At 29.9% G+C, this 72,089-nt stretch overlaps 2 protein-coding genes across 2 annotated transcripts; both read left to right on the top strand.

Moving 5' to 3' along the window:
* Positions 1-23,148: 23,148 nt before the first annotated feature.
* On the top strand, positions 23,149-56,589 carry LOC103572835 (NAD-dependent protein deacetylase Sir2B). Its single transcript, XM_053741767.1, has 4 exons — positions 23,149-23,548; positions 50,238-50,530; positions 52,944-53,204; positions 53,937-56,589. The coding sequence occupies exons 1-4, from the start codon at positions 23,494-23,496 to the stop codon at positions 54,657-54,659; spliced, it is 1,332 nt and encodes a 443-aa protein (XP_053597742.1). The 5' UTR covers positions 23,149-23,493; the 3' UTR covers positions 54,660-56,589.
* Positions 56,590-60,214: 3,625 nt separating this feature from the next.
* On the top strand, positions 60,215-65,598 carry LOC103572836 (uncharacterized). Its single transcript, XM_053742052.1, has 3 exons — positions 60,215-60,248; positions 63,731-64,023; positions 65,275-65,598. Exons 1-3 carry the CDS (start codon positions 60,215-60,217, stop codon positions 65,596-65,598), a joined length of 651 nt encoding a protein of 216 aa, XP_053598027.1.
* Positions 65,599-72,089: the final 6,491 nt, after the last annotated feature.

Consider the following 72,089-nt stretch of genomic DNA (forward strand, 5'->3'; position numbering starts at 1 on the left):
AACACATTTTTTTTCTGTTGATTGATAATTTTATATCATTGGATACATAAATCAATAAAAATAAATGTATAAAAAAACAGATGTATGTTGATTGAAAAGTGGAAAAATAATTTTAGTATAAGTGTAGGTTAATTATGTTTAGAATGACGGTCGTCTTATATAATTTACGTGTATACACGTGTGAACGTTCACAAATTAGCGGTGGCTGGTGCTGTTATTGCTGCTGTTGCTCCTGCTTCTGCTGCTGTTGCGATGGTAGTGTGGCGTGTATCGTTGAGTGTGCCAGCGAGCACTAATCACTGTGATTGCAGGGAGTGCAACCGTCCGACAGATAATATCTGCGTAATTGGTTCAGCTCCTGTCAATCTGTCTCGTTCTTGCACGACATCTTAACCAATACATATTCTTATATATATTTTTACAATATTATATGGAGAGTATACTATTTACAGTGATGGCGGCAAGGATGGCGTCACAAGAATAAACCTGGTAATTTTCGAAAAATTCATTGGTCCTTCTGCGAAATCCTTAGTCTTTATGACCATTACATGTCTATAAGCACAATCCGTTATAAATGTATATATTTTTTTTTCGTTACAAAATAATTATTTAAAATAAAAATATTCTATATTACTAATTGAGGTAAAATGAATACTTTATAAAGAAAATGCGTTCGTAGTGATTTAAATGGTATGGTTACATAATTTTTCTCTGAAAAATTCATAAGACCATTTCGATATCTGTAATTTATTTTTATTAATAAAAAATTAGATTTATTAAAACTGACGACTTATTATTGTTAAATTTGCTGCAAAAATAATTATTATGAACATGACGAGAAATTTGACAAATAAAAAAATTTTGATTGGAGGTTGAAATTCGTTTCCCATGAAAATACGATAATGATTATTTGAGATTAATATTGAGTGATAAAAGAAAGCTTGTAGATATTAGGGTGCTCCAAAAAAATCAATATTTTTTGTTTTTCTTTCGGGTGTTGAAAAAAAAATTTTTATAAGTCACGCTCGCTCTTCGAATTATCCCATGCTTATAGCATGGGAATTTTACTTTTTTTATAAGAAATCCTATAACTTTATTTTACGTTGAGGAAAAAATTTGCGTCATAGATATTTTTATTAAAAATTTTATGCTCTACAAAATTGTTCGTGAGCTCATTAGCTCTAAATCATACGGTTCAAAAGTTACAGGTATTTGAAGTTGATAATTTTTTAAAAATCAATTGTATGGTTGTGATCATGTTTTTAACACAATTCCTACATAAATTGATTTCAGAATAAGTGAAAAATATGATAAAAGTATAACAAATATTTTAAAATAATAATTTTTATAGCAGCTGAGTTTTATTTAAGGTAAATTGAGTAAAAACTTTTATTACCTTTATGTCATACAAGTAAAAAATTACAATTTCCATGAAAAAGTATTCATTAAGCATATTAATTAATATTAAGTACAAAATTTATATAGATGTTTTTGAAGCAATTCTGCAATAACTAAATTTCGATATAAAGCCATTGTTTGATACTTTACATGAGAGTAGCAGTTTTGTTGTAAATACTGTTTGAACGGGGATTTTCAAAAAGTCATCAACTTTAAATATCAGTAACCTTTGAATCGTACGTTTTAGAGCTTCTGAGCTCATGAATAATTTTGTAGAGTATAAAATTTCCGATAAGAATATGTATAATGTAAATTTTTTCCTCAACGTAAAATAAAGTTATAGGATTTTTTATGAGAAAAGTAAAATTCCCATGCTATTAGGATGGGGAAATTCGAAGAGCAAGCGTCACCTTTTTAAGTTGAAATAAAACATCATCCTTTTAACAGGATTTTTTTTTCTATGCATAGAAACTTTTTTTACAACAACCGAAAGAAAAAAAAATATCGATTTTTTTTGGAGCATCCTAGTAGATATATTCTAGATGTTGTACACTGTAAAAAAAACGGTGTAACTATCCTGGTGAGAATGTTATCGGTGTTAAATTTAACTCCCAAAACGGTATTAAAATAACATCAGTATCGAGATTTAATTTTATCTGGGTGTTAAGAACAGTTGTTTTACTTTTGTAGGATATCAGAAGTCGAATTATATTACAAATACAATAATAATTATAATGTTGTTCCCAAATATTTAGTTTAACAAACGATAAAAAATTTTTTCGGTTTAACAAAAGTGACATTATTTATTTTCTAGGTAGTAGAAATGAAAAAGAAAACTGTAGATTCGATTTTAATTCAAACTAGGTACTTTATTTCTCTATTTAGTAACATATTATAGACTTCTTTATAAGCTCAAACACTAACTACATTAATACACAATAGAAAGAATATATTATCATCTCTCGTATATTTTCTTACTTTTCTCTTACTTCATGCGCTATTTTCTTTACTGATAACAAAGTTTTAGTCACAAGACTTTTTAAATTTCATCAAAATTCATGATTATGCTATGATAAATAAATAGACAGGCGCATCTGTGCCTATTGTGAAACATTCGCTGTCGTCTATTTGTCAGATATTTATTCATTTTAATAATTGAAAAATATAAAATAAAATGTTTTATAAATAAAGAATAAAAAGATGCACATGTAAAAATTTGAAAAATCTGTAAGTGCATTCGTTTTAATTTTGACTTTTTTAACTCTCAACTAATTTGTTTGTTATTGAAAAATGTCTGTATATTTGCTACATGACCGAGTCATACCAAATAAGCGCACTTAGAGACAGCTCTCTGCATTGTAAGCCGGCCACAAAAGCGGCTCTTTCTGAAGTGTAATGCGATCAGGAAGACCTCCCTTTTGGTTTGGGAAGTAAGAAAAATTGTTTTTATCTAAATTAACGATAATTTCATAATCTTAACGAAAGATTATTATTATTTAAATCTTAAAACAGTTACACTCACATTCTCTTATTCTGATCGGATTTATTTTACTTTACATGTACGCTATTTTAACACCACAAAGTAACACCGCTTTTTTTACAGTGTATTCATGATATAGTGCTCTCTCTGTATAATTCCCCTCGCTATGATTCTACTTCCCCTCATTTTTAGGGGAATGTGTTTTCTTACTCTCACTACATTGTATACAAAATATATTTGCGTACATTCAGAATGACTGCGCGCGCATTTCGCTGTTTAGTACTCTTAAGAAAAAGCGGGGTCCCTCTCTAAGAAGGAATTCTAGGAATTTTAGCCCCGAGTTGGGAATTATAGAGAGGGAGTACTGTATATTTAAAATGATTCTGAATCCTGAGATTCATTACATTTTAGAGTACTTAAAGGGAATGATTAGAACTTAAATCTGATTAAAGATTAAATTAATAAATCTAGTAGTACAAGTACTTACCAGTACGATCGGATGAGTTTTTTAAAAATGCATGCACATTTATTTAAAAGTGATGTGACAGAATTGAATAATTGTTGGGTAAAAACAGCTAAAGCCGCACTTCAGCATAACTGTGTACGAATTAAGTAAATTACGTGCATTACTCGGAGATCATCATGATAACGGACATCTGTACATCTTGATTGTCATCAATCATATTGTTTTTCAGATAAAACTTTAGGCATAAACATTTTATAAACTACCGTGAAGTTGCATTAAATTTATTAAACATCAGATGTTTTTCCTGATGGTACACTATTTATTGTACTTGAGCCTCTCATCAAATTTTTTTGAACAATTTAACAGTTATCAGTGAATCAACAAAAAATAAAAAACTTTAGATTGACTCAAAAAAGTATACATGACGCTTTGATGCTCGAACCTGAAATGGCAGACGAATCGACTGATCGCGTAGAATCAACTCATTAAGAGTCCGATGATGCCCCATAATTCATACTGATGAAAGTCAAGAAATAAAAATTTTGTTTCTTTCATGAGAATACTACAAAATTAAAATATCCTTTCGGTAGGCAATTTAATGCATTTCAATGATCAACAATCGAATTTTTGATGAGCATTTTTTTTTCAGCATCTACAAGTGATTTTAAGAATTAATATTTGCTGTTGTATTATAGCCGTTGATGAAAAACAACAAATTTTAATTAATAATTAGGTTTTTTTATTTTAAATACTAAAAAATTAAGATATTCTTTCTGGTAGGCACTTTAATGCTTTCCCATTATCAATAATTGATTTAATAATCAAATTTTTTTGCAGCATCTACTACTGATTTTAAGTACCATTATGTGCTGGCGTTATTATGTTGCTTAATAGAAAACACGATCGTAATTAAGCATTTTACTTCTTGTTAAAAATACTAGAAAAAAAAATATACTTTTGGTAAGCAATTTAATGTTTTCCAGTCTTTAATTTTGTCGTATTTCCAGCATTAAATTTTATCTCACCTGTTGTCTTGGATTTTGTCTTATTTTCATTCTTTTATTTTATTTTATGTACTATTTCAAATTATGCCTTATAGTCAGTTGTCAATTTTGTCTTAATTAAGTCTTGAATTTCGGCTTTACTTTTGTCTCATTTCCAGTATTGAATTTTGAGTTAAATTTTGTCTTATATTCAGACTTGAATTTTGTTGTATCATTTGTCTTTAATTTTGTCTTACTATCTGTGTTGTATTTTGTCTCACTTCTGGACTTGAGTTTTATTTTCAATCTTGAATTTTGTCTGATTTTTTATTTTGAGTCTTGTCTTATTTTCAGTCTTGAATTTTTCTTTCGGTGTTTAAAATCACTAGTAGATGCGGCAAAAAAATTGAGATCATAAAATCGATTGTTGATAATTGGGAAACATTAAATTGCTTGTCAAAAGTATATTTTTATTTTGTAGTATTTTCATGGAAGATACAAAAGTTTCAATCAAGATTTGCGTTTTCTATAATCAAATATAACAACCCCAGCGAGCAATGGTTTTTACAGTCACTTGTAATTACTAAAAAGAGTATATTTTTATTTTCACTTTTTCATTTATTCTTTCCGTCCTGAATAATTATCATAAAAATTAGTTACGTATGTTCTAAACATGACTTGTTTCTATGTGGTACATTTAACTTCCGTTGACAGTTCTTTCTAACTTGAATTTGGTTTTGAGATTTTCAACTCGTGGAATACGGATTCGGAATGAAAAAATCAGTAGCCAATCAGAATTTTTCTTCATAAGAATTTATTTTACAGCAATTTTTTAGAGCAAACTTCTTGGTCCTAGCTGATAATGGAGTATTGATCGATCTTGAAGATGGTACTTGCTGTGCATAATTTTCTTAAATCATTGTTAATCAGAATAGTTGCTGAAAGAACTAGAGTTGTTAATGATAAATATTTAATACTGGGAAATGGGCACCGTCTTTGTTTTTGCTTGAAAGATGATGAATGGCGAAAATTGATCGTAAAGAATAAAACAAAACCGCGTCTTACCATTTTCTCAAAGACGCTTGTCGACCATTATAGGGAACTAGTGCCACGAGCGGGCCTTACCAAGCTCACTTCATTCAATTTTTTGATTTCCTGAGATGAAAGATGTGTAGGCCCGCAGGGGTTCAGAATCGCGGTGGCTTTGGTTAGACGTCAAACGAGGTCGGGCGGGCTTCGTTATAGTAATTAATTACTCCGATTAAAAGCTCTGACCACATTTGATGAAATCTAGTTAAAACTCAATTGGATTTTCGTCGAATCCAATTATTCAAATAAAATCGCTCGATAGCGTTCCGATCAACTGTTAGAATTTGAATCGGGAAGCAATGTTTATTATTTTCCAAATAAACCCGATTGAAATTTTTCTCATCAGACTTAGTCGGAAAATCAATTTATTTTTCGATTATTTCCCGATTGAAAGTCAATCGTAAATTTCTAATTGAATCCGATTAGAATTTTTCAATCAGAGTTTGTAATCAGGGTAAACGTTTAATAACATGCTTACACAGAAAGAACAAGATGATACTGGCAACCATCCCAGATTATACTCAGTTACATCTAAGGTAAAAAAAAATTTCAGATAGTACCCAGTATAATCTAGATTATACTGAGTTGCATCTACATTATACTCAGTAACATCTCAGATTATACAGCGGTATATTATACTGGTTGTCATCCTAGATGATAACCACATACATCTGAATTATACTCAGTACCATCTTAGATTATACTTAGTACTATCTGAGATTTTTTTAGTAGCGCATGCGCGTTTGGTATACAAGATATGCGCATTCAGTATAATAGAACTGCAGAATTATATACACACACGAAAAACTGTGAAAAATAGCACCCTTTCTTTCACGAATTTGGTCTGTGTGCAATTACGAAAAAAAAAAACCAACGCATAAGAAGGTGCGAAACATAGCGCCTTTTCTTCACGAATTTTGTGTGCGTGCATTAAAAAAAATATACCCGCACATAAAAAAATGTGAAAAATTGCACTAAGCCCCTAAACTTCTTTATTGAGAAGCTCTTTTTTCACGAGAAAAAAAAACTAATGTGATTTTTTTTTTCTTTTCTTTTTTTTTTTTTTTTTTTTCAATTAAATTTTATTCAAATTCTTTTAAATTTCGATTTGGAATGTTAAAATAAAGAGATAAATTGTTGAAACTGAGTTGTCAAAGGATGAATTGTCGCAGGTATAAATTATCGCGGGGATGAACTGTCCGGGATGAATTATCGGGGGTGAATTGTTTTGGGACGAATAATTGTCGCATCTTGGAAATAACGTACACCCTAATGCCCACCTGATTGCCAATCAGTAGCTGCTACCGATTTTAATCGATACCAGCTATCGATTATTTCGGTAGAGGTTACAGATTATTTCGGTAGCAGATACCGATAATTTCGGTAACTGTTACCGATTATTTCGGTGACACCTACTGATTGGCAATCGGTACCCGATACCGAAATAATCGGTAGCTGCAACCGATTATTTCGGTTCTACTGAACAGTTTTAGAAAAATTTTTTTTTACATTTAATTACTATAAGTCTGATATATATGCGCATTTTTGACTCTGCGTATGACACCTGGGGCAAAATGAACCAGCTGAAAATTACGAAAAAATTATTTTTTCATTTTTTTATCGTCAACTTAAAAATAAATTAATATATTTCCGCATTTTTGATCCTACGTATGACACTTGGGGAAAAATGGACCAGCTAAAACATGAATTCAATTTCTTTATGCGGTGTTAAAATGAAATAACACCAGTGTAAGAGGCGTAATTCGACGGTGTTAAATCAATGTAAATGCAGAGCAATACCAGTGTAAATGCGAAGTAAACTGTGTCCGCACATAGTATTAACTTTGAAAATTTCATGAAACACAAAAAATGTTTACACACACACGTTCACACAAACTCGTAGGCACACACTCAGACGCACACACACTGATACCGAAATAATCGGTAACAGCTACCAAAAAAAAATCGGTAGCGGTTACCGAAAATTAATCGGTAGTGGCTACCGATTATTTTTTTCCGTGTAAACATACTAATTTTTTAAATAAATTTGAGCTGAAAACCACAATTACTTTCATACAGGATCTTATAGTGCCAAAAAAAAATAAGAAATTTTTTTGTTGTTACTAATAGCAAATTCTCAATTATATTTGTTTTTGTTTTTTTAGAGCAAATATATTCTTTCAATCTTATATAGCACAACTAAACTTAGTAGTCACTGTCAGTTGCAAAGCCTAGTTGTTAAAGCGTCGGTCTTTCGTTCGTACAGTCCCGGGTTCGAACCCTACTAAAGTGTGTACTGCCGTTGATAATTCTAACGTTTTTTTACTGAATTTAAAATTTCTCATTGGATTAAAATTTCAATTATTCGCATATTTAATTATTCTTGCATCGCTGACATGATTGAAGAAAAAATTAAAAACGTATCAATAGAATTCTATTGTTTTTTTCAAATTTAGTTAAAATTTCTATATTGTTTTCTGTATTTCTATATTGCTTGAAGGAGAAAAAATTTTATCAGTTCTTGTTGTTAGAAATTTGTTTACCTGGGTTAGCATTTAATATTTATTAAGAATTTAATATTCCATTGAAAAAAAATAGTTTATATTAAAAGAGAAGAAATGAGGAAGTATAAATCTAGAAAATTTTTTACTTGATTCTCTTTTGATATTCTTGACGTGTAAAACGGGATATATTGTCATCAGAAGTATACCAAACGACAATCAAATTTACAGAGTTGAATGAGGATGTGGAATCTCATATTTCTCCTTCGGTTCTCTTACTTGCGAAAAACAAGGGTGAATCGAAAAATTTTACAGAGAATCAATTCTTTGACTCGGGACGTACGATTGGAATTTTTTTCTAATTATTAATCTCGATAATATAATTCAATTTTTGTTACGTAATATATGTTAAATTGACAACCCCTCTCAACATAACAATGCATAGAAAATTGAAAAGCCCTTCTCCCCCTCAAAATGTGTCACGTAATTTATGGATGTTTCCTTAACCGCGTTAGGTAAAGGTCTCAATAATGATATAACAATAATGGTGCTTTGCAGTGTACGAGAACCGTACAATCCTCTGATAACGATCATTGACACCGGGCATCTTCTTAGGGAGGCAGGGGGAGAAACCATGTCCCCTCTTAGCCAAGTGTTATATCGACCAGTACATGGGAGCGGTGCCCCACACGCGAAAGGATCTTTGATCTTATCACTGATCCTAGCGAATGCCGATAATGAACTTATGCGGAATATTTCACTACAACTATACTATGGTACAAAAGACGAGACACTCGCAGCGCGTGTATACCTGAAATAGTTAATGAAACTGACTCCCGTAAAACGGAGTTGGACTTCGGCCCTATTATATTAGTTAATTAATAATCATGAAAGAAAGGGTGAGAGAACGGCCTCCCGTTAAAAGGAAGGCTTCGGCTCCATTATATTAATTTAACCAGCATTGAAAGTTGAACAGAATCTGAACTTACGTTAATAAAAGCTCACCGATAAATTTAAAAAGCAAATAAGTTCAGGGTTAATATTAAATTATAATAGGACAGCGATCAAAGTAAGCAATAAGTGTAAAAATTTTTTTTTGCGAAATTTCTGGACATATGAAAAAAGACAGTCATAAATTCATCTTATAAAAATCAAAGGAAAATAAACTAAAAGAGTGTACAGCTGAAAAGGATAAACAATTAGCTTTCGTGGGTACCTACCACCAGACTTTAGCAAAAATTTCTATGGACCTTCAGCTTGAAGTAGACAATAAAATTAGAGACCGTCCAGATGTGTAGATTATTGACTTCGGAGCTACGAGACATACGACGGCAAACAGAAATTCTCTTCAATATTTTTAATCCGGATCAAAAAGGTTTTGTACGTTAAGCAGATGAGGACAAAGCCGTTAAGTAAGAGGCAAAGGGTCAGGCATCATAAAATACCCATAAAATACCGGTTAAGTAATAAACATCAGAGTTGACAATATACTGTACATACCTAGACTAAGCTCAAACACTCTCAGTAAAGAAATGACCTCAACTTAAGGTTAAAACTGTCCACTACTTACACTCTACTCGAAGTATTCATTGAACTGTCAATACATTGTATTTAGAGCTTATACCTGCTTACATTGCCACTAAATATATTCTATATATTACATTTGCTTATACAGTAGACTCGCGATTTTCTTCCGGTTCTCAGAGATATTTGAAAGAAAATCGAGAGAGAGAGCTAAAAGGTGTGGTAATTGGTGGTGGGGAAACATCTTTGTGAATCTTTCGTGTATTAGTGCTAGAATAGCGGATCTTCGAGGAACACAGTGTAATATCCTAATATCTAATATTTATGATTTCATTCATCACATCAATATATAAGATATCATTGTAACTATTTTAATGATTCAATATTGTTAACAACAATTTTCAGTGCAAGTACGATTATTCATTTCGTTATAAACAAATAAAAAATGTAATCGTTATAGAATTACTAACATTATTTGAATTACCGGTATACAAACATCAATTGACGAGGTTCTTATATTATTGCTTTCATCTAAAGTACTATCAAAACTATTATTAACCATTTTTTCACTACAAATTTCTAAAAAAATTTCCTTTAAAATATTGATAACTATTTTAATAGATTTGTAGGTTTACTAAATAATGGGAAAATAAAAAAAAAAAAAAACAAGAGATAAAAATTGCCGCTGAGTCAAAAGTGCAACTGAGAAGCTCGATTCGTTGTCGCTACTCTTTAATTTGTCTTGTAATATGTTTATAAATTTCTGGAATACTGAGAATTAAAAAATAAAAAAGTTGTATGTCGTCAAATAAGTTACATGATTAACTGTAAAAATTAGTCTGTTAAGATCATAGTTTTGATTTGTTAATATTTTTATAAAATTTAATTTTTGAGTACATTACTTACTATACACTCACATTATCGTACTGTCGGGTAAATCAGTACACATAAAAAAAAAATCTTTTTCCCAAATAAATCAATTTATTTGTGGCTCTTTCAAAAATATTTCTTAATGACAAATAAATATATTTGAAACAACAAAATACATGACAATTGCTTCAAATAATTTTATAATTTGACGGGAATATATGATTTATTTGTGGCAAGTAATTGATATATTTCTTGTAAAGATTTTAAATTTTCTATAAACAACCAAAAATTTGGCGATACTAAACATGTATTTGAAGCCCTTATTCATTCGTAGCAATTGGATCATTCCTTTATCACAAATAAATCACTTGTTTCACGCAATTAAACTACTCAAATATATTATATGTTTCTCACAATTAAATATTTATTTGGCAATATCCAAATATACGATATCTTTGAGCCAAGATTTATTTGAATAAATTTTAGTTGGCTCAAATGAATCTTTTTTTCAGTGTATGGAAAGGGTTTTGTAGGTGAAGCTATAAGGCAAGTAAAGTCGGAAATAACATAAAACAAGAGTCAAGTAGAAGAAACTCAAGGCGGAAGAAAATTGCGTTTACTGTATTTTAATTAGTGTGGATCTATGTAAAAAATTCGAAAATTTTAGGTCTAAAAAGATCTACAACTTTCGAAATTTTTTTTTCTTCATAAGCCTTTAAGCCTTCGTAAAATCGAAATTTATTTTATTTTCAGATTAGTGATTTCCTGTTTTTTGTCTTGATCTTTGTAGATCGAAATAATAGAAATACCAGATCTCCATAGATCATAACTGCATGCAGGATTTAGATCGCCGTAGATTCAAATGATTTTTTCTCGGGTTGTAACTTATTTATCAGAACAATCGTTAATAATTAAGAATAAATAAATAAACAGAAAGAATTTATAGTTCGAAAAACAGCATTCTTGATTTTTCGTCACTTACTTTGCCTTGATTTACTCTACATTTTTCTTTTTCATTGAAGGAAATTCGTGGAAGAAAATCCTCGAATAAGATGTCCAAATTTTCTCTTAACGAGTCTCATATACATCCACTGATTCATTGACGGAAAAAAATAGAGAAAAACAAACTTATCTACTCGTAGATATATTCTTTCATGTATATTCTTAGTCCCGGTTGTAACTGCGCGACACTCAAATAAATACATCTTTCATCGAAGAATAGATCCTTTCTCTCGTCTTTAAAGGATCGGCCGCAAAGATCGGGTCCTCTTTTGTTATTATACTACACGAGGTCTCCTCCTTTTCTCTATAATACTGCAGCCATATTCCAGGGTCACTCGATTACGGTTCCCACGGGAGAACGTGCGCGGAAATGAAGATGGCCTTCGGGGGTTTGTATTTGGCGTTTTACGCATCTCTACAATATTTTTTCTCTCATTTCGAAATCTGTGCATTTATTTTTTTCTTCAATATCTTATATACATATTACCCCCCCCCCCCCATCACACCCACACACACAATTTTCAGCAAAGTAGGTGACGTTCCTTCGTAAAAAAAAAATATTAATAAGTTATAGCAAAGTGGATAGAGGACCAATAGTTTCTTGGGAATGTATAGAGTGTGCTGTAGTTTGCTTCTTACAATAGCGAGGGTCTCGTCGGCGCCGCGGGATACCCAACCTGGGATTTACTCAGGATAGAGTTTGACAACGCGATCGCGCCGACGGCGTCTCACACACCAACATCAACACATATGTCCTCTCCTATCCAATTTTTCTACTCTCGCTCCTCTTTATTCAGTTTCTTTTCTTTACTCATTTTTATTTAGCATTTCATATTTTTTTCTTCTTCTTTTATATATATATATACTATATTCTTTCATGCCTCTTTCGACCGCCATCAGATAAGGGACACGTTTGAGAATAAACCGACGCCCTGAACGCGTCGCCAGCCACAACAAATTTCGCACGCATTTTCTTTTTATCAACAGTAAAATTTTTGAATATATAATGAATTTTTTTAATTAAAACCTTTGATAAACTAAAATAATACAATATTATTAAACTACATTGACGTTAAAATATCAATTTTGCATTGACCGGATTTTTTTTTTCTTTTCTTTTTTTTTCAAAGGAAATAGAGCGATAGGTTTACCCACCGCAGGAGGTAAGTCTATTCAATGATGTAGATGAGGGTGAACAATTGAATACTTAGTTTGCTCAACCCAAGGCGTCAATGTGACATAAATGATTACACACAAAGTGTGCTCATATAAATACGTTTAGAAAGAGTGTATAAAAAGTAAGGCCCAAGGTATGGAATTGAGCAGTCAATTGAGCCGAATTTTTTTTTTTTTTTTTTTTTTTTTTTTGTAGATAGAATTATAAAAAAATAAAAAACTTTAATACTAATGAAATTGTAGCTTGCTATTCACTCCGTGACTTTTAAGAAGTAAATTGATCGCTAAATAAATCTCGCTTAAAAAACAACGAACATTACTCAGCTTCATTAAGTAATTCAACTGACCCGAATGAAGATGCTATTAAAACGCTAGTGGGGATCAGTTGAATTAAAACAATTGGACTGAAACAGTATTAGAAATAAGAATACACATTTTAAATAAATGATTTATTATTCTATAATTATATTAAAACGATTATCGAATCTTTTTTAATCTACTACGGTTGTACAATAATTAAGATCATATCGTTAAATACAATAATTAATTAAAAATGTCACAACTGATTAACTTTTTTGGATGGATCACTTCATTTATTTATAGATCTATATTTAGTAAATATAGATATACAAAGACATGAGTAACCGAGTACTAGTTTTCCTAATCGGCTACTGGATTTTTTGCCTCAAGTATTGAAATACATTATTGTTTAAAATAATACTATTAATTAGTTATTACAAATTCAGGTCTCGATTAGTATTATATGTAAGTATGTAAATCAGGTATTATAGACCAGAATTGTGTGTTATTAATTTATTTATTCAGAATACGACGTTTCGTTAATATTATTCTAACATCATCAGGTTTCTATTGGGATAATTCGTAAACTTTAATTAAATGTCTACCGTTGGTAAAAAATCCTTGCATAGTAAGTCAACATATAATCATTTAATCCGTCCTTGCTGACAATCATACTCATAGTAGACTACACACGTAGGGAGGAAAGTATATGACGTCTCAACCCGCATATATAATTGCCTATTCGAGCCGAAGGTGAGGGTGGAAATCACCCAGAATCGGATGTCCGACCTTCCTCTGTGGTGCGCATACAATTTTTCACCAGATCTGTACCTGAAAATTTAGATTTTAGATTTTTTTTATTTCCCTTCTTTCAGTTACTCTGATTTCACGTTGGTACTCACCCGTGCAAAAAAAATCGTCCCAAAAACGTTCATGACTGGGAACATTCCGAAATCAGGACTAGGAATTTCAAAATGAACATTTTTGGAACATTGACAAATTAGGTGTGTGAAAAATTTTGAACAACGGTGTATTTTTTTTGCAGGATTTTTGTATTTTTTGAGCAAAAATAATTTAGATTGATAATTCTATGATTTTAAAGAACTTAAAATAAATGTACTTACTTGAGGATTAAAAAGATTATAATGCAATATATTGACTCATACCAGAACTTTTCAGGTCAGAGGCTAAAAAATTGTTGTTTTTGTATTTTTTTAGTTGCTTTAAAATTGAAGATTTAAGAGTTACTATGAACGTTTTCTGGCTTTTACCGGAATCTTTTATGAGTGAGGTCAGAATAAAATCCGTTCGAGACATTCTGTCTTGTTCAAAAATAGTTAAAAAAATTAGTAATGGGAACTAATAATAAACATTTTTTAACTACTATTAGAACTTTTTGGAAAATTTGAGGTTTTGTATTATTTTGCTACTTGTTCAAAAATTGTTCAAAAATGAAGTTATTGGAACTAATTGGAAACATTTTTTGACTCTTAATAGGACTTTTTGGGAAATTTTGGGTCTTGTATCATCTTGCTACTTGTTCAGAAATTGTTCAAAAAAAGAGTTGTTGAAAACAATTATAAACATTTTTTGACTCTTATTAGAACATTGTGAAAAATATGGTTTTTTATATTATCTTGCTACTCGTTCAGACATTGTTAAAAAAAAATCTGACTATCGGTTGATCCTGCGGGCTAGCCCTAAAACTTCCTGCTGTTTTTGAGCTCCTTGAGCTCAAAAACATCGTTGTGAAAACATTTTCGAGCTCTTCGAGCTCAAAAATACTATTGTATACCATTGTTTTCGGAAAGAACCGATTTTTATCATATCTTTCTCCCATGATATCTTACGAAAGAATTAACTGATTCAGATGGTTGAGGCGGCAATTGACCCGTTTTATTAAATTATTGTGCTAATTAGATTTTGGAATTGACCGATCAAGCCATTTCTGAAAAATTTGAAATAAACTGACAAACAGTTTTTTTCTTGTTTTTCTTCCATTTCTTACAGTCTATTTGATCGACTGATTTGAAATTTTCAGAAAAATTGACGGCCAAGAAACTTTTTCGATTGCTACCTTAAACATTTTAATCGATCAGTTCATTAAAAGGATATTAAGAGTTTACATCTATATACACACACGCATACACACACACACACACACACACACACACACACACACACACACACACACACACACACACACAGGCATTCTTCTGAAAATAGTCAGAATAAGGATTGAGAATCTCGGGTTCAAAAACTGGCATTCAAAAATTAATAACTTTATGATGCAGACACAAATCGACTAATATTTCGATGGCGTTATGTTTACAAATGCCTAAGCTTATTGTATGACATCTACGATCTATTTATTTCGACTACCACTTACCGCTACAGCCATCTATTGCAAAACGGCGGAAGCAAAGTTGTACACCTAATATATATATATATATATAGAAGATTAACTGAAGGTGAGTGAATAAGATTATATCAACACCGTCAGATTGAAGCAGGTTAGTTGGCGCCAAGGGCCACCTCATCTCTTCTTATCATTTTTCTTTATTCCTATACTATTAACACAATTGTACGAAATGAATAAAAAAAAAAAATATCAATGCAACCTCGTTTATCATCTTGATAAAATCCACGTCATAGTATAAATTTATATATGACAGTACATATATATTTATATACTTAATTAACAATTGATTATATTCCGAGAAGATAAATTGTAATTAAACAAGTCTAATTTAATATATAAGTATAACGATATATATAACGACTGTGAGTTGTACGCGACGCCTGCATGTGTTACTTCAGCGGCATTTAAATGATTGGCTGCCGTACCTGGCGTACGCCCACGTGTCATACAGTTTTCATTTAAATAAGTACACTACTCTCTGTATTGTATAGTTGTATATACTATACCAAGTTCATTCATAGTTCTACGGCTTAGTCATTATGATAATCCAACGCGGTTTCACTTGTGATTGAAATTTGTTTTCTTACATTTTTTTTCCTTTTGTATATATTTTTTAGTTATGTGAATCATAATTCTTCAATTTTCATCCTATAACCTACATATCTTGTGAGATATTTTATAATATTGTAATAAATGTTCGATAATTTCATGTTATCGCGTTAATTTAAATATTGGAACTAATTAATATTTACATTTAAAGAAAATGCAAACAGGTAAGAGATATTATATATTTTTATGTACGTCTAATGTAACTGTCAATGTCCGTATTTATTAATAAATCTTTTATTACTGTATACATATTGACATTCTCCACCTATTGCAGGCGTTAATGAATATGAAAATAATAAACAAAAAGTTTGGAAAATCCAAAAGTGCACGCCTCATAACGCTTATCGAAAAAAAAAATCGGTCTGTCGGTTGACCCTGCGGGCCAGCCCCAAAACTTCCTGTCTATTTCGAGCTCTTTAAGCTCGAAAAATTGTTGTAGATACATTTTCGAGCTCAAAAATACTTTTGTATGTCTTTGTTTTCGAAAGAAAACGTTTTTTTTACCATTTTTTATCAAAAGATTTCTCTCGAAGAAATAAACCGACTTAGACGTTCAAGGCGGCAATCGACACGTTTTATTGTCTTCTACAACTGATCAGATTTTTAAATTGATTCATTAAGTCGTTTTTGGGAAATTTTCAAAGTGCTAAAAAAATTTTTTTTTTTTAAATTCTTTCGACAACGGTTTCTCTTGAAAGAATTAACCGATTTTAATGTTTGAGGTGGCATTCAACGCGGCTTATGAAGCTTCAGAGTCCAGTTCATTTTGAAATGAATCCATCGAGAACATAAAAAGTTATCCAAAAAAAAACATTTTCGAAAAAAGTTTATTTTTGAAATATCTCTGAACGAGCCCTACCGATCAAGTTTTTTTTTTTCAGCTTCAAGATATTCGCAAGCCGCGTCGAATGGCACCTTGATGATCAAAATCGGTTCATTCGTTCAAAAGTTATAGATAATTACATACGTACGTACATACATACATACATACATACACTCGGACATCATCGTGAAATTAGTCAGGATAGCTTCCTAGAACCTCAAAACGTCAAGATCTCTTAGAAATTCGATTTTCGAAAATCGGACTGAAACCAATAACTTCCCGAATTTTTGAAAATTTGCAATTTTCTTAGAGGGAAGTTAAAAATAATTTATTATTTAAGTAACCTATCGAAGGAATTGGAATTAAATAAATAAACAAAAAAAAACCATGCTATTGGTTTTATTATTTTTTCTTTATTATTACTTTTAGTTATTCAAATTTTAGATTGCAATTTTTCGCGGTATCTGCGTCCGATGAGAAACATACGGCGCATGCGTGTTGACCAGTATTTTTCAATAGTTTTCATAAATTATAATTAAACACCGAATAAAACCATCAAATGCGAAAAAAAAAAAATAATAATTTTAGAAAAGAGAGAAGGGAGGTACACAAAACAGAGTATCCTGATCAGAAGAAGTGAAAAATAATTTGATTTAAAAATTAAATAAATTTGATAAAATGAAATTGTCTACCCGATTTCACTATATTTAAATATATCCAAACAGATCTAAAAATATCAAAATAGATCCAAACAGATCTCACTATATCCACGAATATGTAAGTTTATCCAAGCAGATCTGCGTAAATGTCGATCTTTAAAGAAATCTATACAGATTTAAGCACATATATCTAAAGAGGTTTCACTGCATTCTAATGAATGCAGGTATGAATACATTATACTTTAGACCATTCTAAAAACAATATCTACTCACATCTTGGAACTTATTGCTATTACTTCTTAATGCTTTTAATAAACCCAATGTATAACATATGTACACTGTGAAAAATTCCCATTAAATTTTACTATGGGTGCATTGGAACTCCGGACCATAAGAAAACTGGTACAAAATTTATAAGCGTCCCATAGTAAACGTATGCGCATAAGTCTCAATCGTGTCATCTGCGCATACCGTTTACTATGGGACACTTGTAAATTTTGTGCCAGTTTTCTTATGGTCCGGGGTTACAATGCACCCATAGTAAAATTTGTTGGAAATTTTTCCGAGTGTATCAAAAGTTAATTGATATTTAAGTAAAAAAAATAGATGAATACTTTAGAAACATTGATACTTTTATATTCAATTATTTACGTTTACATTTAATTACATATCATCAAAAAAATTATAAATATTTTCGTAAACTTCTATCTATTACATAGGAATAAATATATTATATTCACCTTAATCTATATAGTTAAATGTAAACAGATATAATACTTCCAATGTGTAATAATTTATTTTTGAAAATATTTATATCTGCTTGGATAAAAGTTTTAAATTTTCGTATATTGCTCAGATATTCGGGTATAATTAGATAAAAAACTTTGTATTTAATGTCTGATTCGCAGTAGAACCCTGACAGTTAGACGATTCATGAGCCTTACCTGTATTTAAATATTATTGGATCTGATCAAATATAACTACATATATACACACATTTTTGGATATAGTCATAAATTCTTGGATATACGTATATCTGCTTGGATATGAATTATTTTTGCATCTATATACCCACATACATACAGTTGGGTCTGAGCAGATATAACTATATGTACTTGTATATGCGTGGATATAAGTATACCTGCTCGGATATAAATCTTTATATCTGCTTATATATAGTTGGATCTGAGCACATATAACTATATATACTTGTATATGCTTGGATGTAGGCATATCTGCAGGGATATCAATTTTTATACATGCTTATATATAGTTGGATCTGAGCAGATATATTTATATATGCTTGGATGTACGTATATCTATTTGGATATCAATCAATACATCTCTATATCTGCTTATATATGATTAGATCTGAGCAGATATAATTATATATGCTTATATCTAGCAAGATCAAATATTTTGATGTATTTGGATATAAACAGATTTAACGAGATCCAGACATATCTGGTTTGATCCAAACGTTTTTTATCGGCTGACCGGTCATTAAATTGGTACTAATATGAATATTTTTGCAAGATCTCATTAATAAATTTGTTAAATAACTATTAATAACTAGTACGGGACTTAATTTGACAAGATTAACCCAATAGAAATTATTTTATTATTTGACGAATGCACACACCTCTCAGATACTTAACTATAGTAAATAACCGATTTTAGTAAAATCATACTGTGAGAAATTTTCATGCATTATTTTTGACGTTATAAAAATTATATAATATTTGAAGCAGTTACTAATTATGATTATTGTAAGTTTAATAATTATTGAATATTAATTTTAAGGCCATAAGATATTCATTTGATGACAATTTTAGGGCTTTTATACAAAAGCGGTCAACTACTGGTGCACGGTCAACTACTGGAGCATATACCCTACCCCAGAATCAACCGTAGTAAAAATAAACGAGGACCGCCTCGTTTATCATTTACCGTTAGCATTGGTTCTAGCGACGCTAGCGAGACACGAGCCAGTGCCTCATTTCATTTTTACTAGGGAAATGATTAGATCATTTTCAATTACAGTCAACTCTTAAGCTTTATACCTTATTTGGAGTTCAATGTTTGAATGATTCATAATCTACTAATCTAATCGGTCTCAAAATCTTATCAGTTTATTATCTTGACAGGTTTTATTAATTATTGATTCAACTATATGATAATCAATCAATACAGAATATCATTCTCAGTACTTTTATTTGTTTCCTGCCATTGATTTTATTAAGAAACATATTTTGTTCATTTCATTACTTTCTGGCATTAAAAGAAGGTAATTATTAAATTGGTCGGTAATTTTGTGAAAAGATATCGCGTTACTAAAACCATAAGGGCGTATAAAAAAACTTTTTTGCTCCAATCTTTGAAAAATTGAACAATCTAAATGTGCATTTTTTGATTTGATTAAATTAAATTTCACAGCACTCATAGAATTTAGAATTTTTTAGATGAATTTTTTTCGTTCTTGAATTATACATATTTTTTTACATCAATTGTTGAATTAAAAAAATTGTGACAAACTTAAGATTCGATCAAAATTAAATAAAGAAATTTGGTTTTTTATTCAAATAAATATTTGTTTAGATAAATTAAGTTGTGGAGTGATAATTCTTATTACCCTTGCACTTTTTTTCTTACTCTGACCTATAATTAATAATAAACCGAAAAAATAGGATACGCCCTTATGACTTTAAAAAAAATTTTGCTTAAAACCGAAAGGGCATAAAACAAAATAGTATATTGTGAACCAAGGGAAGAAAGTTAGTCATCCCAACTCGCATGAAAATTGCCACCCGAGCCGAAGGCGAGGGTGACAAACATGCGGGTTGAGATGACTGACTTTCTTCTCGTGGTGCACATACTTTTTTTTATCATACCAGGACCGAAAATTCGTTGATGTAAAGAAACATAAAAAAATGTATGGTTACAATAAAAACAAAAAAAACGATGATTTTAATTTTTTTTTTTTTGCCCCGGTTAAAAATAATGTCAATAAATATGCGCAGATGTCAACTTTTTTTCTTTATAATAAAATAATAAATACATGTAGCTGTTGCTTGGTGACAATCTATAACAGACTTGTCATTTATTATTTACCTTGAAAATTTTTACAATTAAAAAAAATTAATTATAATTTGATCAAAAATAAATTAAATAAAAATAAATAATAATAATAAAAGTAAATTAAATAAATTTAAAAAATGAGTACGTCTGACGATTCAAGTGACAGTGAAAATGAAGAAATTCTTTTGAGAAATATAGAAGATGAAGCTGATGATATAGTTAAAAATTTATTACCGAAAAAATCCAATGCCAAATATATGCTCTGTTATAATGAATTCATAAAGTGGATGGACATAAATAATACAAAATCATACGCAGAAGAAGTATTTATAGTTTACTTCAACGAGTTATCTAAAAAATTAAAACCAACGACTTTATGGAGTCGTTGGTCTATGTTAAAAACTACCATGAATCTTAATCATAATGTCGATATTATTAAATATCAAAAGCTCAAGCAGTTTATGAAAAATCAATCCAAAGGATTTCAACCAAAAAAATCTTTTGTTTTTTCATTGCCTGAGATTCAAAAATTTATCAACGATGCTCCAGATCACGTTTATTTAGCCATGAAGGTAAATTATCTATTTAAAATTAAACTGCTCATTAGATTATTTCAACTAGATTATTTAAATTTAAACTATTAAGCTAGAGATTTTGAATAATTGTTTGAAATCAAATTATAAATGATGTTATTCCGAATTATCAATTCAAAACTAAATTATTCATTAAATTTTTAAGTAAAATATTAATAATCGAATAACTCAATGATTTGAAAATTAATATATTTTTTTTTTTTTTCAAAATCTTTGTGACCCTTTAATGGTATTTCATTTTGATTTATTCTTTTCTTATAAACTAATAAACAGCATGCAAATAAATTTACAATTTTTTTATTATTTACAAAAATTTATAAATACAAATTATTATTTTTTAGGCTATTGCTTTCTTTGGAGTTTCGGACAGCTTCGGGAGCTTTAAGAACAGCTGAGTTCTGTAATATTTTAACAACTGACGTTGAAGACAATGGGACACGATATACTGTAACAATTCGACATACTAAAAACTACTATCCTAGGCCTTTCGTTATTGGAGCTCATTTTTATCACATAATTAACAAGTATATAACTCTACGACCAAGTGAGCCCGGCACTAACAGATTTTTTTTCACAATATCATCGTGGGAGTTGTGTGCGTCAAGTGATCGGTAAAAATAAATTTAGCAAAGTTCCGAAAACGATTGCAGTTTTTTTAAATTTACCAAATTCAGAGCGGTATACAGGTCACAGTTTTCGACGTACATCAGCAACATTACTTGCAAATTCAGGTGCTAGTCTGACGACGATTAAGGCTCACGTCGATTGGAAATCAAGTACTGTTGCTGAAGGCTACATAGAAAACTCATTAGGAAATAAAACTAAAATTTTCAATAAAATCATTGATTCAGTGGAAAAAAACTTCAGCAACTACAACTAAATCAACGGAAACCACAGAAACTCAAAATTTCGATTTAGTAACTCCACCTCAAATACTCGAGAATCATGTTGCTGAAGTTTCGCGTATGTTATTTGAAATCCCTGGTGAAAAAACTTTGTCCACTGAGTCTGAAAGTCTAGCCGTTCCATCAACTTCAAAAACAAATAATAAAAGAATTATACTGAAGTCAATCGAGAATTTGGACTCAGTAATTGTAAAATCTTTTGTGTCTTCTGATAAAAATTCTGATATTCCAATTCGACCTTCAGGAAGTTCAACATTGAACATCAAAATCGGTTGATTGGTTCAAAAGATATAGATGACGAAAAGTTTAAAATATAACAATTTATGTTATTTTTCCCGGACACATCATAATATAATGTACTAAAATGTGTTCAAAATCATACTTATTCTTCGTTTTTATGGTCTTTTTCGATTACCACATAATGTAATGCAATTCGTTCTTTAGTCTAAATAATGTTAGCAAGAACAAAATCGAAAAAATACCTTTTTAAGCATTTTTCTTGGATATTTTATCTATCAATGCTCAGATCTTATTCGAAAATCATTGAAAAAATCCTTATTTTAATCATTGACATTGATTTTTGTCCGATAACATTGATATTTTTAACATAATTGTAAAAAAATTTTAAGAACGCTTGTTTATTAAGTATTTTTGATGTCTTCAATTTTTCAAGTTTAATAATAATATAAAACATACCGTTTTCACGTTTGAAAACACCAATGTAATCAAAGGTATTGTCAAGTTAAAAACATTGTAAATTACGTTTTCGAGCTCTTTGAGCTTCGAAAAAAAACAACGAAAAGTTTTGGGGCTGCCCTGCAAGGTCATAATTTTTCTAGTGCAATAAATAAATATGCGAGTGCTGATTTAATTAGATTAGGTCAGTTTCTTCATCAAAAAGCGAAAAAAAAATTATCAATTTTATTTATTTTCTCTGTTTAAATTAGAGTTAACTAATTTTAACATGTTAATTTTACTCAACAGTCCTTTATGTTAAATAATGTAAAAATATAAAAAAAAAAAATGTATAGTATAATGCATTTTTGAAAAAAATATAGATGCAGCAATACATTTAATGATACGTGTAATGAAATTGCTGGGCCCAGGGCTCGAGGCAGTATCCCCCACACGCGTGAGGGTGGTCGGTATCGGCAATGGAGAGGGGAAAAAGGTAACTGGCTGGTGTGTAGTGTGGTGTAGCATAGTCACTATTGTGCTGGTATATAGTGAGCAGAGGTAAGATGGAGAAAAAGAGGAGGTGGGACTCAGGCATCAGTGAGTGAGTGAGTGAGTAGTGAGTCCGCAAAGTGAGTAACTGGGAGTTGCACCACGGGACTACTCAGTCACTATAAGATCGCCAAGTCGCACAGACTCCTAGGTGCTCACAGTTTTTTTTTTTTTAAGTAAAAAAATTTTTTTTTACTTTCAAAATTCCAGGGTGATTTTTTTTTAAGTTTTTTTTTTTCGATGACTAGTTTACCGAAAAATCGTGAATTATATTTTTTTACAATAAATGAAATACTATTTAAATGTAAACGGAAGTGAGTGAGTGGATGATAAGAAGAAATTGTATTGGGAGAAGACGGATATCCTCCTATAGGAGAAAGAGGAAGCGATGATCTACGGGGTCCTAGTGGCCGGTGCTATCACCCTTGCCACATTAAGTCGGTGTGTGTACATTGCTTATTTATAATATTATTATTATTATTATTATTACTCAAACTAATATCCATATAAAAAAAATTTTTGTTCATAATGAATTTAGATCGATAGTCAGATCGTAACACAAATATGATGTTCATCTTAAATTTTCTCTGACAACTTTTCGTCTCGTAAATCCCTGACTAAAATTATTTCATAACGAATTTGAAAAAAATTTAGAATGACATGTAGAGGAATTTGACTGAATTTCTACTATATTCGGCATATAGTCAATATTTTTATTTCAAAAACTTTCGGTAAATTCTTTTGGTCTAGCAAGTCAGTATCGGTTGTGAAGAAAAATTATCACATATTTCAAAAAAGCTCCATATCATTTTGATAAAAATTTGAATAAGTCGTAATTTTGTCGTAATTACAGTTGTTGGGGCGAATTCATGATACGTCATACTTGTGTCACGATCTGAGTTTGGTAATGAAATTTAGATCTAAATTCATAATGAATACAATTTTTTTACACGGGTATTTAAATTTATCATCTGGGATGCATGCCACTTTCTATTTATATATTAATTATACATATAAATATTTGCTTACTAACCTCTTATCAATGTTCATTATTATCATATATACACTTTTTTTTTGTTTATTTTAATTATCGATTCTTTCACACGTCGTGCGCCACCAACACTCATGAGATATCATTATTTAATCTTCATATATTAAATACTAAATAAATATAAAGAACAAAGCTAACTTTATAATCAGACAGCTATTTGATATTTTGATTAAGTAAATTTTTTTTTATATTTGGGCGGATAAATTTTTTTGTGTATAAATAAATTGTGGAGTCGTGAAGAATAAGATATTTTTATTTTATTTATTTTTTTTTTTCATTTTTTAACGGATTGAAGTTGTTGATGTGACACTAGTTGTTGGTTTTAGATACATAAGATTATTTGCACGAGGGAGTAGACACTGTCACATCAAGGGTCCTTCGTATTTTATATTATCCTGTGTATATATTATGGTTGTCAAGTAGGGATTACTAGTAAAGTTACAAAGTCAAGATAGATATAAGAATGTTGAGTAAAATGGACTGTTGAAAAATTTATTGAATTAAAATTAAAAGTCAATGAAATTTTTTTTTTTTTTTTTTTTTTTTTTATGGATTTGGAATAAAAAAATTTTTAGTGGAAGAAAAAATGAACAGTATAAAGTTTAGTTGAAGTTATTAGAGTATGACCTGCAAGGAATTGAAAGATAAAAATATTTTTTATTGTTTATGGTAATTTCGAAAATTCTGAAAATTATTATGATTTCTAATCTAAATCCCGAGTCAAAATAATAAACGTAAATTGAACGTTTTTAACGTAATGAACGTAAATTTAACATTTTGGACGATGACAAGCCTATGAAGAAGGAAAGAGATCGGGAAAAGAACGCATCAAGCTTTATTGCAAAGTTCTCCAGACTGATTTGCAATAAGATATATAGTACTTAAGATAGATTATTTAATTATCTATAGATAAAATAATTTTTGATCGGGCAACCTCATGGCAGTGTCAGTCTTCAATTTAATATTCTTCGTTTAGGTGACAGCACCATAGATTGTGTTCTCGAGGAAGACCTTGAGGATACTACGTATGTTTTTGCAAATCAGTTTGGAGAACTTTGCAATGAAGCTTGGTGCGTTCTTTTTCCGATCTCTTATTTTCTGTATAGGCCGGTCATCGTCCAAAATGTTCAATTTACATTCATTACGTTAAAAAACGTTCAATTCACGTTTAAAATGTTCAATTTACGTTCAAAATGTTCAATATTACGTTGAAAACGTTTAATATTTTAACGGGCGACTGAGAATATTTCTGTTTGATTTTAATAAAATTCTGTAAGATTTACTTTTTGATGTTTCATAAGTTTGCCAGTTGAGTGCAATCGTTATGTTACTAAGTAATAAGATATGCGAAAAAGTAATTTAGGACCATCATTATTTATTTTCGATTTTACTTTTGGACAATTTGAAGAAATAAATAATTATATAACGTTGTACATAAAATGAATTTTTCGACATTTAAAATAATATTTATCATACTGAATGTTTTCTTACTTTCCTACTATAAACTTGAATATTCTAAACGGCGAATGTTGAAGCTGAAACGTCAAATAAGTATAATTTCATTTTTCTATCTACTAAACAGTAATTTCTATTACTTGTAACATGATTTATTTACATATTAACTTTAATTATTTAAATACTGTGAGTATTTCTGATGCTATCGTCTGCTCCTCTATTTGAGACATATTTATTTATCCTGCGGGAATTAAGATACATATAGACAAGTTGGTCTTGTGATAAAATCAGTTGTCAAATAGGAGATTTGAAATAAGTTACAAGTCTATTGTCATTGAACGATTAATAGTAATCTTATTTCCATGCAATTTTTCGATCATGTATTTAAACGCATAAGCTTATGACAGGAATGAAAAATTGGCTTGTGATAAATTGTATCTCTAGGAACGTTTGATAAATTATTTGTTCATAAATCTTTATTCTATGACTTGGGCAAACATTATTCTGATTGACGGAGCATTTAATATCGCAGTCTACGCAAGCTAATGTTAATATAATTTTGTAGCTATTTAGATATATGTAGATCAGTACAGATCTATGTGATCTAAGCAAGAAAATGAAAAATTATCAAGTAATCCAAAGTCGTAAATTTATTTTCGAGAGACTGAAATTAGATCGGAAAAATTAATTTGCGTCTAAGATCTGAATCCGACATTCTACTTAGATGAATTTATTTTTATCACTTTTTTAGATACATTAGCATATTCATAGATCAACGGTGAAAATTCAAAGTATCAAAATGTCGAAAGTCGAAATTTCGACTTGAAAAATAATTTCGGAATCTTGATTAAAAAAAAAAAAAAATGTTAGTAATTTTAGGTTTGAAGGAATTGATTATCGAAGTCGCATAATTACATTTCGGCATAAATGGGACTTGAGCGTAAAATATATTTGGAAGAAAGTAAAAAAACAATATTCTATTATCAATGGCTACGACTTAAGTACTGATATTTAATATATTTTAAATTTCTCTTCATGCATACATTTTTTTTTTATCAAAATTTTAATATAGTCAAACTGCTTCTGGGTGACCAACTTATGGCATACTTTTAATATAGAATGTAAGGGGTTGGGGAGCGATACCCCTGAAATATTATAAATAAAATATCGATAGATCACAGGAATTTGGGACCTATAAAATTCAAACTCAGTTTTGATTAAAGTTAACTTAAATTAAAACTGAGTTTGAATTTTATAAGTCCCAAATTTCTATGATCTATCAATATTTATTGTTTAATTTTTCTAGACGTGATAAACAATTTTAATATTATAAATAAAGTTTGTTCTCTAAAATTTTTTCAAACATTCCAAAATCACTTTTCTAAACTTTCAAAAATCGAAAGTGACTTGTTTAATGATAAAAGTTATAAAAATTTTTTTTTTCCTTTGCATCCAGTAATGATGTGAAATGTATATACGAGTTTTTCTGTATATACATTTCTGATGAGAAAATTTAATTAAATTAATTTCCAGAATTTTTTTTTCATCTTTGTTAGCGGGTACCCCACTTTACCCCCAAAAATGGATTTTTTTTAACGGCAACTAAAAATTTTTTCCATTCACTTCGATTTTTTCTCTAAGTACCCCGTTTTGCCCCCGTCCCCTACTCTGTGTGTATCAACATTTATAAAATATAATTTTTTTCTGCTAACAAATAGTGTCTCATTTTGCCCCACGCATAAAAAATAATATCACATTTCACCCTACTCTCGCCTGTCATACTTAGTATACAAAATATGATGATCAGCAATGATTTAATAAATAATTTTTATGATTACTAGTCAAGTAACCCAATCGCTTTAACTTATTGTTGATATTTTTTTATCGAAAAGAATATATTACTTTCAATGTAAAAGAATATGCAAGTATCTTAATTGGAATAAATTTAATCGAGTATATTACAAGAAGCAAAGTTATAAGCTGCACGGTCAGCATAAAAAACAATTTTGATGATGTAAATACTTTCGTTTCGAGGAACCATCGATCTGCTCAATCAATTTTATAGTATTAAATCCATCTGACAGTATTCCAGTACTACGGTAGAAGAAGCTTTACCTGACAAATAAAATAGTAGTTTCAAGTTGTGATGTATTAAGTTTAAAGATTTGAATAGAAATCCATAGATTTTATGCGAATTATTTCGTTTGGATCATCATCTTTAAAAATGAGGCTGAAAATTGGTTTTCCTTGCATGCCTCTTTATAAATTAATTGAAAATTGAAAATAGTTATTATCAAAATTTCGTAGAGAATAAAATTTTCTACATTCTTATCGCCCTAAGAATTTTTCACATGACAAATAAATAATAATCCATAGCAGATGAAAAATTTTTAATTTGCTAAATCGTAGCAGTTTGAAGTATATCAGAGATTCAGTCTGAAAAATCAATAGGCCCGATAAAAAGTATTTTTTTTTTTTTTAATTAACGTCAAAATAACCCATTGCAAAATTTTACACTCTTATACATAATGTCATATGGCTTATCCCACATCAATGATAATGCTTGAAAAACAAAATGCAGAATTTTAAGTTCTTAATAAAAAAGATGGTAAACTCTTTCAGAATAAAGTAATTTTGTAACGAAATATATGATGAAGTCATACTCTTAGCTCTATTTTTCTGAGATGATGACGAGAGCGGAAGTGCTTTGACACTGAAAATAAGAAACATCTATTACAGTTCTTGAATACAAAACATAAACGAATCTTAAAACAATTCTAACTTTGTGTAGAGAAAATCTATTCTCCTACTGAACTTTAGCTAATGTTAAAAGTACGTGAATTTGTTAGTCGTGAAATTCGGATTAATCATCACCATATGTGACATGAAATCAGTACAGATAAAACAGATAGTTATGACTGATTGCTATTACATAGATCAAAATTTAAAATGTAGATTTACACTCTTTATCTGATAAGAGACATATATACGTTAGGCTATTGCGGCTCAAAACTCGGTTGAATAAGGAAATTAAGGGTACAATTGCATTCGAGCGTTCAGTAGACATAATAAACGATAGGTTAGAACGACAAATGAAACCTCACCTTTGTACTTATGTTCGCTTTTACCGAACACAAGACTATTATACACTTAACAACAACCTATAGGTTTCTATACCTTTATAAATTTATCTTCCAAAACCTTTTTTGTTAACTTCCCGATGAGAAAATTAAAAATTTTCAAAAATTCGGGAAGTTATTGGTTTCGATCCGATTTTCGAAAATCGAATTTTTAATAGATCTTGACGTTTTGAGGTTCTAGGAAACTATTCTCACTAATTTCATGATGATGTCCGAGTGTATGCATGCATGTATGTACGTACTTATGTAAATATTTTTAACTTTTGAACAGATGAACCGATTTTGATCATCAAGGTGTCATTCGACGCGGCTTGTCAATATCTAAAAGCTGAAAAAAAAATAAACTTGATCGGTAGGGCTCGTTCAGAGATATTCCAAAAATAAACTTTTTTCAAAAATGTTTTTTTTTTGGATAATTTGTAATGTATTCGGCAGATTGATTCTTAAATCTAATCAGCTCTAAAACTTAATAAGCCCCGTCGAATGCCACCTCGATCATCAAAAAAATTTTGTTTTTAGTATTTTTGAAATTTCTTAAAATTAGCTAGACAAATCAATTCCAAAATCTGATCAGCTTTAGAATTCAATAAAACGCGTCGATTATTATCTTAACCGTCTCAATCGGTCAATTCGTTTGAAATATATAGTTGAAGAAAAAATGGTAAAAAACGTTTTTTTTTTTTTTCGAAAACACCGGCATACAAAAGTATTTTCGAGCTCGAGAGCTTGAAAATGTAGTCACAACAATTTTTTCGAGCTCCTTAAGCTTGAAAACAGCGGAAAGTTTCGGTGCTGGCCCGCAGGCTTAACCGATAGACCGATTTTTAATAGTAAAAAAGGTTTTTATCGGATCTTCGATGACAAGGGAAGAGGGAAAGACGAAGATATCAATTATAAAAATTAATGACTGCCATTAAAATTTTTAAATTAAATGAATGATAATTATTTTTAAATTAATTTATATATAGCATAAATACAAAGCGGCAACAATATTCCAACTGCTAACGACTAAAATCATTAATTTCATAAAAAATTAAATTACTTCCGAAGATCAATGATGCTAGCAAAAGGTCAGAAAATAAACTTTATTATTAAACTCTGATCGTTTCTGATTGATCGGATTCGATGTTTCAGTTTTCTTAGAGCACTAGTGCATCCCCTCAACCCGAAATTTCACAAAAATGTGGGTGAAATATTTCTACTTTATAATCTGAGTTATCGTAATGTTCTAGATAGGATACTGGTGGAAACTCAAATTTACTCAAAGCTACATCATTAGTATAATTCTCTAAACTGCACATGCACCTTAAATGTAACGGCAAACGACTGTAGTGTTTATCATCATCATACGTCACCTTAAAATTATAACTTTGTTTTTGAACGACATAAAATAAATATTAGACTTTATATCAAGTTATATATCTATCCTTAAGGAATAATATTAGTGAACACTATTAAAAAACCAATAGTCGAGTATTTTTGGGCACTAATGATTTAGAGTCATTAATGCGTTTAGTGTATGTATTTGGCTTAGTGTAATTTAAACGTTTAGTGTTCTTAATACATGTTCTCAGTATTTTTAGTGTCATAAGCGCGTGGCACTTATTCCATAGTATCGATGGTGTAACCCGATAAAAAAGCATTGGATCCAATCATTTATACTTCTAATTACTATTTTTACATCAATACTGAGGCTCGAACCTGGATCCTTCTGCATATCAGTTGAAGCTTTTATTACTGTGACAATACCGTGGACTCAATAGTTAAGATTATTTTAAATGTCTATATACTTATAGTGATCTCAATAATCTTTGCAATGCAAATAATATCAATCGTCATGATAGAGCAATTCATAAATTTTTACTGTATTGACATAGAGATTAATGTAAAATTTTGAGGTTAGAGTTTTTTTTTTTACAAACGTGATCAATACTGGTATAACATTCAATAGTGATGTAGTCTCACTAATCGGACTACCAATAGTTACTAATAAACACTTATTAACACTTATGGATTTTCAATAGTATCCATCAATGTTCATTAGTTTTTTTCCGTAAGAATAATGTCTATGTTTGCTTATTAATAAAAAAATTAATTGTAGGTATGATTTTTTTTCGTGCTTATAAAGAAATATTTAACTCACGATTTTTAATGAGTACCATAAGCATTGAGTATTGAGTACCATAAGTATAGCGTATAGCACCATACTTGCGGCGTTTTCTACTATATATACTTTATAGTACATAACGCCATGAGTATGATACTGCACGCCATACTTATGGTGCTCAATATGATAGTGTATAAGAGTATGGTGATAAATGCCATACATTTCTTTCCGTGTATAAAATATCGTAAACAACAAATTACATCGAGTATGGTATTCGATAGCACTCGTTATCTAAGATACTATTATTCCATTTTTAGATTAATATAAATAACAATTTTTTTCGAATACAATTCAGAAAAACAATATTTATGTTATTATTAAAAATATTTAATGAGTTGTTTGGTCTCATGTTTCTCGACTGTCATCCACATCAAAATAAAAGTCAAAACACACTTGTAAATTTATACAATTCAAATATACAAACTTGACATTGGGTCTCGATCAGATTATCAAACCTACACTCGAGACTGCATGACAAACAAAAGGTTTTAATTTTAATTTATTTATTTTACTGTTTTTATTTTTTTTAATTATTAAATAGTCTCGTCATATTTTTGTTTTATTTATTATTTTTTATACATTCTCTTCGTTTCCATCAGAATGATTTTATCAGCGAATGAGATGACTAACTAATCAGCTTAAAGAAATAACCCGCGTTGATTAAATTTATACAAAAAATAAAAAAATAAAATAATCCAATTATAATTTTTTTCATATGCATTTTTTTGTATTTTATATTTTAAAACATAATTTTCTACGTGCGTGCTCTTGTTAGTATCTAACCACCATGACACGTGTATGATTTTGGCTTGTTCTTAAAAAAGAAAAAAAAAAACAATGTTGACGGTAAATATTAAAGAATAAACCCAAAAAAATAATAAGAAAGGACAAAAAAAATAATAAAAGAATAAAAAAGAAGTTTAAGTTTAAAGAAAAAGTAAAGTTTCGCCGTGAATCCTCTAACCCAGCAGGAGATATGAAGAACCACCGAGAAAAAGAGCGTGAGGGAGGAGTCAAACAGCTCCAAGGCAAAAATCTTCTCGCTTTACACTTTGGTATCGTTTGCACGCATCAGCTAAGAAATCTTTCATAATACTTTGACTACTATAGGTAAAAAAAAAATATAGACCAAAAATAAGTTCTTTAATGACCTAGTGACTTTTTTAAGGATTCGAAAAAATTAGAGTTACTTAATTTTTAACTAATCCATCACTATTTTTTTAGGTATATTTTTTTTAGAGATAAAGCTATAGTAGAGGGATTCATGTCGCAATTTTTAAAGAATTTTATACAATTTAGTTTGAATCGGAGGTATGTGGACTAAAGAAAATCGTTAGATTCTAGATTATGTTAGTATACGACGTTTCGTCTATTCATTTAGATTAATAACGTGCAATGCATTAAAAATTACATTCATTTATTATAATATTTTATTTGTATTTGTTAAAGATAACATTTTCTATATATATTAGGCTGATTCATTTCCCCAAAAGTTTTTTTTTAAGTGCTCAAGCAAAATCTCAATCTACATCGAAAAAAAAAAATTTTCACCAAATATGAGCTCTTAATTCCAATGCTAAGTACATACTATTTCAATTTGATTTTTTCATACTTAAAATACACGTAAATAAAATTACTTTTTTTTTAACTTTCTAATACTCAGCTGCGTTTCATGATATCAACGCGGTTTTGGTCGCAAATTGTAGGGCATTTGGTTTTCTTCAAAAGTGCTCATAGTTACTTAGCTGTAATTCCAGCTGTTTCACTTGTTTCCGTTGCGAAACTCAGTTTTCCTATGAAATTGATGTTTATTGGCTCGCAGAACGTAAACCAATGAAAGGACACTGAAAATGCTAATGAAAATTTTATAGGAAATTTTATTCGCTTCAAAAAAGTCTTATGAGTCAAGTCGCTTAAGTCCATAGTTTCCGAATTATAATCATTTTTATAACTTGAGAAATAAAATATGAATTGTAATTGTTTTTTTTTTATATTATATTTTTCAAATTATTAAAATGAGTATTACTCGGAAACTATGGACTTTAGCGACTTGACTCATAGGACTTTTTTGAAGGGATTAAAATTTCCTATAAAATTTTCAGTAGCATTTTTAGTGTAATTTCATTGGTTTACGTTTTGCAAGCCAATAAAGGTCAATTCCATAGGTAAAACTTCCGCAACGGACACAAGTGAAACAGCTGGAATTACAGCTAAGTAACTATGAGCACTTTTGAAGAAAACCAAATGCCCTACAATTTGCAATCAAAACCGCGTTGATGTCATGAAACGCCGCTGAGTATTAGAAAGTTAAAAAAAAAAAGTAATTTTATTTACGTGTATTTTAAGTATGAAAAAATCAAAATGAAATAGTAAGTACGTAGCATTGGAATTAAGAGCTCATATTTGGTGACGACTTTTTTTTTTCGATGTAGATTGAGATTTTGCTTGAGCACTTAAAAAAAAACTTTTGGGGAAATGAATCGCCCTAATGTATACATTTGTTTACCAAAAAATTTATTATATAATGGCTATTATATTGATGCCAAAAATAATTGTTAAGGGTACTATAAATAAAAAATTTGACATGTGATGTTAAATACTAAGATTAGTTTCTAAGGGATTAGTCTATAACAACGCATCATATAGTATTTAATTAAATATTTTTGTGATATTAATTATAATAATTGTTGCAGTACTTGATACAGTCTAAATAAATATACGAAACGTCGTACGCTGGTATAATCTAACGTCTAACGCTTTTCTTTAATCCACATACCTATGATTCAATCTACTTAATTATTTATTAATATGGGCACGACGAAATTCTGAAGAATATCATCTTTTCAAAACTTTATATCTGTATATCAGACCGATTTAAAAAAAAATTTACTATATTTCAATGTTCAATAACACACTTTTCAAAGCTTCAGCAGGGTAAAAAAAAATGCCTGTTCAAATTAGAGCTCTTAATATCAACATTAAGTATACTTCCTGATCACAATTATCTATTTCTCCTTTAAATAACATGAGAAAAAAATGTTTTTAATTTTGAAATTTTACAACCCATTAACGGTTCACTATATCGAAAAGACTAGCACATTATTCTATAGAGAATTGAATGCTCTTCACAAAAGATCTCTTATTAATTTTCGATAAATTCAATATTTTAAAAGTTATTGAAGGTAAAAGTTTAATTTACATAATTTTGACTATTTTTCGACTTTTTCGGTGAAACTATCAGGACTCATCACAAAATGTTATAAAATCTTTCTTGTAGACCGTTTCATTTCCAACAAACTATCTTTTACGAATTTCAAATAATACTTGAATGCTCTTCTGTTACATGCATTACAATTCAAATCAGTCACAATACGGCTTTTGAAACTGATTGATTTGAAATCTGTATGGCTCGATCTCGATGGCATTTTTGTTTTTTAATTGTAATTAGAATTATCTCAGATAACATTGTCCTAATAATCCTAGTAACAATTGCTAGTTTGTTTCTATCCAAAATATTTTGGAATTTAATTCCTCAATGAATTTAAAATTTAATTTTTGAATTAGAATAAGAAATCTAACTGTTTATTCCGGACAAAATACCGGATGACACTTTTAAAATTATAATTGAAATCGTATCAGATAAAGTTGCAAAAAACAACTTGCGATAAACTTGTGAAAAACAACCGTCTGAAGCGGAAATGTAAATTCATTACTCATTGGTCAATTGAAAAAATGTTTATACTGAAAACTTGGAAATGAACTGAATCATTATTGACGAGAAGTTGTTGTGATTATGAAGATAAGCAAGATAAGGGGGTAAAACGGACTCCCTAAGGAACAAGTGTCTAATTATTTTTTTTTTTTACTTATTCTATTTGTTTCTTTTAATTGTAATTTTTTAAGATTCCAGAAAATCTTCCCCTCTCCCCCCCTCCCACTTCTTTTTCTGTTAAAAAAAAGTAGCAACTTTTTTAGTTTAATACTATAAGAATAAGAATGCAGTCTATTAAAAATAAAAAAAAAATGACTAGGAAAAAAAATAAAGATATGCAAAATTCGTCATATTTTTAATTAAAACAACACTTAAAATAAAACAAGACATAAAAAATATATTTGCGGTCTTGGGTTCACCGTCCGGGCTTAATTCGTTGTTATGAGACATACACCCACTCTAGCGTGAAATGAAAATATTATACCGACATTGAAAGCCGCATACATCACACACATGAGAAAATTACAATTGAATAATAAAAAATTAAATAATAATGAAATACCATATATAATAATAACATTCAACAAAATAATTATTGTGTATACAATGATAATGACGGCGAGAGATGACACATAATAAATGTAAATCTGTTTCTCCACGTCTCCATACATCTCGTCCTTCGACTCCAGGAGGCGTAACCTATATTCTACATGAGCCAGGGCATACGCTATTAATCGATTAACAACGTATATTATATATTTGAGTGACTGATTATAAGTTAAGAAAATCTTGAATGACATGATATGGTGACCACCCTCGCTTTTTATACATTCATATATACCTCTATCTTTATCTTATCCACTAATTCATTTAATACTTGAGGTATAATATTTCTTGATATATATCTATTTTATAATAATAATATCATAATAAATATAGTATTGGCAATGCGTCATCTGTTAAAATGATTACTGGTAATCTTATTGGAATGGATCGACTAAATATAATAAGTGTGTAGTACATGTTAAAAATGAAAAAATAAATGAAAGAGAGAGAGAGAGAGAGAATTAAATGACTCGAAGGAATGAGTTAATGATATACTTGTCTGACGACAACTTTGACAAAATACCGTAATATAAACTTAAGACTCCTAAAGTATACAGATATTAAAGAGTGCGGGTGGTAATAATAAGCTCTGTGAGTAGAAAGTGAGGCAATGTTTAAATTACACGGCTCATAGTAAGGATATATGTATATATATATACATATAAACATATATATATGAGCTTTACGATCTTAACTCTACTCATTTGTCGCCATGGTCGTCGTCGGTTATTCTACTCACATCATTTTCTACTATACAGTAATTATATTACAATGCCCGTGGCACCGTATATAATCATACACATGGATATCATCTCATCACACTGAGTTCCTTGTCAACACACCGGTATTTTACAGACGTTAGATTTTTTTTTTTGTTTTTTTGTTACACAGTTTAGAATTTATATTTCTGTCTAAATAGAAATTTTTTAACATAAAATCTTTTTTAATATTGATTAATGACTCATATATTTTTAGGATGGCCTTTAGCAGGGATGTTTCGAATTTCTTTTCTCTTAGGGGCTCAAATGTTTCTAAATTGATAAAAAAGAAATCCCTGAAAATATACCATTATAATCTCCAATTAGTTTAACTGTGCGCTTAGCTATGTCATTAATAGCTTTTAAACGTCTCACCAATAGTAAAACCTTCTTGAAATCTTTATTTCTACACTATTCAGAGTAATTTAGGCTTAAGAAATCTGTACTTATTCCAACTCGTTTGAAAGACTGGAGTGCTCTTGACGATATATAAGACTACACGGAAAAAAATGTCAAGTAAGTATGCCTATGCATCACAGTAATAATTACATTACTCTATAGTTTGTATAAGCAATCACATATGAGCGCAGTGATACAAACAATCAAGTAATGTAATTATTACTACAATGCATAGGCATATTTACTTGAGATTACTCTCCGCAGATGTTTAAGTTATGAAAGTCGCTTATATTTTTTATTTCTTTCAGATGGTGATTATGTTTAAAAGTTCTGACAAAGTTTTGAAAAATTGAAATGCTTAGAAATTAAAAATATAAGTGAATTTAGAACACAAACAATTCTTTTATAAATATGCTTAATAATATTGATAATTATAAAGAAATTTGAGCTCGAGTAAGTTTTGTACTAATAGGCTGAGCGAAAAATCATAAGAGACCTTTTTTGTAGAGCGTTAAATTCTCTATAAAAATTCTTGTGTCTTATTGTTTTAGAATCAGCTGTACCCGAGTTATAAAATTCTAAAGAACCAAAGAAATTTTCCCCATGTTATTCCCATAAGAAACTTTGGTAGGAATGCGGACTATCAGAATTAATATTAAGAGCTCATATTTTCAGGGAACTTTTTTTCATCAATTTGAAAGTATTTGAGTCCCTAGGAGCAAAGAATTTCGAAAACATCCCTGCTAACGGTATATATTTAGATTTATATATATATTTATATTTATTACACTGTGCTAAAGTCGATATTATTTTTTCGGCCTCATATGAAAATTACATTGAATGCAGTATAAAAAAAAATTTGGTAGCAAATTGGGTCTTCAAACTCAATTTCAAAATACGCATTTACTTAAATAAGATTTTTCATTCAAATAACATGCGAAACATTTTTTTTTTTTCAATTTGAAATTCTAAAACTCATTAACGAATCAATAAATTGAAACTACTACAACTATTTCATGTAGAGAATCGAATGATCGACAGAAAAGATCTCTTATAATTTTTTAATAAATTTATCCGTTCAAAAGTTACTTTTTACGAAAATTTCAGTATTTTTCCCAAACAATTAATTTGTAAAACTTGTAATTTTTGAACTGTGAGATTAAAAAATTATTTAAAATACGAGGAATTCTCTATAAATTTGAATTCGAGCTTAAATTACTTCTGAATAGTTAGCTTCATCAAAAAATTTTGAGACTCTTTTTGTAGAGCATTTAATTCTTTACAAAAGTAATGGTTTTAATTTATTGATCCGTTAACTAGTTATAGAATTTCTAATTTAAACAACATTTTTTATTATAATAATTATATATTTAAATATATATAAGCTCTTGTTAAATTGAAGTATCATCCAAAAAATAATATTGTATAGCGTGTCCATCAATAAGATCGTGGGTGGAGTAGCCTCGGAATCGTGCCTGACCACCGACAACTTTGATTCACTGCGATTGTAGCTTGTACACAAGCCGGATCAATGATCGGAGTTTGAACAGTAATATCTCATGTATAAGAGTAGGCATATATTCTTTTTTTTCTTGAGTAAAGTGTTCCAGCTAAAAAATGTTCGGAGACTAATGAGACTAATGAGATAAAATGAGCAACGAGCAATTTCTTGTCTTATATTTATTGTTTATAAATATTATTTAACCTTTAATGGCCATATAGATGTCCGGAAGACGGGGAATGTTTTTATGCTATTTTTTAAATTTAAAATACGTCGAAAAACGATCAAATTCTTCCTTTGGAAAAAAACTCATTAGTTTCTTCCCTGTATATGTCATTTCAATCGCATATTATGCTGACCGTTGTTTTCGGAAAATTTATAGTATATTATGCAACAACGGTTGAGGCAGCCGTTTGGTACGCACGCGGCTCAGGCGATCACCAAAGTCAAGTAGCATCGAGAATGATTACTACTTGGCTGGGTGACCGCTTAGCTACGCGTTAGGTTTGAACAAAAGTCTTGGTTAGGCACGGGATAAAGATCCAGTGATCAGTAAAATGTGAATTTTATCGATCACTGGAGCTTCACTTAAACCGAAACTGTACTGGCTAGGTTTTCTCCGTGGTTTCCTTATGTCACTACACCTCCATTGTTCATGGGAGGTCGTATGGTATCACCGTTATGACGCCGTATACTATAAGCACAAGTCGGGCCATAGTCGCGAAATGAAGAGAGAAAGTGTTTAGGGAGTGTAAAAAAGGGGAAAAGAACTTAGAGCTTTAGAAAGTAAACATTGTAAAACACTGCAGAAGTTGTACAATGAAAGCACTCTTTCTAGTATATTACACACCAAGGGAGGAAAGTAGGATATTCCAACCCGCGTGTATAATGTGGTCGCAACCATGCAGATTGGGACGTTCTACTTCCCTTCGTGATTTATGTATCATTTTTCAACAGATCTGTACCTGAAAGTTTCCATTTTTGCTTCTATTTGTAGAAAAAATGACACATCCACTAATTTTTATCATTTGTTTTCTAATAAGAGAAAATAACAACTCTCTTCCTTTTAAGTAGGACAGACATTTAAACTTACTATGCAGGTATGGTAAAAAATATCGTGCGTGACTCAGGGTAAAACATGATTTCAGAATTCGAGTAATCTCAGTCCTTACCTTCGGCTTGGACAGTCAAATTCGTACCCGTCTAAAGTTGTCTTATTTCATCCCTTGCCGCACTATATATTATTTCATGACACCAGCATCGTAAATAAGATTCAGCGTCTATGTAATGAATCGAAACATACAAATTTCAGCCAAATGCCGTGAACAAATATTAATAAATGCGTCAATGGCGAATGCCTTAAGTCAGCGGGCCGAAACAAATGTGTTACATGCTTCGGGAAGAAACAAATAATATTTCTGCTCGCTGACTAAAAGGATTTGCGAATTTAACCATGGCGGTTTTTACTTTTGATCAAGTTTTATAAAGATGAGCGTCAATAATTAATAATATTCATAATTTCTGCTCAATTATAAATTACAAATCACAATTAACGCTAAAATACCATTGGTCTTAGATTAACTTCTTTCGGACTAGCTACTGACACTGAAACTCGAAGGTCTAATGTCATAAGATAAAACACAATTTTAGACTGCGGGTGATATGAGCCCTCGCCTACGGCTTGGGCCAGCTTCACCCTGGTCTGAAATCATTTTTTTTTATCTCTTTACCGCACAGTACAATACTATTGTTGAATGTAAACTCTATAAGATTATCATATGTGATCCTATAACATTTTTTATTCACTCTTTGAAAATATGTATTCTAAAGCCAAAATAAGCTTCCATATCATATCTTGTCCTTTTATACTTATCAATAGATTTTTGTAGTTTCACTCAGATTCAAATAGATCTCCTTCAACCTGATTTTTGTTTTTTCAGATCTGTGTAAATTTAAATTATCCTGGAATGCTGAATTCAGATCATCTCAAATCTAAATTATTTTATGCGAGTTCATTAATTTTTTAAGTAGTAAAAATTTTCCAATTCGAATTTCATCGCAGTCCAATAGACTTTACTGCTTTCTTCTTTATGAATTAAAAAAAAAAAAAAAAAATAACAAAACGAAATTAGTTAATATTAAGATAGGTAATAAATTCAGTAAATGTTAAGATGAGGCGACGACAGGTATATTCTCCAGAGTTTTATTGCTGGATGTTAACTTTTTTATTGTCGTTATATCCGTTAAGAGAGTTCCTCATGATGATGAGAAAGAGAAAGGGGTGACGTGTTAAAAATCATAAAAGGTACAACCGCCTGTTGCTATTAAGATAGCTTGATGATATTCATTCACTACATCTTACTCATCTACACTCGACATTCGTTAAACTATACATACAACGAGTGTCTCCTCTGTTGTAAATATCCCACTCACCACTTACCATTTGTTCAAGTTGGCTCGTTATTGACTTGATAATTTTTTTATTATAAATCCTGAAATCCCTCATCACAACAAATTTTATTTGTTTACTGCAATTTATAGTCTCAAATTATATTTTTATTATCTTAATAATACGACTCGTGTCAACAATCTGTTTATTTAACAGCCCTCACCATCATTATATCAATGTAGGAGATATAAAGTCCTGTCGAAAAATAAAAGAGTTCATTAGTATGAAATAATGGTCCATGTGAAGTTTCACTGAACGTGTAAGATCTATTATAATAGTTTATGAACTTCAGCGTCATTTGCGCCACTGTAAAATTCTCCAGAGCAATTTTGATAAAGCACTATAATATGTCCTCATGAAATGCTTAGTTCTGTTAAAGTACCGATTTTTGTCCCGAAATGTCTTATGAGCGGAAACGTCTTCACAAGTAGTCCCTCCGGAATTGATCAAGAATTTTTTTTTACACGGGTTATCGCTATTTGGGCTAACCTCTAAGCTAAGCGAGTATCGTGACAGACAAAATACTGTATCAAGCTGGTCATGATTCTTTTTTTCCGTGCATCTAGACTTGCTTAAGACCTAAGACACATATTTATACAACTTCCTTAAGAATGCTACGAGGGTAGTAATACTTAAAAAAAAAAAAAAAAAAAAAAAACAAAGAGTTTGGTCATTAGGAAGAAAAAAAAAATTACGAAATATTATATTATTGCAACAAAATTTAATTAATGTAACGGGATCGAAGTCTACCTCCGTTTTACGGAAGACCGTTTCCGCACTCTTCTGGGTATACACGTTTTGCGGGCATTCCTACCTCCACCCCAGACGACACTCCTAATTGAAAAATATGATCGAGTGACGGCTAAAGGTGGACGTTAATCGGAGGCATGGTCAAAAATCCTCATTGCGCGTGGTATCAACCACAGCCACCACGAGTCTATACCTCTCTTGGGCCAAGCACTATTACCATCTCAGTAAATAAAGAGACTCTGGTCGAAGTGGGCTTGGAAAGGCCCTCCGTGGTACCAATTCCCTGTACTGGTAATTAGGTTGCTTCGAGATAAGTGGTGAAATGCAATTTCTTCTCAATACCTTACAAAGGATTTTCTCCATTTGTAATATCCAAATTGCGAACAAGTTATTATCCACTTGCTCGCTCCCTAATGATTTTCTACTCTTCGAGCCCTTAGGTGCTCTGATTATTCAAGCCGAATCAAACTTCAGAGCAGCTCGGTGTTATTGCAACAAATTAATTAATGTGACAGAACCTAAGTCCACCTCCGTCAACCGGAGGCCGTTACCTATCCCTTTTGTACATACACGCATTAGGGCATACACACGTATTGCAATAAAATAGAATTACTTATGATAGCGCATAAGTTTGTTAGCATAACAAGTAAAGTTGAGCTTACCACTGACAAAGAAGTTAGAAGGTTTAGCCGAATACAATTCATCATTCCCGGAAACGCCATTGGAAATCATAAGAATAATTGCTGTAAATATTAATGGATAAAGCTAGAACGCAGTCATGTTAGATACTTCAGTGTCTGTAGTTATCAGCTATTTTTTTTTCGCGTCTAAATGAAAGTACAAGCATTCACGCTCCGATAAAAATGAGTAATCACAGTAACTAAACAGTTGCCGCGCAGGTCAAACGCCGATTTCAATGCTTCAACATATGATTTTATTGAAGTACGTATAGTTACTGTGACTCAACATTCCTCTGAGTGCAGTTACACTAAAATAATGCTATTATAGAAATTCAGTTATTTACTTTGATTGTCCAAAAAATGGAATTTTAAAGCCATTTTTTTTTTTTTTTAATATAATGCAAGTCACTGTTGATTGCCTTTGCAGAGTATTATCCAAGATTAAAGACATTTTCGCCAAAAACGTGAGCGTCCAAGAACGTCATTTTGGGAACACATTCATAAAATAATTACAACGTTTTTTAAATGATGTCCTCGGAAAAAAAATTATAGTCTTACGAATTATTCAGACTTATTAATTTGTTTTAGACCATAGTTCCATTAATATATATTCATGTTATCTATATTTTATTTCATATAGTGTCATTATGACGAGATTACGTTACATATAATCCTGTAGGACCTGATAATTTGCAAGGATTTGAATTAAAAAATTTGTTTGATGCTCTGCTCTGCTAATAAGACCAGAAATTAGTTACTTCTGTGATTATAGGATTTCTGAAAATTGTTTCGAAGAAAACCATTTTAACTTGTTTTTTCGTCAAGTAATTGAGATGATCGCTTCTATTTTAATTTTATATATTCAGTATAAGATGAATTGAAATCAATTTTAATTACTTCTTAATTTAATAAATAATCATTTTTTTTACTGTAGAATTGATCAGCTAAAATATTTGAAAAATAAAGAGATATAGTGTAACAACAAAACAAAGATGAAGTATATAATGTTAAAAAATGTGTACACATGCGTGAGTAAATTGGATTATGTATACACTACATAAGTATTTATTTACATCATGAAGTCATGATTATGCGTATATAATAGTATTATAAAGTTTTTAAAGTAGCTTGTAGCGTGGATATAATATGTAGCCATACATTACATCTTATGTATGACATTGAACGAGTTAACGGTTGTGCTTGTACTTATAAATACATTCCACTGATTATATGATGGTAGTGTCGTTGCCGATATATTCATTCTATTAAACCTAACGCACTCCCGCTGTATAATGTAAAGTAAAAGATACTTGTAACATAAGTTGTTCTACTGGCGCATATGAATTCCTTAGGTGGCGTCAGAATTGATGACATCATTTATTTATACATATTATTATAGAATGTAATTACCATTTCAAAGATTTAATCAATTTAAGCGAAAGAAAGGCAAGATAGGTTATACTACACCGCAATACGTATTGATAGTGACTTAAATAATAAAAATACATGCTAATGAACTATCAACAAGTAATAAGGTCCAGTAGTCTTCTAATACACGAAGAAAAAAATATTATGATTGAAAGGATCTAATGGATCGTGATGCTCTAATCATGAAGGGAGTGATCTGGATAGCTATCGTCATAGTCCATTCTAGCCCCACATACAATTCGAGTTGCTGCCAGCACTATACTCACTAGTGATCTGAAAGACCCGAGCATGAACTTCAAAGTAAAATTTGAATGAGACCGTGTTTGAATTAGAATCTGTAAAATCGCATAGCACTAATTTCAGGTTCTAGGTATACACTCAAACGTTTGCCGTTGAGCCGAAGTGTCTGTGGTAATTGTGAGAAATTTAGTAAAAAGTATTCATTAGCTTTTCGGTCATAAACCTCCCACACGATGTTAAAATATTTTCTTGATATGTGTTATTTCTAAATTATGAAAACTCAACTTGAGCTAAAAATAATCAGAATTCGAAGTTACTAACTTTTGAATGAAAAAGTTGGCTTTTCATTGTTTGTATACTTTTCGAATTTTTCACAGATCCCCAAATGAATTTTACACCTCAAAACCATGCACTCTAAAACCAAGTGTGTAGTCAAAATTAACACACTTGCCAAATAACATTAAAACGCCATAAGCAATACATAGGGAGCATTCCACGCCAAATCGGACGGTTTTAAGAATTTTAATTTTTAATTTCCGTCATTTTTCTATATTTTTTAGTACTCATCAAAAAACTCATCCTTCTAAATTTTGAGATTTTTTTTATCATTGGTTCAATAGATATGAAATTTTCAAAAAAAAAAAAAAACGCTCTTTTCATGGTTTTTTGCTTATAACTTGTTGAAAATTTGTTTAAATAAAAAAACTCAGAGAATAAAAAAGTTTCGTTATTCCATGTACTTTCAGAAAAAAAAAATACAAATAATTTTTTAGAAAAATTTTTCTACGTTATTTTTGAGTTTTAAAACTTTAAAGTCGTTTTCTGAAAATCATGCATATTTTGATTTTCCTGAAAATTTCTGTCAACAAGCTACTATATATTCCACAACTTTTCAGGTAGTTCCAGTCGTGGGACCTCCGTGGCTACTATTTTTTTTCGATTATTGAAAATTGAAAAAATTTTTTTTCCGCTATAAATTATTGTCCGTATCGTTTTTTAACACTGTAAACTTGTTTTTCTTACATATTCAAAATTGATTTCGATATTTTTGTATTCTTAGTAGGGATTTAAAAGCAGTAAGCAAAAGTTAATGCTATTTATGAGCAGTTATAATAAATGTTTTGATTTATTGAGAAGCAACTATTTCGAAGCAAAAGAAACATTAGATTTCCTATGTAATTCAGCTAAGACCATGACAGGAGCTCAAAAATATTATATTATTATTCGAAAAAGCTACGAAACTGTATTCCAAACGTTTTTAATTATTTTCGTGTTCTTCTAAAAATTTTACATTAACGATTGCTTTATGAACTAGAGTAGTCCTTAGTTAATATAGCTCCGTTGCTTTATCGAATAACTATATGATATTTTTGAGCTCCTGTAATGGTCTTGCCTGAATTGTATAGCAAATCTAATGTTTCTTTTGCCTCAAAATAGTTGCTTCTCAATAAATCAAGACATTTATTATAACTGCTCATAAATAGCATTAACTTTTGCTTACTGCTTTTAAATCCCTACTAAGAATAAAAAAATATTGAAATCAATTTTTAATATGTAAGAAAAGCAAGTGCACAGTGTGAAAAATCGGTACGGACAATAATTTATAGCGAAAAAAATTTTTTTTTAATTTTCAATAATCGAAAAAAAAATAGTAGCCGTGGAGGTCCCACGACCGGAACCATCCGAAAAGTTGTGGAATAGATAGTAATTTGTTGATACAAATTTTCAGGAAAATCAAAATATGCATGATTTTCAGAAAACGACTTTAAAGTTTTAAAACTCAAAAATAACGCTGAAAAATTTTTCTAAAAAATTATTTGTATTTTTTTTCTAAAAGTACATGGAATTATGAAACTTTTTTATTCTTTTTTTATTTGAAATATTTTTCAAAAAGTTATAAGCAAAAAACCATGAAAAGAGCGGTTTTTTTGAAAATTTCATATCTTTTAAACCAATGACCAAAAAAATTTCAAAATTTAGAAGGATGAGTTTTTTGATGAATACTAAAAAATATCAAAAAAATAACAGAAATTAAAAATTAAAATTCTTAAAACCGTCCGATTTGGCGTGAAATGCTCCATAGATATTAAACACGTGTTTAATGTACATTGTGAAACGTGTTTTAAGTGACTACAATAAATTATAGTTTTGCTTATGGCTTTAAACACGGAACACATTCAATGTCTATTAAAACAACACACTTTTGACACACTTGGTTTTAGAGTGTGTGCATTTTTTTTTTCTATATTGAATATTGACTCGGGACTTCTCTGAGTCATAAAAATGCATGCCATCAGTTCCAGGAAGTTTCAATGTTGCCTGGGGTCTATATAACCCCGTGGAGGGAATGTGCGACTTTTCAAAGGTATATTTGTGGTATCAGGCGTTATTATCCTCGGACAAAATATGTCCCACAAAATATCCTCAGATAAAGTATTCTGAGACAAATTATCCCCATGATAAAATATCCTTGGCAATCGGGAAAAGCAATTTCTAAAAAAATAGACTGATAAAGCAGACTTGGAAATAAATATTGAGTGAAATCCGTGAAAATAAGGGCACAGCACGATGACAAGCAGTTTTTTTTTTTTTTATCAAGCAATGATATTATGTTACAGATATTTATATGTAAGATATTTTGTCACGCGGTGCTATTTTATCATAAGGATATTTTGTCACGGGGGAAATTTGTCTAGGGATATTTTGATATAGGGATATTTCGTCTGGGGATATTTTGTCAGGGATATTTTGTCCGGGATGAAGACGCATGGAACCAGATCCGTAGTAAGGGTTAACAAGGGTATCATGACAATCCATAGAATTCATAGAAATACTAAAAGAGGTTTCTTGTCAGATGGAAAAATAATTAATGTTGTCTTATGGATTTCGCTATCTAATGAGTTTTTAATATGACTATTATGGATTTTCATAAAAATCCAGATTAAATCCATAGAAATGATTGATTAAGAGAGGAATCCATATTGGATATATTTTGTCGACAATTTTCCATGCTTTCTTACTACACTAAATTTTTTTAGTAACTATTGATGCTACCATTTATTTTACTGAGGTCAGGACGATTTTAAAACATGTAACACACAATCATATAATTGTGAATGTATATAGTGTTGAACGGATCTATCAGGAATAGACCGAGTGTGTACGGCAGCGCACGTCTCGGTTAATTTATTATAGCAGTGGCTGCTCGAAGAACACGCAGCAATGGATCTTCTCGGTGTTTATAAATTTATATAGTGTATTATACGATGATTTAGAGAAATATAAAATGAGAGTTCAAAATGCACGTGAATATAGGATACATAAGAGATCAAATGTGGAATCATGCGTGAATATAAGTGAACGAAGAAAGAATAAATAATAACAGAGTTAGTAGCGGCAGCAAATGTGTGCATACAGCAGCAAACAGCAACCCTAAATAGCTTTAAAATGCTTGGACGCAGTTTTATCGGTGCGGGCTTATACCTTGAGATATTTACTCTTTCTTATATATACTACACGGAAATAGTCCTGTGAGCATCAGACAAAATGCAAATGTGAATACATGCGACCGCTAATCTGTCTGGAGTATCCATGACATCCCAACGCCAACCAGTGACTTTTACGGCCCGTCAAGATTCAACCATTATCTCTTTTTTAATAGATTATTTTATTTATGTATATTTATTATTATTATCACAATATTGTCGCTTCAGAAAAAATTTTTTCATCAAAAGCCACTATTTATATTTTATAGAGGATGTTTTATAGTTTTCAAAACCCTACTTTCATTTTCCGTACGACCCGTATGTCCCAAATTATTGATTGTCAAAACCAAAATAGACTTTTTTGCTTTGATCAATGATAACTCCGCTCCAAATCGTCACAGAGACTTTTTGAGGGCTATAAATTGATTGGCATTAGATTACCTAAAAGAGTTTAAAGCTGAGATTATCAAAAAATTTATTGAAGCCCATAGATATTTTTTAAGATGAGCAAAAATTTGGGAATTTTTTTTTTGCGGTGGTTTTCTTAGGATTACTCTGGATTCGTCCATGATAAAAAATTTGATGTCCAGATCTGATAACAATAAGCTTGAAGCTATAATTTGCTTTTTTTGTTATTGCTGTATGACCGTTTTCCTCTGAGTTACACACGGAAAAAAAATTCTTATTACCTGTACTATCTATTGGATCGTTATAGAGGTATTGTTACATTAACGATTCTGATTGTAATCGGCTGAGAAGTATTTCTTACTTTTAAGCAAATGAATATAAATACAAAGTAAACTTTGAATCTTGCGTTTAGGTTATCAGCTTTTATGACTACTACAATATATTTACTCAAAGATACTATATGTTAAATGGTCGTTACAACAATCCATCATATTAATATATAATACATATTGGTACTATTTGGCGAGATGATAAGGATGTTTGTAATGCGTGCATAAAGGGGCGAGCACTTGAAAGTACCTGATGACCAGTTAGCTTTGTTACGTTAATAAACCATATATATGACATTTTTTCAACTATTCACTTAAAAACTGGTTAAATCCTAAACCCTTAGAACATTGCGTCAAGACAATAAATATTGTCTTTGTAGCTAGATCTCGATTGGATTCTACTATAAAGCATGCGAAGTTTGTTCTCGATTCACTAATAATCTAAAATAAATAGAAAAAATATTTTCACAGAAAAAAATGACTCGTAAATTTAAAATCATTTTCTTAATGAGCGAGTTTTTAAATTGAGAAATCACCTGTTACATCAAATGCATATTTATTTAATTCAAGTAAAATTATTTAAGCAGAAATGATAATCTACTTGATTAAAAAAATATGTCATTGCCACTGTAACAGTAACATATTTGCTTAAATCAAGTAACTTTTACTTGTTACTTAAAATTATTTTTCGCAGTGTAATAAAATATGATACAATATTGAAGTGACTCATGCTTTCTGAACAGTCAGATTTACCATACATGTAAACATAACTGTAATTACAATTATTAGTCTTAGAGTCGGATGACCTACAATTTATTTTATAACTAACTCCAAATACTATATCTAACACATTAGAAGGCATGCTCTGTTGAGCCAATCATAACAACAATAAGTAGAAAAAATAAAAAAACGACTGAGAAAAAAAATTACTCGTTTTTATAGAAATATATTTTCATATATATTCATACATACTCGTTTCTATATAAATATATTTTCATATACATATGAAAATATACTTTCTTCAATATCTTTGCTTAGTTAATTAGTTAATTACATTGAAAAAAAGGGTTGAGTAGGCTAAAATGAGATAATAGTTTTAAACACAAAAAAATTTTCTCTTAAGGGTCATTTTACCCTGAATTCAGCTTTATTGCATATTCATCATAAAATAACTTGAACAAATTTTTCAGTTAAGATTTTAAAATGGTTGCACTATTTCCGGTAACCAACTCTTCCTACGTTTTTTCCTGAAACTACAGATAAATATTTACAATGAAGTGATTTTTTGTTGTTAAAAAGTAATGTCTGATTTCGCCCTACATTTTCTACCCTCCCCTACATTTTTTTAAATTGTGTCATAGTGTAATGAGAGGTGTAACATTTCTTCAAACGCTTATTACTTCTTTATTATTATTATTATACTTCTTTTATTTTTATAGTAAGCACAGAAAAATTTTTTTGATCCAATTTCTATAATGGTCACACTACTCAGTGTAGCCAACTTACCCCCTACTTCTTCTAGAGACTTTATATCAAAATCTACAAAAAACAAAAAAAATTTTTCTTAATCACGGTGCCTAACTTTTCCACACTCTACTCTATATCGATCATCAGCAAAGTACATACATTAAATAAAAAAATATCAAAAAATTAGCAAATCGACCATGATTATTGTTATTCATCTATATCCACAATCATTGATAAATTATTTAAATAATTCCTTCAAAAAACTGGAAAGTTCTTTAACCGGCTTGCTATACTCTCCCCTTCCTCTCTATTACTCCTACTGATTTTCTTCTAAAATAATTCCCAAAACTAATCGTAAGTTTCACTTTATGTTAAAAAATAATTTAAAATATTAAATATAATTGAAAGCATAAGAGAATTTACTTTTCCGAGCTTTCGTCTACCTCATCGTAACCTGCCCTCTGCTTGATCATTATAATTTATAACCAACAAATTAACTGAAGAAGATATTAATTATTGTTATTAGTCTTACTTACACCCACATTAAATTCAAATAAATTGACAAACAAATTTATTATTTCCGCAGTGTATACTTGTCCATTAAAAGGAAGCGATAAGTTATTGATAAAAAATAAAATTAGAGTATATAAGTATAATGATGTTATAAGTAAATTTATATAATAAGAAAGAAAAAATGATAAAATAAAATAAAATACTGAAGAAATAAGAAACGATGAGAGGAAGAAATCACGTTTGTGAGAAATTTAATTGTACAATAAATCGTGATTCTTCGATTTGCAACCTATTTCCTACTGCGTTGGCGGGCCAGCACATTGAACACTATACTATACGATAAAATGTGGTGGTAAGTGTTGCTGCTTAATGCGTGGGTGCGCTCAGAACTTTGCACGATATGTAACCTGTCCATTTGTTGTTGTACTTGGGTGTGAAAGTCGGAAGAGTCTATTTAAATACTTATGAAAAATTATCATCATCAATAAATATAATCAGTTGCTTTCTCTGTTTGTATATGTTATTTAAATATTTATGAAAATAAATACAGTAATTAATGTAAATAATTAATGGATTTAATTTATTAATTTATAGATTCGCTTGCACAAACAGCCACACTAACGAGTCTTGCATTTTTTCTGAGCTCAAGTTTTACTACAGCAGTCACTGCGGCACCGTCTTACAATCTCGGGATTATTTCCGATCCTAGTATTAATATTATGGAAACGTGGGAGCAACCTTGCGGTACACCACTGGCTGCATCTTTAAAACGGCCACCACAAAGACATAGTGTTCATCGGGCATTAAAGAAAGTACGAATACAGCTGCGTGTTGCTCAAAATCATTTTCGGAAAGACCTCAAAGTCGTACACGAAATTTATTCAAAGGTAATTAAAGTATTGACTGTTTATTTCTTTAAAGATTTCAGTTTCTTTCCATGGATTGTAACCGTATGATAAATTGGTCAAAATGGACAATAATGAGGGGGAGATCTTATAAGCAAAATATTTCGATAGTATGAGTTATTATTTCTAGTTCTGGTTTTTTTTTCTCCAGATGAGTGTTCAATATCACTTTGACCCAGTTATTCATAAAAAATCCGAATGTGAGACAAAAATGGATCTGCTAGAAAATTTAAGAGTTTAAATGTTTTCAGCCAATTTCACTTAATTTTAGGTGATAAATTAATATTTCATGACAGCTTTAAACAATATCAAATTTGAGTTCTAGTTGTATATACTTTTTTTTTTTTAATTTCGAGGTTACGGGTGATAAAAAAGTAAGGGCACGATGATCCTGAGAAGTTTTTATAGACAATAATACATTGACGTAGTACCATAAATTCAAGCGAACAACTGTTTTTTTTCTTTATTAATGGTCCACTTTATTTCAGATTTAGCTTTTTCAAATTGTTGATGAAACAATTTGAATACTTTTTTTTTTAATATAAATTCGAAAATATCCGCAGTTTCTGTTGATGATATTTGTCCCACCACTATCTAGAAACAGTAATTAAGAATTTTTACTTAAATGACACCGGGTGCCATTTTGATCCCAAACCATTTTCTATCAGTTTCTTATAATTTTCCCGCTGGGAATAGGACTATCTGACTAAAATTTTTCATAAGGACCTGACAGGGTTCTTGTCAGGTTAACTTTATTTCAAATAAGTTCCCGAGAAACTGACATGGATGTAACGTTTAAGATCTATAAGGTCCTTATCAGGATTGCCTTATCAGGTCTTCACAACGATATCCTCATCGAATCCTTATCAGGATTACCTCATCAGGCCTTTACCAGGATACTCTTATCAAGATTACCTTCTTAGGTCCTTACCAGGATATTCTCATCAAATCCTTATCACGGTTGCCTTATTAGTAATTATTTAAAAAAAATATTAAATTGCGAAAAAAAAAGAGAATTTTAATTCGATCGGGAATGTTATCTATTGTATTAAGAGCATTTATTAGAGGAAGTAAACATATTTTTAATTGATGAAAAAATCCCGATGAGTGCTGGGCTGGAACCTGCGTCCTTCTGATTCAAAGTCCTTGATGCTATCCACTGTGCTGACGTACATATGAGATCTTGTAAGTGTAAATATTATATTCACATATATAAAGCATGAACTCATCAGGTTGACCTGATGGCAAATGACTTTTTTTTTTAATAAAAATTTCCTGATGAGGCCCTAGCAAGGAACTGGTCCGGTTTGCCGTAATAAGGCAAACAATATATATTAACCTGACAAGGTCCTTATGGTACTTCAGGCATATCAAGAAAAAATTCCAGTCAGGTAGTCGAGCTATTTACTGTCGACTGCGACATTAAACTCATTTTCTCAAAAAATTTACGATTCACCTTTTAGACTAAGATTCTTTCTTAAGAAACCTACGTTCAAAAACAAAAATATTTAAAAATCTAGTTTTGATGTAAGACCCTAATTTGTTTTCTTCATGTTTTTTAATAAAAATCTGAAAATCCATAGTGATTAAAATCAATGCTCCTTTCTTTTGGTACGAAATATGTTCTAAAATTTTTTCAAAGAAAAATTTTGAAAACTCAGAATATTTGCCATTTTTTCACGCAGCGGTAAAAATGTCACTTTTTAACACATGTATCATTCAACAGACGTGTGTAATTTAGGAATTAATGTAATTAAATCATTTAGATTTTTCAATGAGAAATAAATTAAAATAATTATAATCTACTTCAATTCCTTAAATATTCTTGACATGATCCAATAATTGTTATGGGAATTTTTTTTATTTACAAAAAGATTTGAAAGTATACTCTTGAATGAGATAGTAAAATAAGTTTGTTATAATAATTTATATTCATATAATGACAGTCGAGATTGTTATGTCTATCATTTATATTTTAAAAACATTATTATCGTAAGCAGTTATAGTTGTATAATAATACAGTTTTTTTTCTGCTTTGCTTCATAATTTTCCACGTATATCCATTACCATTTATTATTTTATTGTCAAGATTAGCGCCACACCTGATGGTTTTAGAAAACTGAGTTTTTCTGCTGTCTTTCAATATAGAAAAAAAAAATATTAATAATGATAATAAACCATAGCTTTGGTAAAGTAAATGAAATAATATGATAGTTGGGTATAGAAGACGCTTCGTACTTCGTAGGTTGGTTAGTAGGTAGTATTCCACTACTTCCCACAATATTCCTGTCAGCTGAAACAATTGAATCTCTTTGGATTTCCGTTTTTGTTATTATTATTATTATTATTATTTTTTTTTTTTTATGGAAAAATATTATCAGTTTTTTTTTTACAGGTTTATAAAGTATTGAAGGGACAATATCACATGAGCTGGTTGCCAAAGAATCAGCTTGAATGGTATTACAATGAACTTTGGTGCAAAGAAAAGAGTAAAAAAGCTGAACGTGGATTGCCACAACTTCACGACGCGCTTCAACGATTTGCCATAACATTTCATTTGTTGAAGAATTTTCGTCTCAAATCAAATATCAATGTCGAGTATACAATGAATAAAAGGAATGAAATCATTAATCAAATGCAAAATGAAGTTCATCGAGTAAGCTTTATTTTAATATATTTCTTAGGGACGCCTGTTAAAAAATTTTGCTCCAAATATTTTCAAAAAAAAAAAAAATAATATTAAGGATCGATTTAAACCTTAGAAGTCTTTCATAACAATTTGTATGCAATGGTTTACTTGAAATAGTAAATAACAATTTTATTTTAGAAAATAATTACTTATTTTGAGTATTTATGGAAACAAGAACAATAATTACTTGAATTCAATGTTTTTTTCTCAATGGATACAAGTAGTGTTTGTATAAGAAAAAATGAAAAAAACTTTTAAATTCTGTGTTAAAATTAACATATATTGAATATTAACATCCAAGTCATAGCCAGTGCGGCCAGATCGTGGGATATTTTTACCCCCTCCTGGCATTACACCCCATGCTATTTCACCACAAGAAGGGGTATAAATATCCCACGATCTGGCAGCACTGGTCATAGCTAAGTGTTTCAGAACACTTATTTAAAAAGTTTAAGAAATAATTTTTTTTTTGGTAGAAACTTCAAAACGATTTTACCATTTTGAGTGATAAACTTTACTCTTTTTTTAAAGACTGTAGATAATCGTTGATAAAAAAAAAGTCTTCTTTAAAATTACTTCTATAATGTAGAATTATAAAAATGTTTTACTTTCATTGGTATTTTAATGTTTTACTCAGTACGATCTTCTTTAATCGTAATAATAGTAGATAACTAAGATTCGAAAATTTGTTATTTTCAGATGCTGTGTGAAGTGGAAACAGCAATTTTAAATTTAGGATTACAATTACCAGAAATTCATAAAACAGAAATAGTCACATCAGATTCTGATTGGGCCACAGAAGGTGATCTCACTCTTATGCTCATACAAGACTGGGGTGTCCTACGACTTTACCAAGCATTTCTCAATGATTGGACACGGGCGCTTCGTAATGCGACAGCTATTGGTCCTGGTACTTGTGATCCGGATGCCATGAAACCGCTTTTATATCGAGCAAAACAAAAAAATCCGAAAAAAACGAAACGATTAAAGCCTAAAAGATTAGCTCAAGTTAAAAAGAAAAAAAATGAAAATAATAATAATCATAATATTGATAATAATAATAACAATACTAATATTAACAATTATAATAATAATAATAATAATAATAATAATAATAATAATAATAATAATAATAATAATAATAGTAATAGTAATAAAAATAATAGTAATAAAAATCATAGTAATAAAAACAATAATAATAATAATAATAATAATAATAATAATAATAATAATAATAATAATAATAATAATAATAATAATAATAATAATAATAATAATAGTAATAGATCTAATCATAATGAAGGTGTTGTGGTTAGAAATAATGAAATTATCGTAGGTGGTAATGGCGAAGTTATTCATTCACGTAGACGAGGCGTCAGACGACGAATGGCTAAGAATAGGAGAAAAAAAAATAGACAATAACGTTCTATAAATAGGATCGCAAATTATTCATAAATTATTTATTTCATTGTCATCAATTTTTTTTTTTTTTTTTTTTTTTTTCTATAGAATTTATTAAATTATGTCTAATTTCTTTTTTTTTTAACTACATTATTAACAAGATTCATATAGAACTTTTATAAATTTCTACACTGTAAAAAATAAGATGCTGACATCAAATTCTCTAAGAATTTGACAAATTTCCTCTTCAGTGGAACCAAATTCGTTTGAACCAACGAAAACTAGTTTGTCTCAAGAAAATCATTTTTATTAAATTAAAAGCTCTACCTGATTATGAGAAATCGCTTAAGCGTTTATATTAAAGTTTTTAACTTTGACCGTAAATAAAATAACATTTGAGTAAATAGTGAAATATATTTTGATTAAATTTTGGGTGTACTTAGTTTAAAAATAAAATCTTTTCGAAGCAAATTTTTCAATTTTGATAAATTTAACTTAAACTCTTGAAACGTTTGGTTTGAAAACTCTACATATTTCAATGAAACAATAGTAGTTTCCAATAATACCGAACGTGTGTCAACCGATGAGTTTCTTGGGGAGAGAATCCAATGAGGTTGTAGGAATAATTTCACGCACTCCTATTAAAACTGAAAAATATTTGACAAGAATATAAATATATTCGTAACAAAATAATGAACCATATTTGAATAAAAGTCCTTATATTATCGATTCGATAAAAAAAATTATTTTTAAAAAGAGTCACATATTTATCTCTTTTTAATTAATGCATAAGCAATCGATTTTGTTTGTATCCATTCAATATAAAAACAAAATATTAGAAGTAAAATTTAACTAAAACTTTCCTACTGGTTCTGTGGCGTAGCGGTAAAGCGACTGATTCTTGCGCGTTGAGTGTTGGGTTCGAATTCTCCGGATACCAATAATACGAATATTCAATTGTTCACTAAAAACTTCTGTATGTTAGGATTATTTGTAAAGTGTAATATATATATAATATTATAATATAATGTAACTGTCCTAACACTTGATGAAAAAAAAAAAAGAAATGATAACAATAATAATAATCAAATCGAATCAAAAATGAAAAAATACATAAGAAAAAAAAATTTTTTTGAATTAATTATTAATGAAATAATCCAAGGCAATACTCATTTGATTCGGATTACTGTTTTTTTTGGATCTATGAAATACAGCAATTTGAAATGATCATTTATTGAATCAATTGCAAGGACAGTCTCTATGAACCTAAAAAAATATTACTTTCAACACTAAGATTCATTTGCTTTAATAAAATTTTGACAACTGAAAATTAATACCTTCAATCACCTCACAATTTACTGTGAGTGAAATTTTTAATTATTTTATATGAAACAAAAATCATCATTGCATCAACAGCATCAATGACTTTAGCTAATTTCTATTTTTTTTCATTAATGAAAAAAGTTATTGAGTTACAGAATTAGTTCAAACGACTCGGTATCTTCCTTTAAGAAACTCACTTGGAGTAAAATACTGTCAAACGTAGAGGTCAGCAGATTCAATCGCTTGACGCTCTTGGCTGTATCGAAACGCACGGAGTACTTGAGCCAAACGAATCTGGTTTGACGTTCGGAATCATTTTTTACAGTGTAGAGTAGTGGGCGAAAGTATGAGAATCGATAGGAATTCGTTGGAATAATCTTCTATGTCCATCTCCGGATAGGAATTCTTGTGGAAATCTCTTAGACTCTATTGAAATTAATGAAAAAAAAATCTTGTGTTGATAACTTTGAATTTCCCTTGGAATTCTAATGGGATTTATGAGAATTCAGTCGGGACATTATAGGAACGCATAAAATTTTTCGACAGTTCCCTGCATCGGAATGTAGAAATGTGACAAATAGATGACACATATGCCTAAATATTTTGAATGGGCGCCAAAAAAAAAAAAAAAAAAAAAAGAATGTGTGGAATAAATTTCTCATAAATCCTTACTTAAATGTTGCAACATTTATGTTATTATTTATGTCGACGTGTAAGTCAACATAAATTGTTATATATGTAAATATGTATGCGCAAAACAATAAATGTCAGATTGAATAGATTTTTCGCATATATGTATATATGTATATTTTCATGGGAAAGGGAGGAGGGGAGCGAGTACATTATCTAAAGAGTCTATTTAAGAATTCTTATGGGTGTTGATGGCGCTTTTGGACGGGTTCCCATCGGAATCTTCATTTAAATCCACTCAGATTCTCAAAAGAATAGATGGATTTTTATTGGAATCCATGATGACTGAACAGGATAAAAATCAAAAGAAAAATATTCGTTGGGATTCCTGAAGACTTTGTCTTATGGAAGATATTTCTATGGCTTCGATAGATTCTCATAAATTTTTACGGAGTTATATGATCCGATAAATTCTCAATATTGAATTGAATTCATATTTCTATTGGTCTTCATGGATTCTTATGGATTTATTTGAATTTCGTATCCGATTCCTATAAGCTTTTATGGATTCCATATTTAATTTCAATGAATTTCTATGAATTTTCATGAATTTCTATGAACTTTTATGATTTTCTATGGTATTCTCCTGGATTTTTAAGAATGTCTCTGAATTTCAATGCTCTAATGGATTTTCATGGATTTCGATATTTCGTATATACTCGAATAGGTTCTCGCAGATTCTCTTGGACTTCAATGGATTCTCAAGCACAGAAGAAAAAATTACATTTACTCAAGATTATTTCTTGCAATCCCGAAAAAAAGTCGAAATTGTGTTTGTTTTAGCTTAAACTAACAATATTTTGACTTTACTTTTGGATTGCAAAAGTATTTTTGAGCTAACGTATATTTTTTTCTGTGTCGATTCCTGAAAATTTTTTACATCAAAAATGATAATTTACTCTAAGTCAAGAAATGATGTCATTGCTGACATAACAAAAATATTTATATTTGAATGGAGTAATATTTACTAGTAACTGGAATTAATTATTCACTTTTTTCCGAGTGAATTTTAATGAATTTTTTTCTGAAATTTCTACGGATTCTCCTTTGGATTGTTTTGATAGTGTAATCAAATTTTTTAAATTCAAGAATTTATTGTTTAAAAAAAAAAAACAGTATTACAAAATCTACTTGATAATTATTTAAGCAGTATTAAATAAGAAAACGTGCACATTTCTTTATTTTGTAGATATAAAAGTTGTTAATTGTTTTGCAAATAAAAATGCAATAAATAAAATTATTATTATTTTTAATTATTAGTGCCTGCATAGGTCTTGACGCCAAGTTCTTATGCTATTGAACAAGTTTTTATATTATTGAACAAATAAATAAGAAAATATAACGTAGAAATTATTTATTAATAGCTCCTCGACGGATAATTCACGTGGGCTAAAAGTTGTTAACTGTGATATTTTTAGCGTACGTAATTACAGAATTTCTACGTTTTCTACTACTACAACTTCTGTTATAATTATAAAAATAATAATAATGATTTTTTTTTAAAATTATTATTGGTATTGTTTAGATTTTTGTACTATCCAAGTCAAAGTTTTTTATTGCTTGATAATAAAAAACAAAAATTACTTATTTTTTGAATCTCATATTGGAGTATTTAAAAAAGAAAATAGAATTATGTAGGTGATAAGTATATTCAACTACTGTTAGATAAATGTAATTTTAGAAAAAAAAAATTTATGTTTATGAGCGTGCTCAATTGTAAATTAAATATCTCTATTTATTATGTATTTTAATAATCTCAACAACATTACGTGTATATTCCATTGGGCACATTATTATTATTATTTTAATTGTATATCAGTTACTATTATTAATTACTTATAAATTTTGATGCGCTATTTATTTTATTCCGTTACCATTTCATGTATTTTATTTATTTATACTTTTTTAAATATGTGTAATCATTTACAATAAAAACGTTTTTTTGTATTAAATTTATTTTGTATATCTTATTTATATTTTTAAGTCAATACTATACTACCCTATCAAAGAAATCCATTCAGGTATCCAGATGAATATCTTATGGAATAGATTTCCATAGCATTTTCGGATGGATTGAGGGAGGGGGAGGGGTCGGGCTAAATCATAAAAAAAACGCTTTTTTATGATTTTTTTTGAGTCGTGTGGATTGAGCTAATTGATTAAAACCTTATGAACATTATTAACTATATATTCAACAACATGAAGTAATTTTTTTATGTAAAAGTATCTGCAAACAAGCCAGTGACGGAGATTTTCCCAGAACGTCTTTAAAAAAAGGTGATTTGCGGTGAGCAGTGTATCTCAGCTGGAAATTATCAGAAATGAAAAACCATTGGAATATAATCAAAGCACTATTAACCCCCCCCCCCCTAACGTTCCCTGATTATTTTTTTTTCATTTTTTCCTTTTTTAATGTTCATTCAAAGTAAAAACTGCTATTTTTTACGAAAATTTGTGCCGTTTTGGAAGTGGAAAACCCCCTTGATGTAAAAAAAAAATTCTAAAACTCAACGTTGGGAGGAGGTTTATTATACGTAGAAAGTGTGTACTAAGTTTGAAATAAATCTGCAATGTTGTTTTTAAATAGCAGTGCTCACGGACTGTGCTCAAAAAATGACAAGAGACCTTTTTTGTAAAGCATTTAATTTTCTACATTGTATTTTAGTCGTTTCAAATTATTGATTCATTAACGAGTTATATCTTCAAGGTGACAAAAAAAATTTCCCTTGTTATTTACATAGGAAATGCTATTTAAGCGAGCGTACATTTTGTAATTGAAGTAATGGGCCCAACTGGGTACCCAATTTTTTCGTAAGTTACATATGATTTGATTTTTGTATCGGACCGAAAAAAAAAAAATATATATATATATATATATATATATATACATATATAAGATTAGAGTTAACAAATAACGAAATTAAATTGCACGTACCAGGCATCCATAAAATATCGAGTAGTTTAAACACACGTTTATTTACTTTGTCAATATCACACGAGTTTGGAGTCAGAGACCTGCGCGATATATGTCACGCAGACAGATTATGAACTCCTACGGAAACGCCGTTAATGACGACCGTTATCATCCATACGATAATAATAACAATATTAAGTGCCAGCTCATACTCCCAATTATGCATCGTTTTGTAATATCAATTACTAATTTAATCATCTATGATAAAACCTCTTTTATGAATAATCAATAAAAAAATAAACCAAATGTAAATATTCTTATTCATAATAATAGCATAGAGATTATATTATTAAAAAGCATTATAACTGATCCGATGGACTTAAATAAAAAAAAAGTATTAACTTTAAGTTAAATATTATTTTTATTCGATAAATTAAAATAAATATTATTTATATATATTTATATATCTGCAGTGTCTATTGACTTGAAAATCCCGTAAACGACACGTTCGTATACCAGGAGTACACGGTGAAACGCAGGTTTACTCACTTCTATATGTATAGTTTACTCGGTAGTCAGTAGGTGGTTACCACCCTCTGTGCAATCGATATATCTACTCACGTTTATCGTTTGTACGCGTATTTAAGGAATGCAAATATATGATTCTGCTGATGCTAATGCTGGTAATTCTTACAGACGCAGCATCATCAAGTTTAAATAAATTTTTACTACGTACGAGTTTGTTAATTTTTTGACTATGACGTAAAAATACGTAGAGAGCAAATCATATCGTATATTGAGAAAAGGAAACAAGTGTATAACGTTTGTATACAGAGCTGGAAATTTTATGTGGTTTACGAGGAAAAATTTTTTCTAATTATAGTTATTCGTTCATACCGCTATTTTATTATTACGATGACCTAATTTGGGCACGTATTGAGATTACTATTAGCAGTAGTAATGTTATATTTGCATGCATGACACAATTAATAGTTTAAGATTTTTAATTAATAATTATTGATCTCGACATTGAATCGGAATTTATAATTTTCAGGGTACACAGAAAAAAAAATTTCTTAACGCAAGAAATTTTTTCTTGCCTCAAAAAATTTTGTTTTTAATTCATACTGCAAAAAAATTTTTGAGACAAGTAAAAGTAGGTATTTACACGAAAGAAAAGAAAAAAAAATAATTTTTGCAAAAACAATATTTTCTTAAGTAAGTAAATAAAAATCATTGAATCATCAATTTCATATCTAAATTGGTAAATAATTTTCTTGACCGAAGAAAATTTAATCTTATTTACACTATTATAGAAAAAAAGATCAGCATTTTCGAGCTAGAGTCAAATTTTTCCGATGAAGAAAAAGATTTTGAATGAAATCTTCAGATTTTTGCACTTATAATAGATTAGAGTACAAATATCTAATAGCATCATTTCTTGTAATAAGAAAATACAAAATTTTTTAAAATTGTTTTTCCTCTCAGTGTACACTACTTTAAAATTTTTACATGCTCACCATTTCTAAACTGACACTCCAATGTCAGCCATTTCTGACCTAGATTTAATCTAGTGACTTAATTGACTAATTATGACATATTATGACAACATTCTACTATGATGACAAATACATACTTATAAAATTTCTATAAAGTTCACTAAATACATAAATTGTATATACAGAAAAAAAAGGATTTTTGGCGCAAAAAGTTTTTACTCACCCCAATAAAATTTTCACTCGTCTCAAAGTAATAATAAATTTTATTAAAATCCGTAAGATGGACGGTGGAGTAAAGGACCTTCATGATATAATGTAATTTAAATAGTTATTATACTAAAAATTACGTTTATCATTAGAAAATTGTTATTATTAGTAAAATCATAATAATAATAATTTTTTTTTTCTCAAAGTAAGAAAATTCGTACTTGCCCTTAGAAATTTTTTGCTTTAAAAATTGAAAACAAAAATTTTCTTGGAACGAAGAATTTTCTTGAGCTAAGAAAAAAATTTTTGAGGCAAGAAAAAATTTCTTGAGCCAAAAAATTTTTTTCTAGTTCTATGAAATAGTAGTTTAGCTATCGAGTGCGATCGTGTTTGAAACGCGAGTGTAAAGATTGGTGCCCGAGCCGAAGACGAGGGTACCAACACACGAGCATCTTAGAGTCGATTGTACTAGATAAATACATTAGTTTTTGTGACAGATGTTTGAAATTTACTACATTTAGTGCCTACAAATGGCAGGTTATAAATCCGCGTTTATTTATTTGGTAAGATTGTTTTGAGTATTTGTTGAAAATTAGAGAGAAGTCGGTAAGTGGACGAATTTAAATGATGATAAATTTTGTCACAAGATGGATCGTAAAGTTACTTCGATATTTTTTGGTCGTTTGCTATCGCACATGTAACCAAAAAATATTTTTTGATTCGATTATGACGTCACTTTTAGAACGATTAGGTGCCATTTTTACCAGCTGTATCTTATCTAATATTTTTAACTGCCGGATGTAGGCGCTAAATGTCGTAGAATTCAAGTGTCTGTCACAAAAAAAAATTTTTTTTCATTTCATATTGCAAAATTTTTCTGTTCAGAGAAATTTTTTCTTTCTGTGTATTCGTATGTATTTGTATTCAATAGTTTTCAACTTGGGCAAAATGATCACTCAGAATCATAAAATATCACCAAATAAGTGCCGGCACATACTTAAATTTATAAATTCAGTAGTAAAGCAAAGTAGTCCGACTAATACTTAAAATTGAGAAATTTTCAAGGCAAAAAAAAAAAGTAAATAAACATTTTTTTTTTACTCAACTAGACTATCTCACATTCATCAGAAGAATTTTTTCTCGCTTTAATAGTTCCCTAAAAAATTTCAATCAATTAATTATTCGCATTAATTTAAAATTAAAATTGAAATAACTCAAGATTTTGAAGTAAATAATACAAATTAAAAACTAGTATGAGTGTAAAAAGAAAAAAAAAGGTAAAATTTACCAGTTGCACTGATATTCTTCATGGTAATATATATTTAGTGATAATAATTTGTCATTTGTTATCTATTGCTGATCTAAAAATAAAAAAATCACCTATTTTATGTATAAAAATCCTACCTTCGAAATTGAATGCAACAAATTGATAAAAATAAAATACTAAAAATTCGATTGATTTGGATCATCGATCTAAAGATAGGCAATCGCCGTATGGTATTTCCATTTGAATCATAAGATAAACATCCCCTCTATCGCAAAAATTAAATCATTTATTCTTCAAACACCGCGAAAATTTTTTTTTTAAATTTACAAGTAGGCGTCATTGAATTACTAATGCTATTTAAATATATTCGTAATTTTCTAAATTAAATAAAAAAATAAATAAATAACGAATTATTTAATTTCATCAACTTATTACATAAATTTGAGTAATATACCCCAAGATTAATAGATAATCCCAGGTATTTGTCGGATGATGTCTAGTGTATTGTTATCAGCTGGGCATTCTCAAGACAATATTCATAATAACGTCATCGTTAATTTTATAAATATGTGTGTTGATAGATTTTAGGTAATGACTGATTTCATTCAAGTGGATGTCAAGTGCTACTTCATGATAAGATAAAATGTGACGTCCACAAATGAATGACAGAAGTCACGTTCAATCAGGTACTTCTATTATTCGCCATATGATTTGCTAAAAATTATGATAAATAAAATAATCTAATGCAATAAGATTAAACTAGATAAATCTTATATTTACCTAATATTATAATAAATAGATACTTGAGTATGACGTGGCACATTTTATTAATGTTGAGAATACATCCACCTCCCTCCGCTGTTGAGGTGGCATTCATGACGAGACGTCGAAGAACGGCTACGTACATACGTACGATATTGTTTACACTATCGCATATATAAATGAGGAAGCACAAGGGTGCGACAATCTCAGTATACGATCGCCATCAACTCGTAGTGCTTGTTTATTAATTGATTTAATTTCCTTTTTTTTTTTTTACATTTATTTTACGAAGTTTACCAACAGTGTACCTGAGAATTTTCTATTATAAAATTTACAATATAAAATAAAACTAGAAAAAAAAAAATGTCTAATAAATACAATAAAATTTTTATCTTATCTCTGTTGATCTTGGGCATTTCCGGTTTACCAGTACGTCACAAACGTCATTCGTATTTACAATTACCGTTTTGGCATATACCGTGCGGTGAACCGGTAACGGAAAATGCGATGAATAGTGTAAGTGAACAAGACATTGAATTGAGTCTGGAAAGAATAAAAACTCAACATCAGAATGCACTTTCGGATTATTTACATCATGATTATGAATATCTATATGAGCATGTTAAAGTTGGTCCTGCAGAGCATCAGTATATACCAAACTGGGTGCCAGGAAAAAAAGAAGTTCATATAGTTAAGAGATTAACTGGGAAATCACCTCAAACGGTAATTAAATTTTTTATTATGAAAATCTACCCTTATAAACTTTGAGAATTTTAAGGAAAATTATTTGGATATTATGTAAAGAAAGTAAAAATACATTTTTTATTGATAATTTTTATTGACAAAAACAAACAATTATTTGATTACTTATCAAAGCCCTGAAGCTAGTGTTAAGAATACTTTTTCCAAATTTTTTATATATTTTACCATAAATTTTTAGTCTTTTTAATTTTATCAGCTGTGATACCTTTTTTTTTGTTCTTCTTAATAAACTAAAGGGAATTTAGAAAAAATAAAAATACTAAAAATATGAAAACCAAAACTTTTTTATCACTGACAGTTATGAGAATTTTTATCAATAACTTATTATCAGTACAACAGTAACTGGCACGTGGCCCAATTGGGACGATAGCCAATAAAGAAAAATACAAAAAAGAACTTATTATCAGTATCATTTAATTATTTCTTCATTGTCTAATAATTAGTTCCACTTTTTGAAAATTCAACACGTGACTAATCATTAATTTATTATCTAATTTTGACAATTGAGAATTAGTTTTTATTAATAAATTCTATGCATGAAAAATAAACATGTTTAGCTTATTTATTTTTTTTTTATTTAAATTAAAAATAAAATTTACTGATTTTTTAATAATTTTTTATTTTCACATTTAATAAATCATGATAAGTATCTAATTTGTATGGTATAATTGTAAAGTAAATAATCTCCCCTTATGGTAATAACTCAAATTGGATCAACTTTCTCTCTCCTGATCATAGTAATGAATATTAATATAATAATAATAAAGTGGTAATATTATACAGTGAATAAGTAAATTAACTACAATAATAACAATGTTATTAAATGTATATTAAAAACTGCCAGATAACATGTAAATTAAAATATAATAATAAACGTTTAAATCGTTAACTCAAATTGACAATTGATTAATGTTAAATAACAAAATTTAATGAGACAGTAATTATTATAACGTACCAGGCAAGCAGGAACTGGGTGGTCGTAGTTTCATCGCTCGTGCTCTTGCCAATACGATACGACTAGAGCTACGATTCACTTTGAACGTACACACGACCAGACGGTTAAGTTGAATAACTCATACTCGCCGGGTCGTATGACTGTGCAATCAGTTGCCTGTCAAGACTTATTGTCGACCGATAACACAACATGCTTTTTTTTTTAATATTTTCATTCAATAAATATTTATCAGTTTAATTTGTTTGTTTATGTTTCAGATTATCAATCATCTGCCAAAATTACACGAAGATCTACAAAAATTTTCAGTTGCAGTAGATCAAATGTTGGAAGATGAACCAACATTTATAATTAGTAATTCATTAAAAAAAACAAAATTTTACCTACAAATGATGTTATGTGAAGTTGAAAGCAGTATTGCTAATTTTGTGGACTTATCGATACCCAAAAGAGTAAATATCGATATTATGGCTGTTGAAGAGAGACATCCGACTGATGACACAATAAGATTAGTACGAGATTGGGGAGTGATGTTAAAATATAAAAATTACTTGCATGCATGGAAACATGTTTTTAATGATTAGAACACTTACAAAATATTCATTATTTATTTTTAAGACTATAGTTTTTTTTTTTTTTTTTTTTTTTTTTTAATGCGAAAAGTGTGCAGAAGCTCTGCAATATTTTTTTGACTTTTTACTTTCTTCGGGTAAAAAAATATCAAGCCAAAATAACAATAAAGTTTTTTTTCGGCCGAAAAATAACTGATAAAAGACATAGATTATTAGGCGTAAAAAATTGAAAATAGGCTGACTCGATTTATCGGACAGTTATCGGAGCGTTTTCTCGATCAAATATTTTTACTTGGCTTGCTAACTTAAAAAATTTTAGTTGAAAGTATTTGAAGTCTGCTCTAAGTTTCAACCCGATGAAAAAAATTTTTAGAGGCCGCTTCAGAATTTTTTTCTAAACTTTTGAAAATCAACGAAAACCGTTTTTTTAAACCTTTGGTTTCCTACTAGTTCAATATTTTCTATATAGATCGTACAGAAAAATACTAAAATTTTGAGTCAAAATATTAGTACTTGAGTCACTCAATATTTTTGAAAATAAATTTATCAAATTTTTCGATCGTTTTGTGACATTTAAATATTAATATTAAGACTTTATCTTGTTGTCACTATTGTTTAATAGAGTAATAAAGGAATTGTGACGGAGTAAGATTTAAATTTAAAGAAATGAATACTTGCTATTAGATAAGGCAGCTACGAATTTTTAAAAATTAAATTCTCTGAAATTTCACGTTTTTCAGTGGAATAATATAAAAATTTCCTGACTACGGAAAGAAAATTCTACTAAAATTTAGAACTAGACTTTTAATGGCGTCAATTTTTAAATGTCTTATTTCAAAACTTATTATGTAGGGTATATTTTTTACTGTTTAACATCGTAATTTTAACCAAACCTATAGTAAATTTTGAAAAAAGACATTTAAAAATTGACGCCAATGAAACTCTAGTCCACGATTACAATGTTAACATCATAAATTTTAGTGGAATTTTTTTTCCGTGTATACATGTTGATATTTATTTACGATAATAATGATAATGAAAATTGTTCTAAGGTGATTTAATAGATAATTAACGAGATAAAATAAATTAAAAAAATATTAATGACTTTTGAATATTAATATATTGACTTAAAATTTAAGTATATTATTCTATGACTTGCATAGAAAAGATTGAACTTCTAACGAACCAAAGTTTTGAAAAATAATAATTGATGTTCCTTGATTTTCAAAATTTTTTAGCGATCTCTAAAAAATTTTTTATGAATTAAAACTTGGAAAGATCATTAATTTTTACAAATTACATTTATTTGATTGATTTCAAAACGAAAGAAAGTCAAAAATATTTTGCTACCTTAATGTGCATTTAATGACAATAATTAAAAAAATGACAATATTCGACGAGTTATATTATGACAAAAAAACAGTTAGATATCGAATATATGGTTTAGATTTTAAGATAATGACTTCGAATTGAAGATTAAGGTACTATCTCATTAATTTTAATGCATCAAAAATTATCCTACCTAGTAAACATTATTTAAATCATTAGCTTTTTAAGTACTTAGATCTCTTAAGATCAACAAGAATCAAAGCTTTAATAAAAGCAAACTATCAATCTCTTATCATTAAAACAAATGATTTTTAAAAAAATTTTGAGTCTCATAAAAAACAAATCTAAAATTGAACTCTGCGAATTTTTTTAGATTTGATTTATTTTTTCCTGGATAAATATAATATAAAAGTGAAAAACAAATTTTTCGAACAAACGTTAGGTAATTTTTTATAAAATTGAATATTTAAAAATACTTATATTGATGTGGGTGTGAAAAAAGTGCATTGGTAATGATTTGTGTTAATTTATTTATTTATATTGCAAACAGAAGTGAAAATTTATGAAGTCATTGACTATTAAAGATAGCTAATACCACTGTAGTGTTATAAATATAGAAAGAAAAAAGAGGGAGAGAGAGAGAGAGAGAGAGGGCACTGTTTGGCTAATCTTTTTACTTGAATATGCTCGTGGTATTTGCTCAGCGGAATTTCTTTATCTAGCAAATTAATACCTTGGGTAATAATAAAAAAAAAAAATTTATTGCATTATTTATTATAGGTTTGACAAGTGAATTTTTATAAATTGTAATTTAGTTAGATTAATTTTCATATTTATTGACAAGCATTAAGTGCCAAATAGTGTGAATTTTGTTAAGTACGTTGACACAAAAACTTTATTAATTTATTATTATAATAATGTAAATATGTTTTAAGGATAATTCCAATTCATGTAATATTTATACAGTATTATTTATAAATAACTTATTTATTAATTGTATTTAGTTGCTGTAGATGATAATTATTTATTGCTTTTTATAATGAAAATTAAAAAAAAAAAAAAAAAAAATTGAATAAAACAATTTTTTAGTACATTATGAGTTAGTTAATGTGAGATTCAATCCTAGTATTGTATGATAAATACCCTGATAGCCAAGTTGGGGAGAAACTGACGAGAAACTTGCAGCCGCAACTGGACACTAAGTTGACCACCAACAGTTGGTACCTCCAATAGTTGATAGACATTTTCTGAGAAAGTTGGTGGCAAAAGTTGCTTGCAAAAGTTGGTGATCATAAGTTGACGGTAAGTTTACTTCCAATTTCCTCAAAAACTTGCATTCCAGTTGCGGCTCCATACTGGCGCCAACTTTCTGAGAAAGTTGTCGGTAACTTGTAACCAAAAATTGCAAAATCTAAAGTTGTTGACAACTTGTCGTCAAGTTGGTTGGAAACTAATGAATGACCAACTTTTTCACGATCAACTCGTGCTATCAGGGTACCTACTCTTGTGAACTCTTTCTGATAGCAAGACTTTCTGGTCAGAAAGTTGATGTCAATTAGTTGCGATCAAGTTGATGATAGCATCGGCTGTTGTAATTGTTGACTGGAAGTTGTTACCGACTTTTCCGGAAAGTTAACGACAACCCTGACAGCCGAAGTTGGCAGCAAGCTGGTGATAATCAACTGCTGCAACCTTTCGCCAAGTTAGTCGCAAAAATTGGCATTTTCATAAGTTGATGGCAACTTTCTGAGAAAGTTGCTGGCAAAGATTGGCATTCTATTAGTTGACGCATTAAAGTAGCCTCTAATTTTCCCGAAAAGTCGACAACAGGTTGCGGCAGTAAATTGTCACCAACTTTGTGGGAAAGTTGATGACAACTTGTGAAGTCAGCAGTTACAAAAGCCGAGATTTGTTGACAAATTGTTGTCACGATAGTCGCAAGTAATGTACACCAACCTTCTGATCAGAAAGTCTGGCTATCAGGTAATCTACTGCCGTAACTTGACGGCAACTTGCGGGAAAAATGGAAATCAACTTTCCATTAACTAATAAAATGTCAATTTTTGCCAACAACTTTCTCAGAAAGTTGGCACCCAGTTGTCGTCAACTTGTAGAAATGCTAACTTTTGCGACCCACTCAGCGACAAGTTGCAGCAGTAAGTTGTCGTTAGATTGCCATCAGCTTGGTTACCAGGCTATTAATAATTATGCATAGAATTTGTGAAATTGTAAAATAGATGGAGCGTCCGTGAAATTTTATGGTAAATGTAATTTTTTATCTTCAAACGGTTTAAGTTATGATATTTATGATAATGATTTTGTTATCAGGTCGAGTATTCTACTGTTCCCACTAATGTTAGATAACCAGAGGTAAGTATAACTCTGATGGCCGGACTTTCTGGCGAGAAAGTCACATCGATTATTTGCGATCAAGTTGACAATAACTTATTAACGATAGTTTTTGTAATTGTTGGCTACAAGTTGTTACGAACTTTCTCAGAAAATTGACAACAATCTACTGCCGCAACCTGGTGCCAACTTTCGGTGAAGATTGAAGGGAACTTTCCGTTAACTTATGGAATACCAATTTTCGCCACCGACTTTCTCAGAAAGTTGGCGTCCAGTTGTTCAATTTTTGCGTTTAAATTGATGACAAGTTGTAGCAATAGGTTCTCAATAAATTGTCACCAGCTTCGCTATCTGAGAATCTTTCTGTTCAAGAATTTGCTATTAAGTGTTTAACGGTCAAGTTAACATCATGTTGATGTCAAGTTCTGCTGTTGAAAATTTTGATTGTAATGTGCGTACAACATGAACTACAAGCTGACGTAAATGTACTGCTGTAATAGGAATGCAAGTTGAATCAAAAAGTTGACTTCAAGATGCATGCGGAAAAAAACTAAAAGTACAATAGTTGATTACAACATGATAGGAAGTTGTGAAAAAAAACTTGAATAAGTAAAATTCAACATCCAAATTGACAACAAGTTACCCTCAACCGTTTGCACAATCAAGTTGATGTTGTAAACTTTATATCTTATGTTGGTTGAAGATATGTAGATATCCGTCAAAATGTCTATGAGGGTATCTTATCATGAAGTATCTACGTTATCGACTAACGTATAACAAAGAAAAATGTTATAAAATTCAATGCTTACCCTGGTAGCCAAGTTGGCCGCAACTTGACGACAACCTACTGCCGCAAACTATCACCAAGTTGGCCGCAAAAGTTCGCATTTCCATAAGTTGACGGCAACTTTCCAAGAAACTTGTCGACAACTTTCAGCTCGTGTAACTGTTGCCTACAAGTTGACTACAAGTTGCTGAGAAACTTAGCGACAGGTTGCGGCAGTAGATTGTTGACAAGTTTCTGAGCAACTTGTCGCCAACAGTTTCACAGTATGAAGTTGCCGCCAATTTGCTAACCAGATGGTCGCAACTCATGTATACCAACTTTCTGATCAGAAAATCTGGTGTAAAGTATCTGGGAATAATATTAAGTATATATATGCCAATTAATAGTACACAATTATAGTTGGCTACACGTTTTAATGTAAATGAACGAGAATACAATAGTCAGCAATTTACGTAGTCTCCAAACGCCACACTCGGAGTCTTACAATCGACTGACTCCTGTGGCGTACACTTACAATATGAAACTTAGTTACCTACGGGGACATCTATCGGACATTACAATCCTTTCCTTTTAATTTTTAACATTTCCAATGATTAACAATTACAAATTTAATCTATCAGGTGTCCTAGATGTACGCTGCAATCTACGAATTGGGTTTTCTATCTTAACTTTACAAGAACGCGTGTTATTTAACGTTACATTCTGGCGTTCATGTGTTGATTGGTCATTCATCACAACAGGCGTTTCACACACATCATTACAGTTATCATTCGGTACGGTCGGTACCGTATTTTGATACTGCTTAGTTACATCCGTAGACTCACGTGTCACACCTAGCATAACCCGTTCCTTCTGGATTTCACTATCTTTATAGTTTCGACTACAAGCTCTCATTTGATTAACATGCCTTTTCCAAATCGACACACCAGTATCAGTTAGACACGTGACAGGGCTTAATTGAGAGTTAATAGTCGCAACTAGCCATGAACCCGTTCGATAATCTTTGACCACGACCCGTGAACCAACATCAAAATTTACCCTTCGATTACCCGTGTAACAAAGCCTTTGTGCATCTAACTTCTTCTTAACGTGTTCTCGAAAGTCCGGTCTAATTAAATCTAATATGGTTCTAAACTTACGACCCATTTGTGATGCCGCAACACTTACGCCTGTGGTTGCATGAGGAGTTGCTCGATAATAAAACAAGTATTTCGTTAGTGCTTCATTTTTATCATACCCAGATTTAACATCATTTTAAATTTATTCTTAAAAGATCTAACCACATTCTCAGCGGCTCCGTTAGACGCTGGGTGATATGGTGCTGTTTTAATGTGGACAATTCCATATTTGCTAACAAATTCTGCGAAATCTGCTGAAGCAAACGCAGGCCTGCTGTCGGAAACAATTTTATATGGAAGGCCCCACGTAGTAAAATAATCTCTTAACATAAATACTGTTGTTTTGGTTGTGATATCTTTGACAGCAACTATATCGACCCATTTCGAAAAAGCGTTAATAATTACTAAATACATTTGTGATTCGATAGGTCCAAGGAAATCTAAATAAAGCCTATGGTTAGGTGAATCAGGCCAACTCCAAGAATGTAGATGAACTCTAGGCGGGTTATCACGTTCTCCAGATAAAACTTGCAAGACACATATTTCTTCAATATCAGAGTCAATTCTTGGCCACCACACAAGCGACCTAGCCATAGCCTTCATTTTAACAATACCAAAATGTATACTATATAATTCTTTTAATATCTGGTTTTGTAACGCTTTGGGTACCACAACACGATGGTCCCACATAATACAGTCAGTTTCAATTGATAATTCATGAGCTCTATTTTGATATGGTATTAATTCATTATCAATTTTACTCGACCAGCCATTCTTAATAAATTGAGTGACCAACCGTAGCACTCTATCTTTACAATACTCCCTAACTAATGTCTCATAATCAATAGTTATTACGTCATCTAATACATAATTTAGGTACGCGTGTACTCGGGTGATTGAACATCCTAGTTATCAATCGT

The sequence above is a fragment of the Microplitis demolitor genome, chromosome 9 (genome assembly GCF_026212275.2).
Source record: "Microplitis demolitor isolate Queensland-Clemson2020A chromosome 9, iyMicDemo2.1a, whole genome shotgun sequence".
Classification (NCBI taxonomy): domain Eukaryota; kingdom Metazoa; phylum Arthropoda; class Insecta; order Hymenoptera; family Braconidae; genus Microplitis; species Microplitis demolitor.

Excerpts from the sequence above, each read along its gene's own strand:
- LOC103572835 (XM_053741767.1), top strand. The coding sequence starts at position 23,494 with ATGATCTACGGGGTCCTAGTGGCCGGTGCTATCACCCTTGCCACATTA. Across the intron at positions 50,531-52,943 it reads TACACGAAATTTATTCAAAG|GTTTATAAAGTATTGAAGGG; the intron begins GTAATTAAAGTA and ends TTTTTTTTACAG. Across the intron at positions 53,205-53,936 it reads TGCAAAATGAAGTTCATCGA|ATGCTGTGTGAAGTGGAAAC; the intron begins GTAAGCTTTATT and ends TGTTATTTTCAG.
- LOC103572836 (XM_053742052.1), top strand. The coding sequence starts at position 60,215 with ATGCAAATATATGATTCTGCTGATGCTAATGCTG. Across the intron at positions 60,249-63,730 it reads TTCTGCTGATGCTAATGCTG|TACGTCACAAACGTCATTCG; the intron begins GTAATTCTTACA and ends CCGGTTTACCAG. Across the intron at positions 64,024-65,274 it reads CTGGGAAATCACCTCAAACG|ATTATCAATCATCTGCCAAA; the intron begins GTAATTAAATTT and ends TTTATGTTTCAG.